This window comes from Schistocerca americana, chromosome 6, assembly GCF_021461395.2.
Source record: "Schistocerca americana isolate TAMUIC-IGC-003095 chromosome 6, iqSchAmer2.1, whole genome shotgun sequence".
NCBI classification, from domain to species: Eukaryota; Metazoa; Arthropoda; class Insecta; order Orthoptera; family Acrididae; genus Schistocerca; species Schistocerca americana.
Window position 1 is genome coordinate 524,275,592 of NC_060124.1, and position 60,948 is coordinate 524,336,539.

The window sequence follows — 60,948 nt, forward strand, 5'->3', positions numbered from 1 at the left end:
CCAGACACCATCAGTGAACATGATGCTCTCCATTGTGAGCGAGCCTCAGGGTCTGAGAATTATCGATCTGCCTTTAATGTTCCAAAACAGCGAATGGAGTGAAAGCAATTATCTTTTACTAAACGCCACCTGGAGCCATGTAATACTCCATTCAGCAAGTGGGTATTTGTATGTGTCCTAACCCACTGCCCTTACACTGCCCTAGGGCCAGACCATACCCACAACCAAATGGTCAAATACCCACAGGTTAATTTTCAGCAACATATCTTTTCCATCTTTAAGTGCATCAGGAGAAAGGGTGGGTTCCCATAGCAATGGCGAGAAAGCATCATTGTTCCAGTGCTAAAACTAGGTAAGCACCCTCTAGAGATAGATAGTTATCGCCCAATAAGTCCCACCAATGTTCTTTGTATGTTACTAGATTGTATGGTGTGCTGGCGGCCGTGTTGGCTCCTTGAGTGTCGAGATCTTCTGGTTCAGTCCCAGGGTGGTTTTTGCCAAGGCTGTTCCACTACTGATAATCTGTTTTACCTGGAGGCTGCCTTTCAAACAGGTATTGCCCAATGTCAGCACCTTATAGTTGTCTTCTTCTATCTGCAGAAGGCCTATGACACCACACAGCGACACCACAACCTTGCTACCTTACAAGAGTGATGTCTCTGGTGTTCGTTCTCGGTTTTTTATTCAGAACTGAGAGTTGCACAATATGTTTGGGGTTTGACTTTGTGCTTCCCACAATATCTCCCACATCCGAGAGAATGAGGTCCCACATGGCTCTGTACTGAGTGACTGTCTCCTAGTAGCCATCAATTATCTAGCGTCAGCTGTGGGATCCTTAGTATCACCCTCCTTGTATTAGTGTGGGTGTCACTGAACATTGACTGCAAGGCACCATATGAAAGATGCAGACATGGGCCCTCAAATATGGCTATTGGTTTTAAGCCTCCAAGACTCATTTCACGACTCCTGTTGATATCTTACCATTCACCCACAACCACAACTTTACCTTGATGACCATCACTTTTAGGTTTGGTTGACATGGATTCCCCATTTTTGCCATCTTAAGCAAAAGTGCTGGCTGCCTGAGTAACACCAGCTGGGCTGAGATCACACAATCCTTCTGCAGTTTCACAAAGCCCTGATACAATCTGACCTTGATTATAGGAGTCTGGTGTATGGTTCAGCATTGCCCTCAACATTGGGGCTACTGGATCCAATACACTACTGTGGTGTTCAGGTTGCTACAGGAGCCTTTTTAACTAGCCCTGTGGACAGCTTACTCACAGAGGATGGGGTCCCTCCATTGTGAATCATGTGCCAACAACAGCTTGTCACTTATGCTACCCATGTTTGTAGGTCCCCTAAACTTCTGAAATATCACCTTCTCTTTCCACACATGGAAATCTATCTTGCACAACAATGCCCCAGTTCAGGGATTATGATTGCAATGTACATCTGGTCCATCCTCTTTGACCTTCAGTTGTTTCCTCCTTGACCTCTCCTCTGCATCACATCTCCTTGTTGCATCCCTTGGCCACAGCTTTTTCTTGATCCCTCACAAGGTCTGAAAGACTCATTCCCTCCCAAAGTCCTCCATCCCCAATTTTTCTCCATCCTCGGCGTATCTCGAAGTTCAGAAGTAGTTTACACTGATGGCTTGATGGTTGCTGGTCACAAGGGCTTTGCATGTAGTCACACAGGACGTACTGAATTGCATTCCCTGCTGGATGCTGTAATGTTTTCACTGCTGAGTTGATAGGTATCTCTCATGCTCTTGAACATATCCATTCCTACACTGGGGGGATTGTTTCTCATCTGTAGTGACTTCGTGAGAAGTTTGCAAGCTTACAATCATTGTTAACCTCACCATCCATTGATCATTGCTATCCAGGATACCTGTATGCCCTTGAGCAATGTGAATGATCAGTGACCTTCATCTGGAACCCTGGGTGATATCAGGACCCCAGGGCATGAATTCGCTGATAACCTGGCCAAACTGGCTACCAGTGAAACTGACTCTTCAGATCAGTATTCCAGAAGCAGACCTTCGATTGATATTACACCATCACTTATGAGCAACGGCTGATCGGCGAGCTGCAGCTCACCTATCAACTTCCGGTCATGCAATTTTAGCCCACACAATGCTAAGTAATACTAGTAGCGACACACAGCCCAGGCCGTGCCTGAGATGAAGTCTTCTCTCTTAAGGTAGCCAAGTGCCTTGTCACCAGACAAAACTCATCAACTGTCTCATGGTCACACTACACCTAGCGCGTAAACATATGCTAAATGTGTAGGTAAGTGAATGAATATTTTTTTGGATAGATAAGGATTAGGAAAGGAGATAAGGAATTTTTATTGTCTATAATACAACATACAAACAGCAGTAATCTTTATTTTACAATTGTTGTTGCCTACTTTGGCCCAAATAAACAGGTACTCGTCTGCATTCAGCTTCATCTTTCTTCATTTAGACAAATTAAACGGCTTGCCTGGAACCAAGGTACCATAGGGAACCTTAGCTAGTACTCCTGCAATCTCTGCTATACTCCACATTTTCCAAGCCAAGATATTTGCATCAGGGAAAGCTTGAACACCACCATAATCTGCATGGTTCCCCCACACAACAGCCAAGGTCAACCAGGTACTGCCTCCAAAGACAGCAAAAACATCACATGTGAACTACATTCTCAGTCCACAAAACACATTTGGTCCACCAATAAGCTGCTGCTTATTGAATTGCCCAGCAAGGTCAATGTCTATTGCTTTCAAAGACATATAACACTCTGAGTTCACCAAACTAACTACTGGTAACAAAGGAGACTACAAATCTGTGCAGGTCCTCCACGCAGATCTCTCACAAGAACTACCATCCTTTGCTGCCTCCACTTGGGCCATACCTCACTATCTCACAGTCATCTCCTCCATCTCAAGGACCCACCCCACTGTTGTTCTGGCTCCCATTTGATGGTGGTCCATATTTTATTGGACTGTCCCAACCTAGCCACCCTGCAGAAAAAAGTTCCTGACTCACTACCCCTGGTGTTAGGGGACAATGCCTCAACAGTTGACTTACTTTTCATTTTATTCATGAAAGGGACTTTTACCACTCTCCTTAAGGGAGGGCCGCTTAACCATTGAAGGGTTAAAGAACACTCTTTTGTCTCCTCTGCCCAGACACAGTTGCAGCTGTCTGGATGTGGTGGTTCATTCCTGTCATGACCCAACCTGCTCTTCAACTCTTCTTCCCATCTTGCACGGTCTGTTACACATGTTCACCTTTTGTCTGTGTGCTTCTCTTGTCCTGTCCACATAGCCAGTCTTTCCTAGACAATTTCTGAATGGAGTACCTCTGGTAACTGGTACGGGCTGTGAATGTATGTCTCCTCATTGCAGTCTGCTCTTGGGGACTTCCGGCTGATACCTATGTGGGGTACCTTGTCTCCCTTTCATTCTCTGTCTCCATATCTTCTTTTTGGCTCTTATCTCAGCTTTGTTGACCTTTGGTAGACCTTGAGGTCATCAGCCCCTGGGTTTTGTGTGGTAGGCTCTCTCTGATCTACTGCCATTTAGACCTGTCTGTTTGAGGAAAAGGGACTGGTGACCTAGTAGTTTGGTCCTTTTAATCACCCACCCAACCAATAAATCCTGTGATCTTTCTTTTCAGAACAATCAATATATGTGAAGGAGAGGTGGGGCCTCGATTTACCATAATATTGAAAGAAACATCATTTGTGACTCATCATTTGTTGTGAACTCATTTCATTGTTGGTGAACAACTAACTTGAGCCTTGTAGTAAAATCCTTTTGGAACTTTGGTGCATCCCTAAGTTATCATTTCACACAGCAAACATATCCAGACAAAAGCAGTAAGTTGATTCTGCAAATGTACTTTGATGGCACTGAAGAACAGCTCGTAGTTTATAAGAATGCCTCAATCATCTGTGAGTGTTTAGTTTTTTATGTAAATCAGTAATTACATCTTGAGTAGTTACATCTTGCCATTAATATTCTGGTATATGCAAACATTTTATTGTAGCCAAACCTGTTGCGGTTTCATGACAATAGCTGTTTCCCAAAATAGACCTGTTGTGCATTTTGAAAGCTGATGGCCACTTTTTTCCTGTCAGCCACCTACTTTGACTCCTTTTGTGCTGTCACTGTTACATCACCATGGTACTTAATTATGTGTGGCATGTAATTAAAATGTCTGCAAAATGGACTGTAGATTCATTAGAAATGTCTTGTGCTAAGCTATTTACACGGAGGAAGAGGAGAAGTAGGGTAACATGTAGAGTTGTCCCTTGAGGACTCCATGTTTTATATATAATTTTTAATTACTGTCAATGCTAAACATAACCACTGTTGTGCCTTTATATTTTATTTCTGTGATTTGTAGACAGCCATAAAAGTGTGAGTGTATCCACTTGTTGGTAAGGACCTAATCCCATAGTTATTTAGAGTATGAAATAGGTAAACACCAGATGCCCTAGCCATGTTCAATATGTATCAGCAATATAACTTTTTTCCTGCAGCTGTTATATATTCAATTTCTAAATGCAAATATTACTCCCAAGCTCTGAATCCATTCTTCAAATAATTTAGCATTTTTTTATGTAAGAGAAATTCTTGAATTTGGTTGATGCCTGAGCAACTGATTAAATGTTATTGATAGAAATTTCATGTTTTATCACTCCCCCTCTGCATTGTTTTTCCCTCTACAGTTTTTTTAGCTTTAGATAATGTCACTCTTGAATGATTACTTGCAAATTTCTGTGGTTCTAAAGAGGAAGGTATGGTTTCAACTAGTCTATTTGCTTAAAATAAATACTTTAGCACTACCAGCCAGTTTTGAAGTTTAACCCATTTCTAGGTGCATCCAAACCACGAAGTTAAGTAAAAAATATCAGCTCCTATGTGACTAAACTAAATGTAGCATTTTAACAAAAACAAAATGAGATTATGTACAAATGGTTGTGGAAGCTTCTCTTCTTAGGTATTCTCTATTGATAATCTCAGCAATTTCTTTAGCTTTGATTTTTTGTCTGCCCATACTTTGTGACCATTTGCTTGTATGTCATGATATGTCTTAACCAACTGCAATGCTATCTTTACAAAATTTGTGACAGGTACTGGTAATTTGCATGGTCAGTAAGTTTATTACTTTATTATTAGATCTGCATCACTTACCAGTCAGGCTGCACTACATCAAGACTACATATATAAGTTATTTACAATTTTTTAAATTTTTTGACAATTCTGCAATGATGGAGTGTAAGATGGAGTATAATTGATACTCTTATAGGTCCTGTGCAGTTTTCCTTTTGAACATTGCTGGTGGCAGGGATTGTACTTCTCAGGACAAAGATCTGAACATTTTTAAAGTAACCATTGTAAAATGATCTCATAGTCCAGACAACATCATATACCAATGATCCTGTTGGTGTGGGTGTCATGATTATGTATCTTTTGCCTTATTCAGAGAGTTCCTTGGTTTTCTTTCATATTGACAAGGCATAATAACACATACTGGCTGAAGACTGTTGTTTTTTCTAACCAGGTGAATATTAGCTTGCAATGATCCATTCTTCTGCTTGATACAATGATTCTGATTGCTTTCACTTGTAGCAACCTGCAGCATCCCCATAACAGTGGGCCATAGTTTATGCGGCTCTGAAATAGTGTATAATGCACTGTTACAATGTATGCGTCAGTTAATAAGCCTTCTAGTCTCCTCAGAAGGTATATTACAGGTGAGCGCTTGGAGTCCACATATGTGTGCTCATTCATTGCTACTTTGCTGTCAATCATGAATCCCAGCAGTTTGACAACCTCCATATTATTGTGGTATCCAGCACTAATAAGGTTGCATATCAGATGTGTTTGTCCTTCATTTATTGTAACGTTATTGTTGATGAACAATTAATTGATGATTTCAAAGAGTACATTTGTTGTTTGCACACCTTGTGCAGCACCTTTTCCTTCCACAAAATTTGATATAATTAGCAAATTGTGACATGTCAAGATTGTTGACATAAATAAGGAATAGAAAAATTCCTGTGATGGACTCTTCAGGTACACCATGCTGCAGCTTCTGTTCTTTATAGACTGTACCACAAACGGATACTACCAGCTTTTGGTTTTCAAGACAGGATCGAAGAGTAGCCAGCACAACTCTTCCAATGCTATAACGCTTTAATTTAGTAAGCAATATTTTATGCAATATGCAGTCAAATGCCTTGCTGAGGTCATAGCGTCAGCACCATATTTCCCATGTCTTCAAACCCTTGCTTTACCTGTCTAATCAACTTCATTAATGCTGTAACCATCAACTTTCCCTTGTGAAAACCAAGTTACAAGTCCTGAAAGAGTTGGTCTTAAAAGTAAATTTTTAGCTTGCGTTTCATCACAGATTCCATAACTTTAGCTGGGATGGGGATTATGGAAACTGGTCTGAAACTGGACACCTTATATGGGTCACATTTTCTGTAAACTGGTACTGTCTATGCCATTTTCAAGAATTCTGGGAAGACACCAATGGATAAACATTCTTTGTTTACTGTGGTTAGTGGTTGAGTAAACTCTGGAATAATCTTCTTGAGGCCTGTGCAGGACATATCAGAGAGATCTGCACTCTGAATGGTTGTATGCATTCACTATTTTCTCAATGTCCTTAGGGTGCACTTCCTTCCAGTTCCAGTGCAATAACTTGAGTTTTGTATGTGAGTGTGGGATCTAAGCCTGAGTCTGGAATTTCATATTCAGTATTTTTTACTGTATATAAGTTGGGAATGTGCATCTCACAGGAGGCATGCCAGAGATAAGTCCTTGCAGTTGCACTACCCTATGTGTCCTTGGTGACTCAGATGTCTAGAGCATCTGCTATGTAAGCAGGAGATCCCAGGTTTGAGTCCCAGTCGGGGCACACATTTTCAACTGTCCCCATTGACTTATATCAATGCCTGTATGCAGATAGGGGTATTCATTTCATTGTAATTTTTTACTGTTCTTACAAAGAACTGATTGATGGCATCAGGAGTACATGAATTTAAGGCAGCAGTTGGCTTTGCTTGGATTGCATGGGTTATGAACCTCTTTAATGAATTTTTCATTGAATTTCTTCTTTTCATCCTTCACTCCCTTTCTGTAAATCCTCTTGGTTCACAAGTAGTTTTAATGAATAAACAGCTATGGGCTGTTTGTAGCAAAATAACTCCCAATAAGGTGTGATGTCTGCCTAGGCACAGTTATCAATGATCTCAATATATGCGATTACAGTATCAGTGTAGTTTATCCAATGATTGCAGACCACAGTGCTTTAGTAATGGAAGACAACATGAAGCAAACCAGTAAATTACAACCAAGTATATGGTATTCAAGCTATGCATTCAGGACAAGACTTATTAAAGAAGAGAATTTAAGTGTTGTTAAAGCAGCATCATATTGTGTGAATCAACAGCAGAAAACTGGAGAGATGGGGCCAGTGCCTCTTTTGATTGTCTGTTCCAAATTCTGAAAACATAATTTGATGGCTTGTTCCCAACAATCCACAAGAAGTATCCTGCTGGCAGATCACAAGGAACGGAGAAACCTATTAAAGGGAAGATGTGGTATATAGATTCAGATTCAGATTCAGATTCTTTATTAGTCATTCAGCATTGTTACATGCAATAGACTTCGTCAGTTCACTCAACCTATTAATTTTACAAAAAAAAAATTTTACACATTTAAGTTGAAATTAGGCGTTTCTAAAAATTCTTCTAATGAATAGAATGGATTGGTTAACAAGAAGTTATGAACATTGTCTTTAAATAATTTGTCAGGCTTGATTGACCCATTTTTAGACAATTTGTTATATATTTTAATTGCCATATACTTATGACTATTGTTAGTTTTAGCTAATCTATTTTGTGGCAACAGCAGAGAAGTACACGTTCTTGTATAGTAGCCATGTCTTTCATTTGTTACACTTAAATTAGGTAGTTCAGCAAGTATGTAGTTAACACTGTCAAGAATATATAAATTAATTACTGTTAAAATTCTATATTTAGTGAACAATGGTTTACAATGTGTTCTATTATCTACCTTAGCCATTACTCTGATTGCTTTCTTCTGGATCACCATAATTTCATTTATTTTTCTGCTGTTTCCCCAGAGTATTAACCCATACCTTAAAACAGATTGAAAAAAGGCAAAGTACTCTGTCCTCACGTGCTCAAATGTCACACAACACATCAGTCTCTTCAACAAATATATAACTCTTAACAACCTAACCACTATGTGATCAACATGAGAGTTCCATGTTAGACTGTTGTCAAGTACAATACCTAAAAACTTTGCCTTTTGTTTTTCTATTTTTGTAGTCTTTGATAGACTGAACCACATATTCTGGGTCTTTTCCTCATTTAATAGCAGACCATTGGCATTAAACCATGATGTTGCATTTTCTTTTGCCAATTTCATATCACTTACAAGGTTATCAAGTACATGGTTTACAGATAGAAAAGTTGTGTCATCTGCATACATATATGTCTTTACATCTATATTTCCTGGTAAGTCATTTATGTGCACAAGGAAAAGAAGTGGTCCCAATTTAGATCCCTGTGGCACTCCATGTTGAACCTCGAGTATGTTTGACAGATGACTTCCTGAACTCACCACCTGGTTCCTTTTATTGAGGTATGATTTGATGAGTTTTAAACTTTTATCACATATTCCATAGTACTCAAGTTTAGAGAGCAGAAGTGAGTGGTCAACACAGTCAAAAGCTTTGCTCAGATCACATAAGGTTACCTGTGCGTGCGCATGGTCCTCAAATGCTGCTAGGATGTCTCTGACTAAGAGCTCTATGGCATGTATAGCTGACCTTCCTTTTCTGTAACCAAACTGTGATGCACTTAACATACCATTTAGTTCTAGGTACTCATACATCTGCTTATATATTATGCCTTCAAAGACTTTTCCTAGTACTGGAATTAGTGAAATTGGTCTGTAGTTTGCAGGATCTGATTTGACACCCTTCTTAAAGACTGGAGTTATCTTGGATAGTTTGAGAGGATTATCCTAAGGACACACACACACACACCCATGCCGGAGGGAGGACTCGAACCTCCGACGGGACCAGCCGCACAGTCCACGACTGTAGCGCCCCAGATGGTGGAATTGCTTCACGGCCGCCACCATCACACACTGCTCCACCTGCTCCACCTACCACAACATCAGGCGTCAAAGGAAGGTTGCAAGTATTGTGAGACAAGATCTTCGTTGACTTGGCGCATGCATGTATCTCATTTCAGGCCCAAACAGATTCCAGTACCAATATCACAATAAAATTCAACACTGTCATGTTCACGGTGATCCTTCCGTATCTCTTCCCCCAGATTCATGGATCCCGAGGACGGCACTGCCACAACATTCTCCAGGGGGGTCATCACGACACCTTGGGACGACTGCATGGAGATGGAGTCTTCGCCTCCTCTGTCACCTCTCATCTGCCCAATGGAGGTGGATCTGCCCATGCCGCAGCAGCTGATGCCTTCTACACTTTGGTAACGGCCTCAGGAGGTGAACGCTCATCCTTCTAGGTCTTTTCTGGAGGAAGTTTTCACCAGAGCAAAGGCCGGATAGCAGGGTACCAGAAGTCTGATGTTTTTTGCAGCCACAGCTTCCAGTCCATCCGAACATCCACGCTCCTGCCTCTCCCGCTGTTGTCTTGCTTCCTATATGATGACGTGCCAATGCTTTAGGGGGGAGGAATGTTACGGCGTAAAGTCAAGTGCCAGCATATCAGTCGAGAATGATAGAGAAGAGATGATTGTGAGAAGATATCAGCTACTTGCACTATGACCAATGCCTCTTCAGGATGACAATGCAGCAGCAGCGGCCCCCATTTGAAGAGGACATAAGCACCATGACCAACTGGTGTGCCCCAGTTCAATTGTAGCTTCAAGCGATTTGGATAGAAGTGTCAATGATAAATACTTCACTTGTACTGTCTATGTAGGACAGACTTGGGATTTTTTATACTGAAGATGATTGCTTATTTTGTACGTCACACTTTGCTGCGATGCTTCTGTGCAGTTGTCGAAGTTATGTATTGTCATTTACTTTTATGTAATAAACTCATTAATACAGTTTGTTTGAATGTTTCTCTAGCAAACCTAGTAAGCAGGCTTCCTACACCCCACATATTTGTTGAGGCTGGACATCATATTTGATGACGATATTGAAGACATAATAAACTGAGCAACATAATACCACAAAAATCATAGCTGCTGTGGACTATTAGAACAGGAGATATCAGTTATCATAGTTATGATGAGAACACATAATGAATGATTTATTACACAAACATATTATTTGAGACAAATAGTCAACAATATGGCATGAAAAACACTATAACAGAGTTTACTTACTTGACAACACAATCATAAGCAATACGTATGCAAGTCAGTAATAAGAGCATGGTCAATTCATAGACAGTTCTTGCAGTACGCATATTTGATAAAAGCAGATTGCTCACAGTTCTTATGGAAACACACTTTTGTTAATCATTCTTCAAAGCAGTACTCCAAGGGTGTTTGAAATACACCAGGAAAGTCTTTGGTGTAGCCATATCAAAAAAATGTGAATTTAATTATGTTGGAGAATGATGGCAACAAGAACTGAAAACATAGAAATGACGGAAGGCACAAGATGTGATACCTTTGCCATATGTTAATGTCACTGTCTGAAGATACCATAATTGTATCAGTAATGAATTTCACAATATTTGATATGGGTAGCAGAAGAAAACATCAAGGGATTGCACAATGTCTACACTCTTTACTGGAATCAGCTTCTTGTTGAATGCATTCAGAAACTTTAGTGGTGTATAGTTTATCAACGCTATTGGCTACTCAGGAATCAAAAGAAGAAGAGCTTTAGTTTCCAGTATATCTGGCCACATTACTTGTTCCAGAAAGACTTAAATCCCTCTTCATCATATTAGCAGACATTCTAGCAAACACAATGATGTTCAGTGAATTTATATTCATACTTGCATGGAAATGGTCTGTGGGCTCTGATGCAAGGACATACAAATGGGGTTGCATCTTGCCATCCATCAAAATCCCAGTCATTATAATACAAGGGTGTTTCGTTGCCACTATGGATCTGACAACATCAAAGACATGCCTTCACCCCTGCATTGCAGGAGGCTGTCCAGATCATTGCTCTCTATCAAATTTTGTTTGGTCAGCATTAATTACTTGATCTGGTGGCAGACATTTTCCCCAATGACATACCTGATTTCTCTCATGAATTGATAAGGTTTAGGTTGAATATCAGCATTCCCTTGAACCAACCACTTGCTAACTTTGTGGGTCATTTTGCGACAGAATATTTTATTCTTACACGTAAATTTCTTTACCCACATGTTGGAATCTTACAACTACAATGAACTGTGAGAATAAATTCTCTTCTCTATTTTTAATGCCAACAGTCTGAATGTGCCATCATCTATTATTGCATTTTCCTGTCTCTATGCTACAAAATGATCATGTAATTAACAATTTATCATATCCTGCAGAATTAGTGTGTTCAATGAATGCCATTGTTTTAGCCTGTTTCTTGTTATTTATCTTCATTTATTGTGCCAACATTCAGTTGTAGTATCAAATCAATTGCTAATCTATGATGACACAGTTGGAGAGGATCAACGTTTCCATCCTTCTTCCTTGGTTGTTTTGTCCATATTTGCATGCATCAGCCAGATATCCTTTTGGTAACTTTGTTCACTTTCTTGGAGGCAATGGCTGACAAGCTGGATCTCTGCTTCGTTGGCAATTTTCTTCATTCCTCACTATCAAGGTACTACCATTTTCTTCATCTGATGCCCCTTCATCTATTGAAAGTGTAATGACCTCTGCTATTACAGCATCCTCTGAAGTCAGCTAATGCTTTATTTGTTCATAAATAACATGCTCATTTCCTGTAGGTACATCTTATGCAGTACCAAGACACTCCAACAGTTTCACAATAAGTACTGCCTGTCTCATTGCTCATTGATAAACTCTAACTCTGTAAACACACTTCCACACTACAAACATAATCTGATGTACTCCAACAGTAAACAGAAACTAATCTGAAGTATTCTGACAGGGAACACAAACCAATCTCATGTATTGTGACCACTGCTATCCTTGCAGAGTGATACATAAATTGAGGGCTTTAGTAGAGAGGAGGCAATCTATTACTGCCCTGCCTATTTCTTCCTTTCATGTCAATACCAGTTCAGCATAGCAGCTAAATCTTTACAAAGAGTTTTCCTTTCTAGTCAGTAACAAGACAAAAATGATTTTATTCCAGTCTCTGTGACAACTACTGTGATCTTCCCTTGTAAGGTCTGTAATAGATACCCAACTTTAATTAAGTCACTTTGGATTACAGTAATTTCCAGCTTTATTTGGAAACTGTAAAGCTGTCCTATTACAGTCCCTGCACATTAACACAGTGCCTCCTAATTTATCTAGCTCAGTACCGTAATGGTGGTACTGTTATCTATGTTTCAAATGAAATAGAGTGTAGAGAACTAGATCTTAGTTGGGCATGTGTAGAGAAACACTTTGAAATTACCGGGATCATATGTGATATAATGAAACTTATCATAGTATGTATCTACCATTCCCCTGACTCAGATGATAAAACTGTTTTAGATAATTTAGACAGTGTACTCTGCTACATAACAAAATGGAAACAGTATGTAACTGTAATTGGGGGAGACTTTAATTCAAGCTTTGATGTAACATGTAACAAACCCAGTGTAAATAAGTTACTGAATATGCTGAGGCAGCACAACTTCCATCATGTAAATTCAGAACCAACAAGACTACAAGCATGCTTGGATAATGCTTTTGTCAACTGTGCTCGTGATATGTACTCCACCAAGGCAAAGGAGTTTGTTTTCTCAGACCACTCCATGTTAACAGTAAAGTTAAGTCATTTTATAAAAGGAGTGATATGCGCAAAAAAATGGTTAGCCTTCACAAAAGAGTCCATGGAATTCTTCTAGCAAGCTAGCTACACTTTCTTCGGCATTGAATGCAGACACTGACAATGTATTGTCCTGAATTTGAAAGCCAAACAAATCAAGGAAATATGCTCTCACAATCATGTGATTGTTGCACAGTGGAAGTCATAGTTCATGTATGCGAGTGCTAATTTCAAATCTAAATAACTCTGAAATGGGGCAATGTAGCTCTTTTTTTCTTAACTATTATTTCACAGCAAAAAAACTCCCCTGAAACACCCTTACAAGCTTTCCAGACTGTTCCAGACCACCAAGTATATTGTATTAATCAATGAAGTTATGTATAACATTAAAAAGTTTTTCCAGTTGGTGTGCTACAAAAATTACAGTTATTGAATAACAATGCTGTTACTACATCAATGATAACTTCATTTCCTTACTCTGCATTTCTTTATGCTGTCACATGTTACTAATATGCACAGGCTCCTTTCAATGACTACATTATGTAAATTTTGGTTTTGATATGTAATTATGTAGCCATTGTTGAATTACAAGAAATAAAGTATTTGCACTATAAGACAAATTAATAATGTGTGAATGTGTCAGTGTGGCATACACATGTTAATTAGAAAGCATGGCTACAATATGAGCTTATAAACGTAAATCAGCCCATGACTGTACTACACCGACTGTAAAATTTAATATGTGATAATTACATAATAACCCTTAATACAGCAGCATTCATTTTTTTTTTCAAATAGTCTTGGATAATCTTGAAAAACTTCTCATGTCTCATTACTAAATATCTCTCATCATTGTAGGAATGTGATTCCTTAATGTTCAAGCCATTTTCAGTATAATAAACTCATCAGTGTCTTTGATGGGATTATAGCATAAATTTGCATGTGTTTCAAATTCTGTTTATTTTTGAAACTGATATCATTTTATACATCTATAAGGATACAAATCTTAAGAAAATTGTGAAAAGGACATATTGCTACTCACCACTCAGAGGCGTTGAGTTCCTGAACGATTCCGGAAGATCTTTTGGCAAAAAGCTAAGATGTATAGTCTTTACATTGCAACTGTCTGCAACTCAACATCTGTATGGCAATGTATCTTTTTTATAATATTATTGTTATCCGATCTGGATTTTAAATTGTTTCTGAATGTGAAGAAAACATGTTTTTTTTATTGGCTATATATGATCAAGATAATTCTAAGACAGACAAATTATCAAGTGCTTTTGCTGATGTGAAAATTGTCTCCTACACATATGGTTTAAGGAGCCAATGGCAAATTATCAGAATATTGTAAGAGTTGTTTGATTATAAACACAACTGAGCTTAATTTACGTTAAACATTTTTAATGTTTCCACATAAGATTATTATCCACAGTATGTGAAGCTGTTATTTTCTCTAGTCCTTTTCATCTAAGATTGTGTGTGTGTTTTTTTATTCTCTTCACTGCTGAACACCATGTAATAGACTTTATCAGAGTTATCATTTTCTCATATTAAAAATGACATGTTTTTCGAAAGAGATTGAATTTGTTTAACACTGTAATTAACCATCATCATTATAATAATTATTATTATTAACCATTATTTATAGTAATATTTTGTAATTCTTCAATATATCTGAAGACATTTTGTGCATGCCAGTATGTTTATAGAGTGAAAGTTGAATGGTGGAGGAGGCCACAGAACACCTGGAGTCTACAAGATACATTGTGACTGTGGTGAGTCTTACATTGGACACAATGTACAAGGACGAGCATGAGAGGTTTTATGACCTTCACTTCCCCAAGAAATCTGCTTTAGTTGAATACGGTCTGCAAAATGATCACCAGATCAAATTTTATGAAACCTCTGCCAAGGCTCACGCTAACAGCTTCTGAGAGAGTTTAATTAAAGAAGCCATCAAAATCAAAATCACTGATAACACCCTTAATGGAGATAGTGGCCTGCAGCTCAACTCAGTGTGGGATCCAGCGATTGCAAGGTTGAAGTAGGCACAATGAATGTAATCTAAGTATACTCAAATATGGCAATACCATTAGCATCAGTGAAGCAATAGCTGGCAGCTGGTGTGTATAAGGACTTACCAGCAGCCTGCTGGCAGCCCTACCATTTGACAATGGCCAAGAAGTGTTTTGTTGAAGAAGTGTTTTGTTGAAAGATCATGGTATTTTAACCACTTCATATGGCTGGAAGCCTAAGAATATTTTATTCATTAAAGAAGTAAATTTGTCAATATTAAATTTGTATCAATCACCATCATCTGGTAGACAAAACAATTGCAAGTGATGTTTACAATGTTGAATATTTCATCCCAGCTAACTGTGTTGCAGAAGCAGTGAACAGTTTGTGTGTAGAGACAGCAGTGCCCTTACCCTGCATTCATTCAGAACTACTGTGGTCCCAAAGTAAACCACATTGTACACACCAGAAATTTAAGAAGTATCCAGTCCATCAAGATACAAACCATATCTATCAGGAGCTGAAGATGCCCCTGGAGGTTTTGTCACCAGATGATATAGAGACATTGGAAAATAACTCCGTGCTACTTCTATTACTTCAGAAAGAAACCTGCAGAAGAGCCAATGGCTGAAACAGCCATAAAGGTTAGTAAGCAACTGGTCACAAGTGATAAACTGAAACTGAGACAAAACAGGCATATAAGGGAGCTAATAGCTTCTGTTTCACAACTTCCAGCACATTAAACACCCAGCTGGAGATTGCTGCTGAACAGCAGCAGTATCATGTTGTATTGCTGTGTGTAACTGGGAGGCTGAAGTGAAGAGGAGGACAGACTGTTGCAGTGGAGCATTGTGCAAGAAACCATGTGCTTCTTCTCAAAAGTGTAGCAGTTCAGGACAGAGCCTTCAGGATGGCACTATGTTCAAAGTTGTGAGTGTCATCCCAGATCTCATGAAAATCTGTGCTAATCTTCACTATCTGTGACAACTAATGGGAGACTGATGATTGTCACTGAAGAAGATGGTTCTGCTACCCTCCTAACAGGAAATTGATATATGGACCAGCCAACTTGGCCACATCAGTGAAGTACCTTCACCAGAAGCTGGGAAGGAACATCGTTTACCAGAGCCCAAACAGCATGCATTAGCCATGTGTTAAAACTGTAGCACATCAGAGGCCACAATAGAAGCTCTATGCGGTAAGCAGCATACTGCTTCCAAGCATGTACCTGCCTCACCTTCCTAAGATGTTCATTAGCAATTTAAGGACAAGGATGCCAAACTATGAATAGAAGTTCATGATTATCGCCAACTACACATGACAGACTCTCCAGCAAAATTTCACACTGAAGCTGCTGACAGCATTGTGGCACCACAATGAATTTTTGCTGAATCCAGTGTCTGTACCAATGGGGTGCACTTTTGTTCTGGAAGCAATCATCTTACAGTGCAAGGTGGTAGTCTCAGATCAGCACATGGCAAGTGGAAGTCCCTTTGTGATATTTGCCAAGACAGAGTAGGAGATGTGTATCAAGTTTGCTCTTGCATGTTCTATAAACAGCTTCACCAACACCAACAGTTTAGTGGCATCAGCTATTCATCAGTTGATGTGTCTCTGGATCTGTACAAGAATTTCTCTAATTGGAAAATCGATCAATAGAACACTGTGAAATTAATGTGATGGAAGATTGTCACTCTGCTTACACACTGCTACCAGTTCTATGTGTCACAGGCTGTGTTTTGTGTGTGCTGGAAATTTGTTAGGCCATCCAGAATATGAGAGTGGACACAAAGGCACCTGTTGTCATCTGTTATGAGGAAGATCTGTATCCCTTTATTAACAAATTTGTTTCTTCAGTTATCACTGATGTGTCATGTATTTTGACATCAGAGGGTGATGTGAAGAAAAGACATTTCATGAATAGACTGTTTCACTGAGGGAAGAAATTACAATTTCAAATACACTAGGATGTCTACGCGTATGACTGAACGTAGTCTCACTTTAGGCATGCTTTGCATATTATTTTGTTACCTGTGTACCTCTCCTGTAATGCAGATTTTTGTGTTTGTGCATGTATGACAATGCTTTAACCAAAGTTAGTTGTACATTGTAAAGTCTTGTCACCCAATTGTTTTTTAAACTGCAGACATTATCTATTGGCATCTGAATCATACTCATTATTGAATTACTGCATGTACTATTGCAGTTAAAATATTTACTTTATGATTGGTGACATAAAATGATTATATTAAGTTGAAACTGAAATTGTTGTCAAAGTACATAAGCATTTTAAATATCATAGTTGAAACTCAAAGCTCAATGATATACACACAAAGATGTAAAAACTGCTAACTCATGTGAATATTATGATAGTGATATGAAGACAGTTGTAATTATCTATAATGATATGCATAAGGCAGATTTATTCATATGTAATTACAGAATTACATCAAAGTTGTTTGAGAACATGTTAAAATTTTTCAAGAAAACCCATTTGCCACTTAAATCTGATCACTAATGATGTCTCAGTGTTCCTTACTGTTGTGAACAGAATTCATAGAGTATTAAGTTTTCTTTTTGTTGCATTTGTCATCATAATGTATAGTATACAAGTTTTTTTAGTGTCATACCAAGTACATTCTTGACCAGATGGAGGAAAATGTTGTTTTGCTCAAATTTTTAAGCCAGAGTCCTTCAGTGTGCCCTTTGCATCTAATTTGAAAACTTTAGTTTGTCCCAAATATTATCATGTACAATTATTGAACTCCTGTGTTTTGTGTGCATATATCTGTCCTGTTATTTTATTAACTGGATTCTTTTAAGGCTTGTTATTTTTCAAGTACTTTATTTCAATTTTCTAAAAGATAATTCATGGCAAATACTTCTCGTTGGGTGAAATGTCAATATTTCTGACAGGCACACCTGAAAATACACACACTATCCTAACTTTTAGAACTAATAGAATAGGAGGGGTTGAGAAAAATTTAAAAGGGCAGCTCACTCAGCCTTAGGAAAAGCAGTCTGTACGCTTACCTTGTGTGCTACTTTTTGCAGTCTCCCTTTGTCTTTGCTACAGGTAGGTCCCTGTCATTCACTGGTCCAAGATATCTGGCATTCCTTTACTTTCATTACTCAAAACGTTGACCATCATGTTTCACTTATGAATTTAAGCACTGAATTCTTTGAAAAAGAAAAGTGAACTAAGCAGTGTCTTCCTTTGTTAAATCAGATGCAGATTACAGTTTATGTTCAGAAAAACTACTGGTAAAGATTGTTTATATATCAGCAGTGTCCTTCTGTTCTCCTCCCTCTGTGATATCTTATACTATTACAGGACAACACAGAATTATGCATTTCATTATGTACAGTATAATGAATAGATGCAAATTGACAAGGAGTTTGTCATTAAATGTGCATAAAAACATTAATACAACATTTTAAGGTAGTTTACATTATTTTGAATTACAAAAACGTTAATTTTTTTCTTTTTTTCTTAATAGGCTTCATTTCTTTACCTACTTTCTATAGTCCAGAAGGTGGTTGTACAGTTCTGTGCCTGATTCATTTCGAAAGACACTTTTCTTACAGGTGGAAGTTGTTGACTGATACAGGTTGTTTTTGTTAGAGATTGTGGTTCTATGCTATGCACAGAGCTCTTTTGCTGATATGGACAGGATGTTGCTAAATATTCTATAAGAAAGACTATAGCTTTATTTATTTATTTTCATCCAACATCAACTAATTACAGAAAAAAGTTTTCTTTTGTTCCAGTCTTCTGGATAAGTCAGAGCCTTCGTGTAATATTCAGCATTTTTAGTGTAGGGGAAAAAGAAGATGAGATGAATCTCCTATTTTCCCGGTTATCTGCAAAGCAGAAGAGTATGTGCATTAATTAATGTTATTAATATGCATACAAAGTTGATGTGATGGTATTTACCATATAAGCTTGTTATTCGAGCTTCCATTATATGTTGAACTGACAGTCATGAGTTAATTGATTGTGTAAGAAGTCATATACTGATCCATACTGTAATGAAACATTGTCGAACAGTCACATTTATTTTTAATATGTGACACAACAAATTCCACAATGGCATTCTAATAGCATGAACCAGAATTTTTTATTGACCTAAGGCATACATGTATGTGTCGCAATGGTATGTACCAGTTCTACACAAATAAGTGTGGAATATATTTGCAAAAAAAACATATGTTCTAAATTCTTTTCCTTTATTCCATCACTGATGAGAAAAATAATATGGGCTGACAAGTTTCAGGTGTCTGAAGTACAGGACTGTAGTCACTGTTGTCCCGGTACAAAGTACCGTGCAGTGTTGATCTCATTATCACACACAGTTCAGATATACCCAGGCTCACACCTGGATTGCAATAACAAGTGACTGACAGTTGATTGTTCACAAAAGAGCTACCATGGCAACAAGCAACCAGAGAAAGAGTTTGGCCATGCCTTCTGTTTTGTTCATCATTGTCACATTGCACTGTGTGACACTTATGTTGTTAACATAAGCTTTCATAACACGTTTTGTGCTAGCTATTTTACTACAAGCAAACTAATGACTGTGACTAAGTGATAACATTATATGCACCCTGACTACTCAATGGCATACCAAAAGAATTACCACATATCAGGACTGATACAATCTTTAATAACAATTTTACGCATCAACTCTCAGCATAAATGCCAAATACAACAACCAAAGAACAACAACAAAATCCAAGGAATAAACTATCTGTCAACTTCTCTTTTCCAGAGAAAGGAAACCAACTTGCACTGCATGTATCTCACTTTGGCAGTGACAGCACCCACTACGTAAATTCACTACTGCAGTTTAAAAGAAAACTTTCAGAGGAATTGAGTACTGCATTGTACAGCTATTGCTGTTACTTGCATACTGGCCTGCAGATAATTACAAAAGACTGTCACCCCTTCTAGTGTCTATCACTTTCTCATGCTCATCCAGTGTGGCTCAGATATATTTAGTTCATATATACTCAGTAAGATTATCTGTGATTATCACTGAATGTCTGATTTATTATTTTAGGTGTGTGTCATGTGAGTATGTGGTCATTGAGATATACATTTTAATATAGGACATAAACAAGTAGCTTGGTTACAAGGACACCTTTTGGTAGACTGTTCGTATTTGTATGAGGGGTCCTTTTTTCCTGACAACTTAGTATCACCAATGCTATATCTCATGTAAACATTATCTTCCGAATCTTTCTTTTATACTTCATTGTTCATGGAATTTGGTGTGCTAAGATATTTTGATTAAGTGTTTGCAAGGTTAGAATGATAGGAGCATTTTAAAATAATATTAGCAATGTGTGTTGAGTTCATACTACAAATAGTTCATTCTATACACTGTGTCACTCCACTTACTTCAACTTGGCTAAGTGATGAGCTGCCAGGAGAAATAATGCTGTATGACATTATAAAATGAAAATGAGTGTGTTAGCTTTTTATTTGTATACTGTACATGTCTGACAAGACTGATGTTGCACATGAAGATTTGTTTAGGTTACCCAAATGTGGAACCTTTCCTTAAACAATTAACACTGTTACAGAGAAAGCTCCATGGCACCACTTATATTTCAAAACAGTGCATATTTCAGTACAGATTGAATTATTGATTGTAACTAAGCTGTCTCATTGGTCTGTCTTGGATCTAGGAAGTGCTAGTATGTCAATGTATACAGAACAACTTCTGTGTAGCTTGGAAAACGGCCATGAGATCATGCTTGCATAGCTCAAACAGTAAGATTGCAGCCCACAAATGGCTGTATTTAGCGTTAGACCCCAATCTGATGCAGTTTTAATCCAACAAATATAATGCACACTGTAACAGAATAAAGGGGAACATGGGAATAAATGTTTATTTGCACTTCTGCAGACAATTAGTTTTCATGAAGTATAAATGGTTTGTAGCTCCTTTGTATGCCCCAAATATGAAACCATCACTTGTCACCTCAGTTCACATGCAAATCTTTCCTATATGATTATGTACCATTTGTTTCCATTAAAGTGAAATGCATATTCGCCACTGACACTACAGTATCATGATATTCTTTCCTCAGTAAGCTCTGCCCTTTCATTTCATTACACCTTCTCCCACATAGATTTTCAGTGGTAAATGATTGCTACTGTAATCCAGTGTCTTCTTATTTCACACTGGTGTCCACAAGACTTATTTACTTCAGCATGAATGTATGAGTGTACCACCTACAGATATCATTATCACTGGGGCAACCACATATACATCATGGCTAATGGCTTCACTGAATTACAATAAGAAAATTGCCTTTAGAAAGTCCATGACTTGCTCTTTTATAGCCAACTAACTTTTCATCCCTACAAGTGCTAACACTGTTCAGCAGAGATGCAAATCAAACCTGTGTATGTACAACATACACATTCATCTATTTTATCTCTCTGTAGATTATATTAGAGAGTAGATGCACTTCCAATTGGTCAACATTGAGGAGATTCTCTGCAATGCGGAACACGTGATAAAACAAGAACACACAGTAAATATTAACAAAATAATAATAGATATGCTAATTTACCTTCCACAGATCTAAAATAAATTGCCCTTGTGGATATGGAGTTGGTAAAAGAAAAGAAAAATTGATGTATATTTACATTTAAAAGTGTATAAAGCTTGTTACCAAAAATAAATGTTCAATATACTTAGGTGCATATGATAATTCTTAGGCTATTGTAGCCACACATCATCAAATAAAAGGAATAAAAAAAATAAACATTTTATAGCACACATTTATAATGGTTGCATTACTGTACAAAATTTGTGCAGAAGTAAGATTGTATGCAATATTCACACCACATGACATTATTAACCAGAGCCATGCATCATACCGCATTTACCTGCCTGAGACAGGCTGCAGCCAACTGCTCCATCCTGTTCCCCACACCGTGGGTAGTTGAGCTCAACTGCGCTGGGAATGGAGTGTGCGAGCTATGGTCAAGCCTGTGTGTCAACAAGACTTGGTGCAGCAGAGAAACAGGCAGTGCTGGGTGGAAATGACAGGCCACACACATGTGGAATTTCTTTCTAAATCCTCTGCACTCCTCTGAGAATCATGAACGTTTAACATGCTAGGAACAGGGCATTCTTGATCCTTTACAAAGAAAAATTACATGTAATGTATAATAACAGACATAACACAAAAACAGTTCTTACTGTAACATGCAAGTGACTAAATTCAGAGCAAATGATTTAATAGCCTTAATGATTTTATAATGCTTCACATTTCACTTATATCACATCAAAAGGGCTGATGAAGCTTTTGCACAATGGGCAGGTCTAGTGTGCAATTTACACTATTCTGATAATCAAAACGTTTTCGTTATGAAATTAATGGGCTCAATACTTCCTTGGAATTCATTGAGGAGGATCCACCTGCTTTGCATATTACATAACTGTGAAATCAGGAACCACAGAAGGTGAAGACAGTCTTAGTACTTTTGCTTTGAGGTTTGTTTCTGGATTTATTTTTTATATACTTGTAAGAAGGAAAACCTCCCCATGAACCATGGACCTTGCCATTGGTGGGCAGGCTTGCGTGCCTCAATGATACAGATAGCCGTACCGTAGGTGCAACCACAACGGAGGGATATCTGTTGAGAGGCCAGACAAACATGTGGTTCCTGAAGAGGGGCAGCAGCCTTTTCAGTAGTTGCAGGGGCAACAGTCTGGATGATTGACTGATCTGGCCTAGAAACACTAACCAAAATGGCCTTGCTGTTCTGGTACTGCGAACGGCTGAAAGCAAGGGGAAACTACAGCTGTAATTTTTACCAAGGGCATGGAGCTTTACTGTATGATTAAATGATGATGGCATCCTCTTGGGTAAAATATTCCGGAGGTAAAATAGTCCCCCATTTGGATCTCCGGGCAGGAACTACTCAAGAGGACATCATTATCAGGAGAAAGAAAACTGGCATTCTACAGATCGGAGCCTGGAATGTCAGATCCCTTAATCGGGCAGGTAGGTTAGAAAATTTAAAAAGTGAAATGTATAGGTTAAAGTTAGATATAGTGGGAATTAGTGAAGTTCGGTGGCAGAAGGAACAAGACTTTTGGTCAGGTGAATACAGGGTTATAAATATGAAATCAAATAGGGGTAATGCAGGTGTAGGTTTAATAATGAACAAAAAATAGGAGTATGGGTAAGCTACTACAAACAGCATAGTGAATGCATTATTATGGCCAAGATAGACATGAAGCCCATGCCTACTGCAGTAGTACAAGTTTATATGCCAACTAGCTCTGCAGATGATGAAGAAATTGATGAAATTTATGATGAGACGAAAGAAATTATTCAGGTAGTGAAGGGAGACGAAAATTTAATAGTCATGGGTGACTGGAATTCATCAGTAGGAAAAAGGGAGAGAAGGAAACTTTGGTGTCACCGCCAGACACCACACTTGCTAGGTGGTAGCCTTTAAATCGGTCGCAGTCCATTAGTACATGTCGGACCCGCGTGTCGCCACTGTCAGTGATAGCAGACCAAGCGCCACCACACGGCAGGTCTCGAGAGACTTACTAGCACTCGCCCCAGTTGTATGGACGACTTTGCTAGCGATGCTACACTGACGAAGACTCCCTCATTTGCTGAGAAGATAGTTAGAATAGCCTTCAGCTAAGTCATTTGCTACGACCTAGCAAGGCGCCATAGCAATTGACAGTTATCTTATGAAGCATGTATCATCAAGAGCGATGTACACCAATTATGGATTAAAGTTAAGTATTCCAGCAGCTACGTACTTTTCTTTATAGCATTCATTACGTATCCTGTTGCAGACCCCACACCAGCCTGCGTGAGTTTAAATGTGTGCATTTCGGCCTTCTCTAGCAACACATCAAAAACATTGTAGGTGAATATGGATTGGGGCTAAGAAATGAAAGAGGAAGCCACCTGGTAGAATTTTGCGCAGAGCATAACTTAATCATAGCCAACACTTGGTTCAAGAAACATGAAAGAAGGTTGTATACATGGAAGAACCCTGGAGATACTAAAAGGTATCAGATAGATTATATAATGGTAAGACAGAGATTTAGGAACCAGGTTTTAAATTGTAAGACATTTCCTGGGGCAGATGTGGACTCTGACCACAATCTATTGGCTATGAACTGTAGATTAAAACTGAAGAAACTGCAAAAAGTGGGAATTTAAGGAGATGGGACCTGGATAAACTGAAAGAACCAGAGGTTGTACAGAGTTTCAGGGAGAGCATAGGGGAACAATTGACAGGACTGGGGGAAAGAAATACAGTAGAAGAAGAATGGGTAGCTTTGAGGGATGAAATAGTGAAGGCAGCAGAGGATCAAATAGGTATAGAGACAAGGGCTAGTAGAAACCCTTGGGTAACAGAAGAAATATTGAATTTAATTGATGAAAGGAGAAAATATAAAAATGCAGTAAGTGAAGCAGGCAAAAAGGAATACAAACGTCTCAAAAATGAGATCGTCAGGAAGTGCAAAATGGCTAAGCAGGGATGGCTAGAGGACAAAAGTAAGGACGTAGAGGGTTATCTCACCAGGAATAAGATAGATACTGCTTACAGGAAAAATAAAGAGACCTTTGGAGAAAGGAGAACCACTTGCATGAATATCAAGAGCTTTGATGGAAACCCAGTTCTAAGCAAAGATGGGAAAGCAGAAAGGTGGAAGGAGTATATAGAGGGTCTATATAAGGGCGACGTACTTGAGGACAATATTATGGAAATGGAAGAGGAGGTAGATGAAGATGAAATGGGAGATATGATACTGCGTAAAGAGTTTGACAGAGCACTGAAAGACCTGAGTGGAAACAAGCCCCCGGAATAGACAACATTCCATTAGAACTACTGACAGCCTTGGGAGAGCCAGTCCTGACAAAACTCTACCATCTGGCAAGCAAGATGCATGAGACAGGTGAAATGCCCTCAGACTTCAAGAAGAATATAATAATTCCAATCCCAAAGAAAGCAGGTGTTGACAGAAGTGAAAATTACCGCACTATCATTTTAATAAGTTACAGCTGCAAAATACTAACGCGAATTCTTTACAGACGAAATGAAAAACTGATAGATGCTGACCTTGGGGAAGATCAGTTTGGATGCCGTAGAAATGTTGGAACACGTGAGGCAATACTGACGCTATGACTTATCTTAGAAGGAAGATTAAGGAAAGGCAAACCTAAATTTCTAGCATTTGTAGACTTGGAGAAAGCTTTTGACAATGTTGATTGGAATACTCTCTTTCAAATTCTGAAGGTGGCAGGGGTAAAATACATGGAGCGAAAGGCTATTTACAACTTGTACAGAAACCAGATGGCAGTTATAAGAGTCGAGGGGTATGAAAGGGAAGCAGTGGTTGGGAAGGGAGTGAGACAGGGTTGTAGCCTATCCCCGATGTTATTCAATCTGTATATTGAGCAAGCAATAAAGGAAACAAAAGAAGAGTTCGGAGTAGGTATTAAAATCCATGGAGAAGAAATAAAAACTTTGAGGTTCGCCGATGACATTGTAATTCTGTCAGAGACAGCAAAGGACTTGCAAGAGCAGTTGAACGAAATGGACAGTGTCTTGATAGGAGGGTATAAGATGAACATCAACAAAAGCAAAACGAGGATAATGGAATGTAGTCAAATTAAGTCAGGTGATGCTGAGGGAATTAGATTAGGAAATGAGACACTTAAAGTAGTAAAGGAGTTTTACTATTTGGGGAACTAAATAACTGATGATGGTCGAAGTAGAGAGGATATAAAATGTAGACTAGCAATGGAAAGGAAAGCGTTTCTGAAGAAGAAAGATTTGTTAACATCGAGTATAGATTTAAATCTCAGGAAGTCATTTCTGAAAGTATTTGTATGGAGTGTAGCCATGTATGGAAGTGAAACGTGGACAATAAATAGTTTAGACAAGAAGAGAATAGAAGCTTTCGAAATGTGGTGCTACAGAAGAATGCTGAAGATTAGATGGGTAGATCACATAACTAATGAGGAGGTATTGCATAGAATTGGGGAGAAGAGGAGCTTGTGGCACAACTTGACTAGAAGAAGGGATTGGTTGGTAGGATATGTTCTGAGACATCGAGGAATCACCAATTTAGTATTGGAGGGCAGCATGGAGGGTAAAAATTGTAGAGGGAGACAAAGAGATGAATACACTAAGCAGATTCAGAAGGATGTAGGCTGCAGTAGATACTGGGAGATGAATAAGCTTGCACAGGATAGAATAGCATGGAGAGCTGCATCAAACCAGTCTCATGACTGAAGACCACAACAACAACAACAACAACAAGGAAAAGTCATTTTGCACAGATATGTGGATGAAACGGATAAAAAACTTGTTACTGCTTTATTTGACAGCATTGAAAACTCCATCTTTAACCAGAAACTTATTGGTGACAAAGATTTATTTTCTGTAACTTAGTCTCTGGAAGTTTTGAGTAGCTGCTCGTTTAGATTTATGGTTCATGTGGATTCCTAAATTATCATCTTTTCCATGTGATTGTGAATCCTGTTGTTATTATTGGATACAGCAGGGAAACAATCTTTGAAAGTTTCCCAAATCACTTCAAATATTAGCTAATTTTGTTTTTGACATTTTCATCCAAAGTAAGATGATTTTCTACAAGGAAATTGTGGAGGATATTGAAGAAGTCATTTTGATTGGAACTTCAATAGCTTTCCTAAACAGCAAGGTGTTTACTGTATGATTTGTTACAGTCTTCCACATTACACAGTCTTGTGTTTGGTCCATGAAATAATAAGTTTAAAGTGTTTATTTTTAACATAATGTCTGTCAAATAAGCCACAGTTGGAAGCCAGACTTTGACTAGGGAATGGTGTACCTGGTGAAAAAAAGGTAAACATTATACAATATGAGAACAGTCCTGCCATGATATAACAATCTTAAAATTCACTAATTACTAGGAGCACCAGTAATAAAATTAACTATTTTCATTGCAGCATAGGATTCAGAGGTTTTTCACATCCATGTAACAATAAAGTTGCTTTAACTATTACAAGCAAGGGTATATATTTAAGTAACCATCTTGTTGCTGGTGTTACAGCCATTTTAATTATTCTAATATAAGACCAAAGGTGAAGTACTGTATCAGTAAATAGTGTGCGAAGTACAAAACTGCTTGCACACAGGCCACAGAGATTTCGTTTTATACCTGCAACTGGGTAGCACCTGTCAAATGTGACTTGAGCAGCAAAGCTGCACAGGAACTCAGGCAGACTTGGGATCTGGCAGGGAACTGTTCAGCTTGGTGGGCCTCTGTACAGCTCGACTGGCTGACTGGACAGTGAAAGTCAAGACAAGCCTGGCAGTTGCGGCCATGGTCCCAGCAGCCCACGCAGCATTGGTGCAGCTTCTATTATTAACTTTTACACATCAGTTAGTTCTGCTAAGAAATTCGTAAGTGGAGTAGCAGTTCACCGCTAATGAATCCTTTACTCTTCTCAAACTGAACTTTTAATGGCCACTGGCATGTTATTGAAAATGTGTAATGTTGAATGGTAGACACCTTTTGGAACTGAAGTAAATGATTTGAAAGCTTTGTGAAAGTTATTCTTATTTCTAGTGTTGATTCCAAGAACTGAGCTGTTTGTTTGAAAGAATATATGTTTTAATGACAAATTTTCAAAATTTCATTAAGGGATAAATACATTGGGAAGCAGTAGTTAGTATCCTCAGTTCCTTAAATAGCCTTCTGCAAGATGTTCTTGAGTTTACACCACAAATAATTTCTATGGCACATTTCTGCACTCAGAAACTTCTGCTTGGCTTGATGAGTTACCCCAGAAAATAATCCTGCATGAAATTATGGAATGAAAGTAAGCACAGTATACTATGTGTGACATTTGCATAGGAAATAGAGATTTGATTAGGTGCTTCAGCAGTTCTGTGGCATACTCCTCCCACTTAAATTTATTATCAGTCTCTAATTCCAAGAATTTAACACTGTTGACTTCTCCCATCTGCTTGCGTCATATTTCAGACACATACAAGTAGAAAATCTATTACAAGTTCTGAACTTCAGATATTACATTTTTTCAGGGTTTAGTGACAGAGAACTGGCCAAGAACCATTTATTAATGTCCATGAAAATTTCATTATCCAGCCTAAAGCTATATCCGATTTACCATTTGTTGCAATGTTTGCATCATCTGCAGACAAAGCAAACTTGCCATGTGGTAAGATTACTGATGAAAGTTCATTAATATACACAGGAAAAAGTAAGGGCACTAAGATGGAACCTTGGAGGGACACCTAATGTTATTGGTCCCACATGAATGATGCCTGATAGCTTAATACACATCTCTCTCCTACTCAAACACTTTTCCAATCAGTTATATAGGGTCTGAACCATTTTTCAGCATTTACTGTTACGCTGATTTTGATGACAATGAACCTCCTGTTCCCCTCTGTGTAGGGTGTAGACAGTGCCACCATTATGGTGCACAATGACTGCCAGTATCCAGCAGGGCACCGACAAAAGCTGTGCACCCAGACTGCTATCCCCAGTGTGAAACCAGAATGCAGTGGTGGGCAAGATCAAAGATGGAGGAGATGGAGCAGCATCCTTGGCTGCCACCCATGTAGAAGCCCTGCTGGGCTATGGGAACCAATAGAAGTCATCTGGCAAGCCGTAGTTTTTCACCTTGGTGTTAAAGCTTTGAAACATCCACTCATTCTCTTTGTTAGATTGTGTGTGGAAAGGAGGCAAGTGAATGTGGTGAACACTGCATGGCACACAGCAATTGTGAAACACCTGAGATGGAAACTGGGGTCCATTGTCAGGAAAGAGGGTAACTGGAAGACCTTCAGCAGAAAAACAATTGGAGGAAGTTTGAATAGTGACCTTGGTAGTAGCTGAGGGGCACCAGACCATGAATAGCAAACAGGAAAAATCATCAATGACAGTCAGCCAGAATACATTCAGGAACAGCCCTACAAAATCAAAATGGCTGAGTTTCCAGGGCTGGGTGGCTGAAGGCCACGGAGAGAAAGATAACCTGGGAGCCACCTATTGATTAGCACACTGGGGACACACAGCAACCAAGTGTTCCTGCTCTGTCAATGCCGTGCCAGTAAAGACGTATGTGAATGAAGGCATTGGTACAGCAAGCACTCCAGTGCCCCTCATGTAACAGCTGCTAAACCTCCTGCTACAAACTCCCAGGAATGACCACCTGCAGAGCTGTGATACAGGGAAGTGAAGAGGACCCCATCTAGGACTGAGAGACAATCATGCAACACAAAGTAGTCATCAAACAGTTAAGATGAGTGGCCCAGAAGATGAGAAGATGCATCCTGTTGGACAAGGCAGACTACCTGCTTGAGAATAGAGTTGGCTGCTATTGCCTTTACAACTCAGGCACTAGTGATCAGAAAACCATCTGCCACTTGGCAGGAGATGACATTCAAATGAAAACACATGAGCTTCTCCCGATCAAACTCAGAATCTGGGCCAACAGGCAGCCAGAATAAGGCATCTACAATCGTATACCACTCTGTGGCATGAAAATGAATGTCATGTTGTATTTGGAGAGGATCAAGACCCACTGCTGCAACCTGTGGGCGACCCTATTGGGATCTTTGTGGACAAACTAAATAATAAAAATTAAGGGCTTGTGGTTCATAATTAGTTGTAATTTGGTCTTATACAAGAAAATGTGAAATTTAGTGACTGCTTACATAATGGCCAGAGCTTTGCCCTCTACCTGAGAATACTGGACCTGTGTTGGACTTGCTGCGTAACAGTCTACAACAATATGGTATTATTTTCCAACACAGCAGATCGTCTAATGCTGGGGACACTATAATTTGTCATATCTGAAGTAACACAATGCATATGATGGCAAGAGGGAATGGCAGCTGGGACAGTGTATAAACACACTGCAGGAACTGCAGGATTGACCAGGTTGCAATTCCATGAAATCGTCCTTCCCATAGGTGGTGCACACAGCCAGGCTATACCACCGTGACACCTCACCAGTTTCTAATTACTTTCCAGTGGCTTGTGGGATGACATACGACTGGGCAATTGACAAAACCTCTTTGAGGGATGGGAGTCTGACTGAAGGGCCCATTGTCAAACTTCCTTGTCTGGGGTGGAATCTGGTGAACCACAATGTCTGCATATGACATTTTTTTGACTTGTCTATGACAAAATGGTACTTGTGACTATGGCCATAGAGGGTCATGGCTCAGGTGCGTTAAAATGGATTTGGCTGCTTCTTGCATTGGTAAAATTCAGCAATAATAGGAAGACAACAGTGGCCATAAGACATCAAACAGCAGCAAGGAAGGTTCCTGCAATGGGGTCAATTGCCACAACACTTGATGAGAGGTGGGAGACATCCATGACAAAAACAGTGCACGACATACCTCTGCATCAGTAACATGGAAGACATGAAAATGCTGCCATAGGCAGTGTTTGTTCACCTCCCAGTCTTTCACCACCTCATCAAATGATGGGAACTGAGGAGAAAATGGAGATCAATTTTTGGAGACCAATACAAGCAAAGCCTGATGCATCATGGTGATGATGTTGTTTTGACTTAATGAAAGCACCAGAACAAAGATGAAGAATGCAAGAGCAGAGGAGGCTGTGAGATGATGTCAGCCAATAGTTTGCTGACTGGGACCACACCATGATAGGAGCAACCTCTAGCTGAAGAGAATGTAAGTTACATTCCTGCCAACTTCAGGGGCAGTAGAAGACTGACTCTAGTAGACTCAGACTAGAAGAGAGCACCAGAAGATCTGTTACTTGTGATCCATATCCATTACTTGCAGGGACATTCTATATAGCAAAAGACATTGATTATTTGCATGTTGCCAACAGCTTGCAACATGATATATTAAACCATAGTTAAGTATTGTCAGTCTACTTTATTGTAATAAAAACTATTAATGTGATTTGCTTGAATTGTTGTATAGCTGTCTAAGACAGCAGCATCCTTTAGGCACCCTATAAAAGATGAGTGGGCAGGACTCCACAGATGTCCTAAATGCAAACAGTAACTGCATAATAAAAAACACATGAAGGTATAACCCTACTCATTGCCAGTGTGTTTAGTCCCACAAGAAAATACCACATGATGACTGACACAATAAACTTTACTGAGCCACTCCACAGCTAGTGTAACCATTCTAACAACAGTCTAATAACTCATCTGCAGAGGCAAACATATCAGCAAGTTAGAGTTCTCTAAAAGCTGTTGGCTGGTCATAGAGTGCATGGACAAGAGCCTGTGTATGTCTCTAAAAGTGATGACCTCTGACAGTTGTCAAACTTCTAGCTTTGTCTGTCAACTTTGGTGGTGTGCCTTATGGCTGCATGCCCAGAGCTCATGTGTGGATCTATGTGAGTCACTGCATGCATGCTTCTGCAGCCTCACATTTGTCCTCAGAAGATACCTGCTTAGCAATTTTGCACTGAGTTTCAATATCATTATTTAAAGCATGTATTCCTCTTTCCCTGCTTTGTTTCCTGCATGTTTATGTTCTCTCCTCTTTTTAAGCAAATTCATTATCTCATGTGATATCCAAGGATTTTTACTGGGTCTGGTAGTTTTACTGATTTGATTCTCTGCTGCCCTCACTATTTCATCTCTCATGGCTATCCATTCATCTTCCACTGTATTTCTTTGCCATGTTTCCATCAGACGTTGCTTAGTACATCCTTTAAAACTTTGAATGATGCCTGCTTCTTTAAAGTTATCCAGTTCTCATCTTCTTAATTTTCTACCCTCCTGCAATTTCTTCTGTTTTAATCTGCAGTTGGTAATAAATTATGGTTAAATTCCACATCTCCTGCTGGAAGTTGATGTTATATAATCAGTCTGAAAACTTTTGTGGTGTCCAGTTCTCCTCCATGAATAAAACCTGAGTTCATTGTTCTTAAATAAAGTGTTTGCAAAGATTAAATTATGCTCTGTGCAAAAGTCTACCAGGTGGCTTCTCCTTTTATTCCTTTCCTACAGTCTGTTTTACTACTGTCTTCCCTTTTCTTGCTGTTTGTAGTATCAGATTAATCTCCCATCAGTCACCCTGTTGCTTGCATGACTGTGTATTCATGTAAGGCCATAAACAAAATGCAAAAAGAAACACGATTCAACTGACAAGGGGACACATTTTCATTGATTGGGAGCCCAGTCTTGATTTCCGATGCCCACTGCAATTACAATTTCTTTCCTTTGGCTCAACATTCAGAGTCACGCAGTCGTCATCTACTATGGAATGCTGTATTATGTCACCAATTCTGCGACAGATCAAAGCCTATCCTGGTTTATGTAATGAGCAAGCCTTAGTCCTCAATATTACATAATGAAGCGTGGACACCCAACACCTTTTTGCATACTCATGGTTTCACAATCCTTCAACCATTTTCCTTGGTACTAACAAAAATGGCATGCAAACAGCTTACCAGCTTTCCTGTTAGGGGCACTCATTTCCAGGCATTGGATCACAACAATCTGCACTTCATCAAATAATTTAAGAGTGAAGACAACAATACACCATACAGTAGAGGTATTGAGTAGTTTACAGGAATATAAATTAGGTTTAAAAATTCGCTAATACTTGGATGAATTCTTTTTCTCTCTTGTCTATCTCAGTGATTTCTTTTATCTCATCATACATTGTTTACCTCTTCATTTGTAGAGCTAGCTGAAGAGAGAAGACCAAAGTGTAATGAACATTGATGTAGGAGGAAAATAAATTAAGTCTTTTCTGAAGGTATTTATCTGGAGTATAGTCTTGTATGGAAATGAAATATGGACAATAAATGGTTGAGGTAAAGAGTTAGTAGAAGCTTTTGAAGTGTGGTGGTACAGGAGAATGCTGAAAATATTTTTAACCCTCTCTGCTTGGGCCTCATAACTTACTTTTCTGTCCAAATAGCAAAACTCACCTCCTATTTTAGTGTGTCCATGTTTTTCATTGAGCACCACAGATGAAGAAATTGAAATTATATTTCATGAGAGAAGACGTTATTCATTGATGTGTGCTATTGGAGAGATACTGAGTCAAACTGAGAAGAAAAGAAATGTATGGAACAATTTGATTAAAAAAAAATGGAATGATCAGATGGTGTTAGCCAGGAGTCCACACCAGGGAAGTTCAGCCACACAGTTGCAAGTCTCTTCAGTTGACATTACATTGGGTGACTTTTATGTTGATTACAATGTAATGATGTGGACAACACAACATCATGTGTCCAAGTGGAGAAAATCTGACCTGGCCAAAAACTGAACCCAGGCCTACTGCATGACAGTCAGATGCACTGACCACTCATCTAAGGGGCATACTGATTAAAAAAAAGAAATACCTGGTTGATAGGACACATTTTTAGGCATTTGGTCACATGTAAAGGCTGTTAGTGGCACCAAACTTGATGCCCAGACACTCACTGAAGAGACAGGAACTGAAATTGAGGGTGGCAAAGCAAAAGCAGGAATTTTTAACTTCATTTTTAAATTTTCCTCTACAAAGGAAAATCCAGGAGACCTGTCCCTATTTAATATCTGAACTTCTGAAAAGATGAGTGAAATAGATATTAGTGTTAGTGGCATTGACAAACAGCTGAATTCATAAAAACTGAACAAAGCTCTAGGTCCTGATGGAATCCCTGTTAGTTTCTATACCAAATTTATGGCTGAGTTAGCCCAGTAGTGTGAAAAAAACACAAGTCAAACTTGTTTGCAAGAAGGGTAGTAGAAGTTATCCACAAAACTACCATCCAATACCCTTGACATAGATGTGATATAGAATGTTAGAACATATTCTGAGCTTAAATTTAGTGGGATATCTCGAACATAATGATTTCCAGCTAACTGGCATGGGTACCAGAAACATAGATCATGTGAAAGCCAACTCACACTTTTCTCACATGACTTGGTGAATGCTTTGGATCAAAGTAGTTGGGTAGCTTCAGTATTTCTTGATTTCTGAAAAGCATTTGACTAAGTACCACAACAATGCCCATTGTCAATTAAGTAAAATCACATGGGGCTTCAAGCAAAATTTGTTGCTGGATTGAGGTTTTCTTGCTGGGGCAGACGAAGCAAGTTACCTCGGATGGAGAGTCATTGACAGCTGTCGAAGTAACTTTGGGTGTGCACACGGAAGTGTGTTGGAACCCTCATTGTTCAAGTTGTATATTAATTATTTTGCAGACAATATTAACATCAGACTGCAGATGATGCAATTATCTACAGGGAAGTACTGCCTGAAAGAGGCTTGATAAGATTTCAAATTGGTGCAAATATTGGTAATATGCTTAAAAATGTTGAGAAATATAAAAGTGTGCACTTCCCAAAACAAAACCAAAAATGTATGATCCTACGACTATAGTCAGTGAGTCATGGCTGGAATCTACCAACTAATACAAATACCTGAGTGTACCACTTTGAGGGATACAAAATGTAATGATCACATAGGCCCAGTCACGGGTAAAGCAGGTGGTAGAGTTCAGTTTATTGGCGGAATACTGGGAAGTGCAAATCAGCCTACGAGGGAAATGCTTTCAAATAACTCATGCGACCCAGCCTAGAATATTACTCAGCTGTATAGGACCTGCACCAAATAGGACTAACAGAGGATATTCAATGCATGCAGACAAGGATGGCATGAATGGTCACAGGTTTGTTGGATCCATGAAAATGGAAATGAGCGTTTGGCGTCATTGGCTGGGAGGCCCCTTACGGGGCAGGTCTGGCCGCCTTGGTGCAGGTCTTATTATATTCAATGCCACATTGGGTGACCTGCACACCAGATGGTGATGAAATGATGATGAAGACAACTCAGCACCCAGCCCCTGAGTGGAGAAAATCCTTGACCCAGCCTGGAATCGAACCTGCCCCCCTTAGGATGGCAGTCCATCACCATGACCATTCAGCTATTGGGGCAGACTGTTGGATCCATGGAAGGATGTCTCAGAGAAGCTGAAGAAATTGAATTTGCAGACTCTTGAAGTTAGATGCAAACAATGCTTAGAAAGTCTATTAACATAGTTTCAAGAATGACTTTAAATGATGACTCTAAGAATATACAACAAGCCCCCAACATATCACTCCCATTGAAATTATGAGAGCAAGATTAGATTAATTACAGCATATGCGAAGATATTTATACAATCATTCTTCCCATGTTCCATACATGAAAGAAAAGGAAAAATCCTTAATAACTTTTAGAGTGGGATGTAGCCTCTGTCATGAACTTCACTGTGATCTGCGGAGTGTACATGTGATGTCAGATGTACAGGTTGGTGCATAAGTTCAAAGTGATTTTGTTCAGCGTGTTGGTATCCTGGTTGCTATGGGTTTATTTATCACCTTAATATATATATATATATATATATATACATATATATATATATAATTTTTTTTTAGTTCACTGCTGCTATTTGAGATTACATATTGTCATTTTGCCATTTGGAGATAGTGGAGATGTGATCACTACAAAACGGAGTACCAAGTGGGGGTATCAGAACATATCCAACACATTCTTACATTTGAGTTTAGTGGTGGGGTGACAGCAGTGGATGCAGTTACAAACATGTGTGCCATGTATGAGGACAATTCCATTGGGTTGTTACTGCTGCAGAATAATAGCATGACCCAGTTACTCCCACTGGTTACTCACAAGTCATAGTTACTCCTGCAGGTAATCAGAACTCATAGTTAGACCTGTAGGATACTTGCAAGTCATAGTTAGTCCTGCAGATTACTCACAGTTCATAGTTACTCTGGCTACTTACTTGCAAATCATAGTTACTCCTACAGGTTCCTCACATGTCTTAGGTACTCCTGTCGACCCCTCACATATAATGATTATTCCAACAGCATTCTTGCAAGTTATTGTTACTCCTAGAGGTTACTCACAAGTGATAGTTACTGCCACTGGTTACTTGTAAAGCATCGTTACTGCTGCAGGTAACACACAAGTCATATTTTCTGCTGGTGTGTACTTGCCAACTATAGTTTCACCTGCAGGTTCCTAAAAGTCATAATTAGCTTCACATTTCACTCACAATTCATAGTTACTCCCACAGGTTACTCATAAAATGTGGTTACACCTACAAGTGTCTCACTAGTCATAGTTGCACCTTCAGGTTTCTCGCAAGTCATACATTTTCCCAGATGTTATTTGTAAGTCATAGTTAGTCCAGTAGGTTACTTGTAAGTTGAGGTTACTTCTGCAGGTTACTTGTAACTCATAATTACTCTCAAATGTTTTTTCAAATCACAATTATCCCAGTAGGTTGCTCCCAAGTCATAGCTATCCCTGCAGGTTACTCACTAGTCATATTTAGTTACCACTGTAGGTTCCTTGTATTTCATAGTTATTCCCACATGTTACTCACAATTCATAGTTATTCCTGCAGGTTACACACAGGCCGTATTTGGTCTTTCAGGTTACTCACATCTCATAGTTATGTCTGCAAAATAATCACAATTCTTAGTCACTCCTGAAAGTTAGTTGCAAGTTATAATTGCCCCCACACATTACTTGCTAAACATAGTTACTTGTCTAAGTCAGTCACAAGTCACAGTTATGTGCAATAGGTACATGTAAGTCATATTTATACCCATTAGTTAGTCACATGCTGTATTTACATCTGCAAGTTCCTCACAAATAAAATTAATTTCGATATTTATTTGTAAGATGCAGTTACTTGAAAATATTACTTGCTGTTCATAGTTAATTGTGTGAGTTTGGAACAAGCCACAGCTAGGCTTACAAGTACCTGTGTGTCATAGTTAATACTGCAATTTACCCATGTAGTGTAGTTACCCCCACAAGCCCCATGAAAATAATAGTTGTATTGTGCATTCCATTGTTACTGAAGCACCTCATAAATCATAATTTCTAATTATAAGTCATAGCTCTTAACACAGGTTACATGCATATTAATGTGACTGCAAAAAGTTACCTGCACCTCATAGTTACTCCAGCAAGTTATGGGCATGACATGGTCATATCCAATTTTATCCAATATCACAATTACTGCAGCAAGATTCACAAAAGTCACCTGCAAGGCATAGGTCCTTCTGAAAGTTACTCACAAACCACTGTTACTACCATGAGTTACTCACAATGCATAGTTTCTCCCAGAAATCTCTCAAAATTCATAGTTTCCCTTACATGTTCTTCACAATTCATAGTTTTTGTACAAGTTGCTCACAATTCATACTTTCTCCTACAACCCATTCACAATTCATAGTTTCTCCCACAAGTACCTCACAATTCATAGTTACTCCTGCATGATACATGCATGACATAGTCACTCATTCAAGTTATTCACAAATCATTGTTGCTGCCACTGTTTATTCACAAATCATAGTTACTCCCACAGATTACCCACAAATCACTGTTACTCCTGCTGGTAACTTGCAACTAATAGTGACACATGTGGGTTACTCATAAATCATAGTTTCTCCTGCATGTCACTCGAAATTGTAGTCACTCCTACAGGTGTCTCCCAAGTGTCAGTTATTCCCACAGTCTGCTTGATGGAGATAGTTACTCCCACAGGTTACTCAAAGTTCATAGTTTCTCCCACCTGTTTCTCATAGGTCATAGTCACTTCTGCTGGTTACTTGTATGTCATAGTTATGTCTGCAGTGAATATGCAGGTCATAGTTTAACTTGCAGGTTACTCGTAAGTCATGGTTACTCCCAGATGTTTCTCACTAGTAATAGCTAAACCTGCAAGTTATTCAGAAGTTGTAGACATTCCCTCATGTTACTCGAAAGTTGTAGTTACCCCCACAGGTTCCGCGCAACACATAGTTACTCCTGCAAGGTTTCTTGCAAGTTAAGTTGTTCCTGCATGTCTATTGCAATTCATAGTTAGACGCACAGGCTGCTTGTAAGTCATAGCTTCTCCCACAGGTTCCTCCAGCAGGATACTCACAAGTCATGTTTACTCCTAAGGGTTAGTCACTTCTCACTATTACTCCCACAGGTTACTTGCAAGTCATAGTTAATTCCCAGGTTACTTTCAAGTCATAGTTATCTCTCAGGTTCCTTGCAAGTCATAGTTTCTCCTGCAGGTTACTCACTTGCAATAGTTACCCCAAAAATCTCTCTCAAGTCATAGTTATCCTGCAGGTCCCTTGCAAGGCATACTTAGTTCCTCAGGTTATTTGCAAGTCATAGTTACTCCCACAGGTCACTTGCAAATCATTGTTATTCCCACAGGTTAATTGCAAGTCATAGTTACTCCAGGAGCTACCTCCCAAGCTACTGTTGTTCCTGCATGTCAATTGCAATTCATAGTTAGACGCACAGGCCGCTTGCAAGTCATAGCTTCTCCCACAGGTTCCTTGCAAATCACAGTTACTCCCGCAGGTAACTCACAGATAGTAATTACTCTTGCAGGTTATTCACAAGTCATAACTACTGCAACAAGTTACTTCTAAATCATAGGTACTTCTGCAAAATAGTCACATATTTATTTATTTATTTATTGTTCCGTGGGACCACATTTAGGAGAAGTCTCCATGGTCATGGAACGAGTCAATACATGAAATTATAACACGATTGTAGAAACAGATAAAATGAAATATAAGAAACATATTCAGGCGACAAGTCATTAGTTTAAATAAAGAAAATCAAGAATGTAACACTGGAATTTGCTTAATTTTTTAGCTCTTCCAGGAGCTCCTCGACAGAAAAGAAGGAGTGAGCCATGAGGAAACTCTTCAGTTTAGACTTAAAAGTGTTTGGGCTACTGCTAAGATTTTTGAGTTCTTGTGGCAGCTTATTGAAAATGGATGCAGCAGAATACTGCACTCCTTTCTGCACAAGAGTCAAGGAAGTGCATTCCACACGCAGATTTGATTTCTGCCTAGTATTAACTGAGTGAAAGCTGCTAACTCTTGGGAATAAGCTAATATTGCTAACAACAAACGACATTAAAGAAAATACATACTGTGAGGGCAATGATAAAATTCCCAGACTATTGAATAGGGGTCGACAAGAGGTTTTCGAACTTACACCATACATAGCTCGAACAGCCCGTTTTTGAGCCAAAAATACCCTTTCTGAATCAGAAGAATTACCCCAAAAAATAGTACCATATGACATAAGCGTATGAAAATATGCGAAGTATACTACTTTTCGTGTTGAAATGTCACTTATTTCAGATACTGTTCTAATGGTAAATAAAGCGGGATTTAGTTTCTGAACAAGATCCTGAACATGGGCTTTCCACAACAGCTTACTATCTATCCGTACGCCTAGGAACTTGAACTGTTCTGTCTTGCTTATACCATGCCCATTCTGTCTGATTAAAATGTCAGTTCTTGTTGAATTGTGAGTTAGAAACCGTAAAAACTGAGTCTTAATGTGATTTAGCATCAAATTATTTTCCACAAGCCACGAACTTATATCCTGAACTACATTATTTGATAATGTTTCAATATTACACACAAGATCCTTCACTACCAAGGTGGTGTCATCAGCAAACAGAAATATTTTTGAATCACCTGTAATACTAGAAGGCATATCATTTATATAAATAAGAAACAGCAGTGGCCCCAGCACTAACCCTTGGGGAACGCCCCATTTAACAGTGCCCCATTGGGACTGAACATCATTACCACTCTCAATATTGCGGAGGATTACCTTCTGCTTTCTGTTCTTAAAGTAGGAGGCGAACCAATTGTAAGCTACTCCCCTTACTCCATAATGTTCCAACTTCTGCAGTAATATTTTGTGGTCAAAAGCCTTTGTTAAATCAAAGAAAACACCTAACGTTCGCAACCTTTTATTTAATCCGTCCAAAACCTCACAGAGAAAAGAGACTATAGCATTTTCAGTTGTTAAGCCATTTCTAAAACCAAACTGTACATTTGACAGCAAATTATGTGAATTTAAATGCTGCAGTAACCTTGTATATGCAACCCTCTCGATAACTTTAGCAAACACCGATGGCATAGAAATAGGTCTATAATTGTCAACATTATCCCTGTCTCCCTTTTTATAAAGTGGCTTCACTACTGAGTACTTTAATCGGTCAGGAAACCGACCACTCCTAAAGGAAAAGTTACAGATATGGCTAAGTACTGTGCTAACATACGTGGAACAATACTTCAGTATTCTGCTAGATACCCCGTCATATCCATGAGAGTTCTTGGTCATTAGTGATTTAATTATTAACTCAATCTCCCTCTTGTCAGTATCATGGAGGAGCATTTCAGGTAACAGTCTCGGAACACTTTTTTCTAAGAGCGCTATATGACTAGGTTTCTATTTAGTTCACCTGCTATATTCAGAAAGTGATTATTAAGTACTGTACATATATGCAACTTATCAGTAACACGGACATCCCCACTACGCACTGATTCTATATTCTCGACCCGTCTCTGCAGACCAGCCACTTCCTTTACGACTGACCATATGGTTTTAATTTTATCCTGAGACTTAGCTATTCTATCTGCATACCACATACTTTTTGCCTTCCTAATGACTTTTTAAGCACCTTACAATACTGTTTGTAATGGGCTGCTGCATTTAGATTTTGCTGTTACTAACGTTTTGATATAATTGCCACTTTGTTCTACAAGATATTCTTATCCCTTTAGTCAGCCACCCAGGCTGCCTGTTTGTGCTAGTACCCTGTTTTGAACGTTCTAACGGAAAGCAACTTTCAAAGAGCACGAGAAAAGTCTTGAGGAAAGCATTATATTTATTGTCTACTGTATCAGCACTATAAACATCTTGCCACTCTTGTTCCTTGATAAGGTTTACAAAAGTCTGTACAGCAACTGGATCAGCTTTCCTAAAAAGTTGGTAACTATATTTAACATGTGTTGCAGCACAAAAATCATTTAGACTTAAAATTTGTGCATCATGATCTGAAAGGACATTCACCTTTTTGCTAACAGAATGCCCTTCCAATAATGACGAATGAACAAAAATATTGTCTATGGTTGTTCTACTGTTCCCTTGCACTCTCGTTGGAAAGAATACAGTTTGCATAAGATTATATGAATTAAGGAGGTCTACCAGCATCCTTTTCCTTGCACAATCACTTATACAATTAATATTGAAGTCACCACATATAACTAACTTTTTGTACTTCCTATAAAGTGAACCAAGAACCTCCTCTAGCTTTAGCAAAAATGTTGTGAAATCAGAGTCTGGGGATCTATAAATAACAACAGTAAGAAGTTTAGCTCCACTAAATTTAACCACACCTGCACAACATTCAAACACCTTTTCAGTGCAGTACTTTGAAACATCAATAAACTCAAATGGGATACCGTTTTTCACATACATGGCTACTCCCCCACACCGCAAAGAGCTCCTAGGAAAGCTGCCAGCCAACCCGTATCCTGGTAAAGGAAGCCTCTGAATTATCTCCTTATTTAAGAAGTGTTCAGATATACCAATAATTTCAGAGTCAACATCTATAAGCAGTTCACTAACTTTATCTCTAATACCTTGTATATTTTGATGAAATATACTAATTCCCTCATTAATCGGATACCCAAGCTTTGTAGAAAGTGGTTTCTTTGTTAGAGAGACTTCCCTTAAGCAGGAATACCTATCAGCTGACTTCAATCTAAAAAAGGTACAGCTCCAACACCCACAACTACCGGAATTTTCCCATGAGTGATCCCACCACCCCCTCCTATGCTGTCACCTATAAGTTTTGCCAACCTCCCCTTCCCATACCTGTTGAGGTGCAGGCCATGTCTAGTGAAACCCGTCCTGCTGATAGACTCCACCGACACCACTGAAATGTGACTCATGCCTTCTGTCATCAGCGCACCCCCAAGTCTCATGTTATTACGCCTGACGGCTGTATTAAGATGGAGCCGATCGTGACGCTGAAACGGTTCCACGAAATGCACATTCGTGTTGCCAGTCTGAGTGGCTATCTTTTCCAGGTCACCATCTATGTCATACTCCCCATCCCTATCAATACTATTACCAGCCCCACCCACAATCACTACCTGATCCTCTTTAGTAAAACCCCTACATAACCCCCCTATGTTAAAAGTCACCTGAGCCAATCCTGCATTAGGCTTCACAATGCTGGTGACCTGGTACTCACTCCCCAAAACTTCCTGCAACCGCTGGCCTACACCTCTACCATGAGAACTACCTAACAGCAGAACCTTCTTCTTTCTCTTAGACTTTGCAACTGTCCTAGCCACTGTAACTGCTGAGGTCTGCTGCATACTCCCTACATCTACAGCTACTAGAGATTCCTCTCCACTAGACTCTGACAGTTGGTCATATCTATTACAAACACCAATAGTAAAACTATCTGAAAATCTCCTTCTCCTAGCAGATCTCTTGCCAACAGCCAGATCCCATTCCCCAACCCCCTTCTCCCTCCTCATCCTATCTAGCTCCTCCTGTGCGTTTTTCAACTGCACCTGAAGGGCACAGATCTTACGCTCCTGCTCCTCTATCAACTTACTCTTGCTACATAACCTGCAGTTCCAGGAGAGGATCTCACCAGAATGCCCACTGGCTTCCCCACTGGATTCCCCCCAGTGAAAATACTTCGAACAAGTCTCACACCGCAATCCACTACTCACGAACCTACAGCAAAGCCCACACTTCTCACTCATGGTAAAATTTTACAATTATTGAAACAAGAAAACAACTTTATCTAAGAAGATGTTAAAAACTGACTACAATAATCACAAACTTGCTCTACAAGGGAAGTAAATATTATTATTGACAGTATTAATCAACAACAAAAGAGAATATAACAAAACACTAACACAGAAAGAAAATCAAACGTCTAATGACAGTAACGAAACTGAAAGCAGTTCGCAAAAATTTCTTCTGAAGTTATTTCACCGGAAAACACCAAGAACACCGGTTGAAGACTACTAAAGTTCCTAAATAAAATACTATACACAAACAATTAATCAGTACTTAGCTTTCGATGCGCTGCTACAGCTTCATAGTTACCCTTGCAATATATTTGCTGGTCATAGTTACTCAAGCACATTACTTGCAACAAATAGTTTCATACGTCCCACCATATTTATTTCTACAAACACCACAAAATTCATAATTAGACCCCCTTGTTAGTTGCATCCAGTATTTACACCTGCAATTTGCTTGCAAATCAAAGTTACTAGCAATAGTTATTTGTAAGTCGCAGTTACTCACAAAAAAGTTTTGCAACTCATAGTGAATTTTGCAAGTCTGTTGCAAGTCATAGTTGGTCCTTCAAGTTACCTGTAGTTCATATTTACCCCTACAAAGTACTCATAAAAGCATAGTTACCCTCAAAAACCACCTGTAAATACTAGGACTAACATTTAATCCATAGTTCCTCACATAATTGCTATGTGTAAGTAATAGCTCCTACCAGAAATTAACTGCACGTGAGAACTACATCCAAAGCTTACTTTCAAGTCATAGTTACTCCAGCAAGTTATTAACAAGGCATAGTTGCCACTGGAATTTACATCACATCATAATCACTGCTGCAAGATTCATACGAGTCATACATACTCCACAAGATTCTCACAAGCTTTAGCTACTCCCATGAGTTACTCGCAAGCCGCAGTTATTTCTGCAAGTTACTCGCAATTCACAATATCTCCCAGAGATACAGTGCAATTTGTAGCGTTGCTCTTGGGAGACGAAAATAAAAAGAACTGTTACTTTTTTTTAATGTCGAAAAAGTGAATATTTTGGTGGGCCACTTGGCAACAGAATCAGGGATTTATTACGCTATTATAATAACATACGTTGACCATTAAATACCTGAATAAGAGCAGCATATTGATATATATATTTGAGATCGTTCGGAAGAAACATCATTTCTGTGCATTTTTATAGTCGCGTAGTCATACCCGGATCAACACTAAGGGACCAGAAGATTTATAGACTTTAAAAGAAATGCAACACTACACAAAAAAGTTGGTTCAGAAATAATAGGAAAACGATAATGTTCCTTCTGCCTCATGCTGCGTTCGGCCCATCAGCGTGATCGTAATTTCTGATGATGAAGTAACACAAACAATAATTATCATTCGGTTAAATAAGGAGATGGAATCATCAAGGTTAATTTACGAAAATAAGCACACTTATCTTTAACACACTTTTTTTTAATGTTACGTACTTTTTCATATTAAATTACAATAGATGACCATTGTGGTTAAATACTTTATACATAACAGTCAAAATGTCCTCTTGACGCTGTCTGTTCGATATCAGTTACAAGAAACTACATGTTTTCTGATTGGAAAAAATAACAATTAGCATAATCACTCAATATTTTCACATAAAATATAAAATACAGTTGTGGAACGCAGCAAGTCCGAGTCCGCCTTTCATAGAAGACAAACAGTAAAAGGTGAGGCGCCAAAAGCCTCATTTGTTTTTTTTTTTTTTTTTTTTTTTTTTTTTTTTTTTTTTTTTTTTTTTTTTTTTTTTTGGTGGTGCTGAAGTCGATCAACTTCGTTGATTTTTACTTCTATAGGGAATGATGGAAGGGGTAAAAATTTTCTCTTTATTTATTTATTCTTCTTTCAGCTTTAGTTTGGGCACACAGAAGCGTCCTTTAACTCGCTGCTTTTGGTGTGTGTTTGATAACATGTGTGTAGAAGTGCTAAAGGACGATATGTCCTTAAATTATGGAGAATTACGTAGGGATATCATTTACGGAGGCTCAAATACTATCGCCTTCGGTACTTTATATTTGTGGTTGCGTAAGGGTTCTACCGCCCCTACTGTGGTGAGTTGTGGTGTACTGTCACGTATCATGTCCAACTTCCGAAATAAGGTTCGTGCCTTCTCCTTGACCTTGTCTGAGAGGTAAGATTCGCTTAAGGCTCAAATGAATGTCTTGATTTCGGATCCACCATTGGGCTCCTGTGATCCATCGTAGGCATCTGCTTTGTACAACCTGTAACTGCTTGTAGTTCGTGGCACACGTAGTACCCCAAGAGGTCGATCCATACAAAATGGATGGTTCGACTGTGGCATGGTACAACTGGAGTTTCGTGCGTTGGCTGAGGCATGAGCTCTTCAGAAAGGGGAGGAGAGCTCCCAGCATTTTGAGGCCAGACGTCTTCTTCTCCATAATGTGATGACTATACAACAGTTTGGCGTCTAGATGCACTCCCAGGTATTTTACAGTTGTTGCCCAGGGGAGTGGCTGGTCTGATATCCGCAGGCGGTCATTGACGATGGGTCTCCGACGTGTGAAGACAATAACTTTGGTTTTTCCGCATTGACCGTTATTTTGTTCATGTGGGTTCAGTGGTCCACTAAATCTAGTTGCGTCGCCATACTTTATCGTAAGGCTTCTCTATATCGAGAAAGACTCCAGTAGTATGTCGTTTCTTGTTGAAATTGTCCTGGATAGATTCCGTGATGCGCAGTAGTTGTAACTCAGCCGATAGCTTCGCCTGGAAGACAAACTGCTCCGGTCGGATGATGTTGTGTGCCACAAGGATGTCCAGCAGGCGTTTCAGTAGGACACGTTCCAGTACCTTTCCCAGCGTCGGTAGTAAACTTATGGGTCTGTAGCTGTCAGGGTGTGAGAGATCCTTGCCCGGTTTTGGTATTGGCACTATTCTGGCAATCTTCCATGGCTCTGGGAAGTATCCAGTCCTGAGGCAGCTGTTCACTATCCGGGTGAGAAGCACAACAGGCTTTCTCGAGAGGTGTTTCAATTCCGTATTGCCGATTCTATCTGCTCCAGGTGAGGTGTGTTTGCTATACTTGATAATCCTCCGAATTTCCTCCGGCGTTGTCAGCCGGGCATAGTGTTAGTCGGGGCGTCCCGAATAGCTTCCCATTCCGCCGCTGTGGCCTCCTCTGCACGGTGGAGTGCATCATCTCCATCCTCCGTGGGGGGCGTAGTCATCTGTTGTTGGTATGTATCCGCATACAGCTCCGCCTGCGCCAGTGAGTCGTACAAGAGGTCATGGGGTCCTCGAATTGCCCTTTTGGGGGGCTGTTGCTGTCTGAGACTTTTAACTATTCGCCATTCATCTTTGGTGCGTAATAGAAAGTTGTCCATTTTGAGTTCCCATGTGTGTTGCTTCCAGTCCTGAACCTTCCGCCGGAGTTCTCGGGTTAGTCTGTGAGTTTCCCGTCTATCGTCCGGATGACGGTAACGGACCCATCGTTTCCGACAGCAATTGCGCCTTGTCTTAAGCTCCTGCAGTGGTGGTGGAAACTCGTCATAATTGACTTCCGATTGCAGGTGCTCCGTGAGTGCTCGTCGTTTCGCACTGGTAATCTTCTTCGTGAGTACTGCGACTGCCACATCAATCGCTTCTCTGATAGTAACAGCCTGGGTTGGTCGCACATTGTTGTTGAGGTACGCTTGGAACTGCTGCCAGTCGTAAGTTCTTGTTGTCGGCAGTGGGAGTTGCAAAGTAGCCCTCTCTATGAGTCCTAACACCGGTCTGTGGTCCGACGAAAGATCGTCCAGCGTCCGCAGATGGAGATTCGGGTTGACGTTCTTGATTATGGCGATGTCTAGAACATTAGCGTCTTGTGTCTGGACGTAAGGTATCCTCGTCGGTTCCCGTGGTCCATGGACGGAAACATGTAAATTCTCAGCCAGTGCAAACAACATATGTCCTTTTGGGTTAGTCTTACGGGAATTCCAGGCAACATGTTTACTATTAAGATCCCCTCCAAGGAGGATCTTGTCGTAACCCTCTGTAACGGAGTAAAGATCTTCTGGGTGGAGAGGCTTCTTTGGGCTAAGGTAAGCCGCAATACAGGTAATGTTTCCGAGCGTCGTGTGGATTGTTACGCCGTGGCCTCCAAAGTCTGGAGTTGAGGTAAACGTACTTGGTGGTGACGAATACATTTTTTGATCAGAACTGCGGTCCCTCCACCCCGTTGGTCCCGTCTGTCCGTCCGGTAGATGTGCATGTTCCTCAAGCGCACGTCGGTTGACTCGTGGAGATGTGTTTCGGAGACAAATGCTACGTCTATCTTGTGGCGATGTAAGAAGTCCGTGAATTCTATTTTCTTCGGTTTCAGGCCGTTGGCATTCCAAATGCAGAAGTTAAGATTCCTCGCGTGATGCCGTCTATCCATTTAGGGTGTTTGAAAAGCTGTCAGTACGCTTTCTACAAGCGAGAGGATGGACGTCAGCTTCTGCTGGAGGGCGGTGAGTAGTTGAAGAATATCTGTTAACGCTGGTGTAAAGGTGGTCGACCAGGCAGATGACGTCTCCGCTGGTGTTGGAGTCGGCGGATGGGCATGTAGTGCTTCGGAGTACGTGCGCTGTTGTCTTGTCTGCCGCAGAGTCACTCTGGGTGCCGGTTGTGGTTGAGAGGCGATTGTTTCCACAGGGAGACGTGCCGCTTGTTGTTGGATGGCCGGAATCGCTGCCATGGCCGAGTTCTTAAAAATTATAGGCCGTTGTGGGGTCGACTTCTTTGGTGTCCTTCTAGTATATTTCCGTAGGAGTTCTTGAAATTTGGGGCAGCCACGGAAGGTCGCTGGATGTTCTTGTTCACAATTGGCGCACTTTGGGGGCGCCGTCCTAGAATGGGTACAATTTGATGTTTTATGGGATCCACCGCAGCGGACGCAGCGTGCTGGCATGCTGCAGTAGTTCGCTGTATGCTCGAAACGTTGGCAATGTCGGCACTGGACTGGTCCTTCTTTACTATTATAGGTTTCGATTATCACTCGTGTGTAGAGCAGGTATTTGACATCATATATCTTGTCACTGTCTTTTCCGGATGGGAGGGTGACTCGGTACACAGGTTGCGGTATCAATTGTTTCGTCTTCTCGTCGCGTTCCTTAAATTGGTAGACTTGTAGCACTTTGAAGCCTTTTTCCTTGAGGGCATAGTAAAGTTGTTCTTCGGTAACTTCCGCCGGAAGGCGATTGACAACTACTTTCAGTTCCCTGTCGTCTGGTGCTTGATGTGTAAAATAGGAGAAGTTGTGGTTCGTGAAGAATTTTATTGCACGCCTTTGGTCTTCGAAGGACTCAAAGTGGTATTTGATGCGGTCCTTTTGGTATATAGCTTTAAGGTTGCCCTCTAGAAGTCCGTTGAGCGTTTCATTGAGGTAAACGTAATCCTTTGTGTAATAAATTGTGACTGGGGGCACTTTGCGAAGCACATTCTTGTCTCTGTCCACGGCTTCTGCGGCATTAGAAGTTTGTCCCTGCGGCTTGTTGGTGGTTGATGGAGGCGCAGCTCGAGGTGTCAGTGGGGCGAATCGGTTCGTTGTGGGGATGGTCTCCGTTCGTCTCTTAGCCGGGTTGGGTAAGTCCTTGGCTAATGCGTTGCTTCTGCGCCGTTTGTTGTGTACGAGCGTAAAGTCCCCCTCTGCGTGTAGGGAGTCGTTGTCGTTGTCTGCTGGAAAGGCCGCTGCCATCTCCGCGTCGTCGACCGTTTGGTGGGAGTGCTGTGATTCGACATCTGAGTCCACAGATGGAGATGCCAGACAGGTGTCGTTATCCTGCTCTTGCGTTTCCCGTGAATAGCGGATAAGGCGTTGTATGTCCTTCAGCGTTTCTTTGTCCTCCTCCCGACATACACTCCTGGAAATGGAAAAAAGAACACATTGACACCGGTGTGTTAGACCCACCATACTTGCTCCGGACACTGCGAGAGGGCTGTACAAGCAATGATCACACGCACGGCACAGCGGACACACCAGGAACCGCGGTGTTGGCCGTCGAATGGCGCTAGCTGCGCAGCTTTTGTGCACCGCCGCCGTCAGTGTCAGCCAGTTTGCCGTGGCATACGGAGCTCCATCGCAGTCTTTAACACTGGTAGCATGCCGCGACAGCGTGGACGTGAACCGTATGTGCAGTTGACGGACTTTGAGCGAGGGCGTATAGTGGGCATGCGGGAGGCCAGGTGGACGTACCGCCGAATTGCTCAACACGTGGGGCGTGAGGTCTCCACAGTACATCGATGTTGTCGCCAGTGGTCGGCGGAAGGTGCACGTGCCCGTCGACCTGGGACCGGACCGCAGCGACGCACGGATGCACGCCCAGACCGTAGGATCCTACGCAGTGCCGTAGGGGACCGCACCGCCACTTCCCAGCAAATTAGGGACACTGTTGCTCCTGGGGTATCGGCGAGGACCATTCGCAACCGTCTCCATGAAGCTGGGCTATGGTCCCGCACACCGTTAGGCCGTCTTCCGCTCACGCCCAACATCGTGCAGCCCGCCTCCAGTGGTGTCGCGACAGGCGTGAATGGAGGGACGAATGGAGACGTGTCGTCTTCAGCGATGAGAGTCGCTTCTGCCTTGGTGCCAATGATGGTCGTATGCGTGTTTGGCGTCGTGCAGGTGAGCGCCACAATCAGGACTGCATACGACCGAGGCACACAGGGCCAACACCCGGCATCATGGTGTGGGGAGCGATCTCCTACACTGGCCGTACACCACTGGTGATCGTCGAGGCGACACTGAATAGTGACGGTACATCCAAACCGTCATCGAACCCATCGTTCTACCATTCCTAGACCGGCAAGGGAACTTGCTGTTCCAACAGGACAATGCACGTCCGCATGTATCCCGTGCCACCCAACGTGCTCTAGAAGGTGTAAGTCAACTACCCTGGCCAGCAAGATCTCCGGATCTGTCCCCCATTGAGCATGTTTGGGACTGGATGAAGCGTCGTCTCACGCGGTCTGCACGTCCAGCACGAACGCTAGTCCAACTGAGGCACCAGGTGGAAATGGCATGGCAAGCCGTTCCACAGGACTACATCCAGCATCTCTACGATCGTCTCCATGGGAGAATAGTAGCCTGCATTGCTGCGAAAGGTGGATATACACTGTATTAGTGCCGACATTGTGCATGCTCTGTTGCCTGTGTCTATGTGCCTGTGGTTCTGTCGGTGTGATCATGTGATGTATCTGACCCCAGGAATGTGTCAATAAAGTTTCCCCTTCCTGGGACAATGAATTCACGGTGTTCTTATTTCAATTTCCAGGAGTGTATATCGAGCCTTCTGGCGTAGTCCTGGCGGTCGTCTTCATTGCTGCGTCCGTCGTGATGTGATGTTTGGCCGACGTCCGAATATGGTTTCGTCGTGTGGTGTGTAGTCTTCTGCGGTCGAATAGCGCCTGTCGATCGTCGTTCTATCCTGTCATGAACCGGTGCCGTAGCCTGGGTCGTCAACCTGGGATCCGTCCTGTGTGGAGCGGCCGCTGGAGCGTCCGGCGGGCCAGGCCCAACCGACCGACCAGCGGCCGACTCCAGCGCGTCCGAGGCGGCTGCCCCGGCCCCGCGCGCATCGTCCTCGCTCGTCGGCATCGCGAACTCGACTCGTCGACCCATTTGTCTCGAAACAACAGAATTCTTTTTTATACCATTAATCGATACATATACATAGAGATTTACAGGCACCGCGCAAGAACGGCAAAGATAAAGAATAATAGATTCTGTCGCTGCTATGCGATGGTTCATCTCTTTTACTTTACAATTGTTCGATAACTTTAGGCCATCAGGCGTTTACTATTGTGCGTATATTAATGTTTGTGAGGCGAAAATTACTAATATTACACTGCCTCCCATGAGGAGGGAAGGAATACCGAAGGTATTACTTTCATCCTCATGCCCATTGGAATACTTGTAATTTTCGGGTGTAACATACAGGTTATTAAAAGTTTCATTTCATATTCATTCTATAATAAAAGAATTAACGTTTCAATTTGTAATTAATGACGGTGGATCATTGTGAATTTGTTCTGTTTTTCTGTCAGTGTTTGCATGGATTCAGTCTTTTTTGATGATTCTTAAAATTAAGGCTATAAGTACACATATTTACAAAATTTATAAGGAAATAGAGTCACACTTCATTTTTCATCGTTGCAAAAGTAATTTGACTATCACAACTGGTACACAACTTTCTGTTTTGACTGTATTCATTACATTGTCATCGTCTTGTCGATTGATTGCCTTGTCCGTTGTCGCACTTAATTATACATTTATTTTCGTCGCACATACACTATTTATGATAGACTTGGATTGTAGAGCGGCCACTGGTGATGGCTTCGACAAGGAAGTCCATATCTTTCACTTTCAGGGCTCGAGTGTGGCTCTCCAAATTATTTCACATATGAAACAGATAAAATTATCATATATTAGAATAGCTTACAAAACTAATTTTATATACATATGGGATGGGATATAGGAGGATGGGATCCTTTGACGTATTTTCGCGTGCTTATTTTCATTCGTATCGTGACCTCTCGTTAAAGTTAACATTTCAACAGTGTTCAGAGGTGACCTTGTGACTTGTCTCTGTATACAATCAGTCATTATAATAATTACGTTAACTTCTCTATCTTAGAGTCTCTCGGAAGGTTTATGATACATACAAAATGTTTTCAGTACAGGGTGTGAATGTTTTTGCTACAGAATGTAGCGCACAGCAACTGTGTTGGCGGTTGAACGTTTACATTATTTCGTCACGTGGTGGCTGTCCGCCTCCACTGTTGCGAGCAATCTTGAAATTCAGTCTGTGCGCGCGCACGTGACCGGAGCTTTCTTGCAGAGCGTTGATTTCGCGCTTGAGGTGCCGTGCATCGCTTTTGTTCGGCGGATCGTGGCTTTGTGCTTTTTAGATTGCTGGAGGGAGCTTCTGCCACCGAAACTGCCTCACATCACTTCCTGTCCACTATCCAGTTAAGGATTTACAGGTATGTGGTAGCTACCACTGCAACTGCATGTGTGGAATGACACTGATTATTACGCACTGCACACATCAACGAATTTTTCACACATATGGTGCAGTAGAATACTGCCACTGAAAATCGTCGAACTTTAAAACTTCACTTGCACTGTGGTGAGCGTCTGCGTGAACGGTGCATTAAAAGAAATTCTCGCTTCATAACATCACACGGTGTTTACAAGTTGATTTACATACTAATATTTACAAGAGTTCATTTAAATCGAGAAATAATCTAATTGACCACTTTGAATCAAAACAATTGTTTCTTAATTAGTCTTTTTTTTTATTTATGCCTACGGCCTATTATAAGTCCTTTTTCTTTGACCAAATCCATTTCAATCTCCTTTACAAATTAATTTCATTCATAGTAATCTTTATCACGCTTGCTTATTCATTTTGTAGGCCCAATACATTTTTTTTTTTTTAGTGCTCGTCTTATTTAGTGACTTGTGAGGGGAGCTTCATTTATGTCAAAAGTTTTTCTCGTATGTGCTTGTCTTTAAAGAAAGTTAGAGGACAGATTTGAAAATAGCAATTCCGCCTCTGAATTTCGTGTAGAAATACAAACAGTCGAAAAAGAAAAGTGGGAAAAGCGGGCCTACTCGCGGATCGTCGACAGAATTTAAATTACTCCTCAACCAGGTCGAAAATTTAATTTACATTGCGCATTACAAAAGCAATATGCGCGTCGCGAACCTACTCATTTTTATATGTAGTGCCTCACTTCCTAAGCACACGTGCATCTTTACAAGTTGATCCTGAGGAGTGGATAGGATCAAGGATCTTAAAGGATTTGCACTTAGGAAAGGGATTCAATAATCACAGAGAAAACAATAAATATTGCAGTGCGCACTTAAAGTAAAATCTATCACTTCAAGCATGTATATCTAATATGTATCTTGCTGCAGCTTGCTGACTACTCTTTGCTCATTTCTTAGACTAAGTCAAGTTTATGCATTACACATTTGGGTATTAATTATCATTTGTATATATAAGCCTCTCACTAGAGTGTTGTTGTTTGCTGCTGTCGCGACCTGTGAAGCTTGGGCGAGATCCTTATTCTATTTGCTGCTAGCTTGTGAATTTGCAGTATCGCTAATGCTCAATAGTACCGTGAAGTTGCCATAATAAACCATGTTACTCATATGTTCTTTTACTCAGCTTGTTTATAGTCTGGACTCATCTTACTTTGCGTTATATAATAAACTTCCTTTTTATTCCATCACGCTTTTGCTTAAGGTTAACGTCAGGCCTTTTTTAGAACAATTGCACTGCGTTATCAATCTGTTCATGCTTAATCCTAGATATCTCTTTACTTCAAAGAGATGTTATTTCATCGCTGACACAGCACTGTGCTGGAACTTACAAGTTAAATCTACCGACTGTTTTGCGCCAACAGGTGGTGCCTTATTTACGTCACATTTGAAAATAGGGAATAACCTCATGGAATCGAATCTTTTCACACAACTTTCCTCTTTTGTCTGGACGTTTAAGTATTTTCTATTAAAACAGGTCATTAATTTGTCCTCGATTAAATTTCACTTACTAATACTAAGCACATATAATCATCATTTTCATATTACTATTTAGTAAGAGAAGTGCATTATTCGCTCCTTCCTGCTCATTCTCAAATTACTATTTAGCGAGAGAAGTGCATTATTCGCTCCTTCCTCTTTCCTCATTTTAGTACCTCGGGGCTAATTAATACCTCTTGAGTACATCATTTTTCTTACATACTAACTTATAACTAAAATTGAAAATCGCCTCTAGGACATGTCCTCCTGTTTACATAAAGATTATTCATGTAAATACTTGTCTACAACTTATTCTGTATTTTATTTTCCAGACACGTTGATTTGATACATAAGGTTTCCTTTTAGCACCGGTTAACGTCAGTAGTCAGTTCAGTTCAGTTCAGTTCTTGTTACTCATTGGTTAATCCTGATCTCCAATACCTTAGAATTTTCTTACAGCTTAAATTAACTTAATTCCTGGCGTTATAAAATTTTCTTAAATCATGATGGTGGAACAATCCTTTGATTTTATTCGTGGCAGGGTCAGATAACAAATAGCAACCAATGTGTGGTTTCCTCATTATCACAAAGGGACTTTCATAAATGTGTTGCCACTTACGATTCTTCTTTAACAACAGGGATGGTTTAAAGTGAGTCCTGGCTAATACCTTTTCTCCTTCTTTGAAATCTATAACTCTGTTTACCTTCTTATCAAATGCCTTTTTTCGGAGGTTAGCATACGTTGTCAGTGATATGAGAGCTTGCCTGATTTTTGCGTCTAGGTCCAATTCGTTGTCTTGTAACTTTGGAAGGGGGTCTATCCATTCATTCCTTTCTTTTGATCTTGACATTAACTCATGTGGCGTGAATCCGGTCGACAGATGAGGAAGGTGGTTTACAATCTGTTCGAAAGGTGTTACGAAGTCTACCCACTTAGATTGCTTATTCGGAATGTACGTCCTTATAAATCTGCTAAATTCTTTGAAGATTCTTTCTGTCGGATTCGATTGCAGTCGAAACAGGGATATCAAAATTTGTTTGATTCCATGGCGAGCAAGAAATGCACGCCACGGGCGAGATGTGAAATTTGAAGCATTATCAGACAAGATTGATTCTGGAACCCCGAATCGTGGGAAATAATCATTTTCAATGCGACGAGTTATTGGATTTGCACAAGAAGATTTTACTGCGTGCAGTCTTATGTGCTTAGAAAAATTGTCCAGGATTGCTACTAAGTATTTAGCGCCTCCCCTACCGGTGGGTAGTGGACCTGCCAAATCAATACTAAGAAGCTGGTTTGGCCTTTCAGCAATTATTGGATTTAGTGGGATTGAAGTGGAAATGTTTAATGATTTTGCCTTTGGACAGATAACACAGTTTCTCAATAATTTATGGATTCTCTGGTGTAGATTCGGAACATAACAGTAAGTCGAGATTTTCCTTTTACATTTTTCTGGTCCGTAGTGACCCCATGAAATGTGAGTACTACAGAAGATGTTCAATGAAATTTCGAGGGATGCAAACACACCACCTCTCAGATGACTCAGACGTCTTATGAAATAGCACTTGGTTATGAACTTTATAAAACTTGGACAACTTGTGGGCTGGATTTTCGTGAAGAATTTGTCTAACCTTTTTCCATTTTGGATCTGTATTTTGAAGAATCTGAATCTGCCTACATAACTGAAGAAAATACTTTCTGTGAATTGGATCTTTCATTAACAAAACTTTATAATTAGACATTTGTTCCACCAGTTCGCTGGTTTCTGGTAAGCCCTCAGATGAGCGAGAAAGTGCGTCTGCTATAACATTATCTTTACCTTTTATATATACAATGTCAAAGTCATATTCCTGCAGGAATAAGCACCATCGAGTAAGACAGCTTGCATGTAAGGAGGAATGATAAGGCTTGATGGTCTCAATAGACTTTAATTTTTCTTCCATAGATATAATAGTTAAATCGCCTAAAAGCCCATATTACGGCAAGTGCCCCCAACTCCGTAACCGAATAAGACTTCTCACACTCTGATAACACTCGACTCGCAAAGCTAATCACTTGGATTTGCTCGTGTCCATTTACTAATTGAATCTGAAAAAGACAAGCGCCGATACCCACAAAGGAAGCGTCTGCAGTAATACAAAATTCCTTATCCATCTGAGGATGATGGAGAATGTTACTGTTAACCAGACTTCTTTAATTTTCTTAAATCCGTCTTGGCATTCCGGCGTCCAATTCCAATGTGAATTCTTTTTTAAAAGGTTGTGAAGAGCGTGATTGTTCAATACCTGATTGGGAACAAAACGTCTGAAAAATGACGTAAGACCGATAAATCCTCTCAGTTGCCTTTTTGTAACAGGGGTTGGAAAGTTTTTTATAGCAGATAATTTTTTCGGGTCGGGTTTAATTCCTTCAGGGGTGATGATGTGTCCTAAAAATTTAATTTCACTTTTTACAAACTTGGATTTCTTAAGATTTGCTGTAACACCATACTCTCTGAATCGTTGAAATATCTTTTGCAGAAGGGCCACATGATCTTCCCAATTTTTCGATGCTACAAGAACGTCATCCACATAGACTGTTACCTCATCTAAAAGTTCAGGACCTAGTACATAGTCAAGGGCAGAAATAAAAATTTCGGAACTCACATTTACTCCAAACGCTACAACTTTGAAATGGTAAGATCTACCTGCAAATATAAACGCAGTGTACTACCTAGACTGCTGCGCAAGTTTTACTTGCCAGTAACTGCTTTTCAAATCAAGGGTGCTCAAATACTTAACTCCATGAAACTTCTGCAGATGCTCTTCAAGAGCCTCTGGTCTCGTTCTTATGGGTATTATAATTTTATTGATTAATCTTGCATCTAGAACTAGCCTTACGCTACCATCTGATTTTAGTACAGACAATAAAGGACTCGAATAAGGTGAATGAGATACTTCTATCACATTCCAGCGTAACATTTTCCTGATTCGCACTTGACAGCTTCGCGTCTGGCATATGGAATGGAATAGCTTGTTCTACAGTAGGTTGAATGGGGCAGGACATCCATTCGATATTCAAAGCCTTTTATTAGTCCAGGTTTCTTAGAAAATACTTGCGCGTAATCTGTTAACAAATTGTAAAGCTCATTCTTCTGTTGTTTGGATAATTCAGTGGGCTCGCTAGCTGTACAGTATAATTCACTCTGACCGGGAATTAGGTCTTTATACTCATCGTCATTAACTTTTTCAGGATCTGTCACGTCTTCTGTCTGACTGTACTGTTGCCTTTTAGTCCATGGCCGTACTGCTATTTGAAGCACCCCAAAGTTTGTCTTCACCTTACTTCTTAACAAATTTACAGTTACTTGTTGATGGCTCGCTACTAGAGTACAGATTCCACACTCGATGTCAATTTTAGCTTTCGTCTGCCTCAAGAATTCCATACTCAGGATACATGGCACTGATAGGTTTTTAACAATAAGAAAAATGCACGTTACTGAAATAGACTCTATCTGGATTTGAAGCTGAGTCTGAAGATTTACACGTTGTGTTAGTGGACCAATTGCTCCCGATACGGTGCAACCTTGAATTGGAAGTGATAAAACTTTGCATACAGAGGATATTTGCTTAAATAAACATAAAGATAAGACATATGTATTATCTCCTGTATCTACAATAGCTGTCACTGGTATGTTGGCAATTGATACTCTTATGGAAGCTTGAACTTGTTCGTCCCATACGTCATCATTGTCTTTCGTCTCAGTGTCTGCTACTAGATCATCCCGTAAGTTTGTCTCTTTGTCATACCTAATTGCTTTAATTTCGTGTGGACTAAGGGATAGGGTGCCCCCATTCAAACCTGCAGCATCCTCTAGGAGGCTCAAAGGTGCTGCTTTTAATTTTCCGCTCGGCGCTTGCTTTCCTCCTGATTTATATTTCTTAAAGTTTCTTCCGTCTGGAACTGGTGTTGGTTTTGTGGTACGAACTCGGTTGGAAATGGATCTTGTTGTCCTGGCGTATTCGCTTGCGCATAATAAATTTGCGTATTATGCGGGCGTTTAGGCTTCAGACTTCCCAAAGGTCCGTTCGCTTGTTGCGTGAAGTGTATATTTTGTGGCTGAAAGGTATTTTGCTGTGGCTTGTGTTGATTGTAACCGTTACTGAAAGGTGTACATTGGTCTCCACCTTGATTGTGCCATTTATTTCCTTTCCACTGATGATTTGAATCGTAAGACTGATCGTTTTGATAATTACCGTCGATCGGTTGCGTGTTTCCATATTGCTGGGGCTGTGTGTTATAATGTGCATTTTCGTACTGAGGTGGTGACGAATTATATATTGGATTGTATCTCTGGCCGTTATTGTACTTATTTTTGTATTTGCTGTTGGAGTACGTAGTGTGTTTATTTTTGAAACCGTTGTGGGGTTGGTACTGGCTGTCGCTGTGACGCGCTTTCGCTCCGCCACCATTGTTGCCTGCGTATTCTGTATTGTGCTGGCCGCCTGCACTGAAGTGGCCGTTGCCAACATCAACTCTAGCGTCCTCGTAAATCAGATCTAACGAGTCTCACACAGATAGGAAAGTGTCCGCATCGTCCTCAGACACGTTTACTAACTTTTCTCTGATCGCAATCGGTAGCTTAGTTTTTAGAATCATAATAACGTCTTTGGCGGTGATCGGCGAATCCCAGAATTTGATTTTCGCTAAATACTTTTCAAAATATCTTCTCAAACTACCGCGCTTTCTGTTAAACACTTCGGTGTTGTAAACCTCTTTTCTCAGGCGCTGCTGCACACCAGAACTCCAGAATTTAGCTAAAAACATCTGTTCAAACTCTTTGTAACTTTTAAAAGAGTCGACCATTTCGGTTCCCCATAAGGCAGCATCGCCTACGATAAATCCAGTAACGAATTGAATTCGCCGGCGGTCACTCCAGCTATTCGGGAAAATTCCTGAAAAATTTCAGAGGAACACTATAGGATGAATTTCTCTTTTCTGTGGGTGAACGGTCGGAAAAACACGATGTTTGATCACGCTTTCCTCCTGCATCAAACTGACAAAAGTGAGTGGGCTAGTACTCTGGTTAAATTGTGCTTCTATAGAACTATGAGTTTGATCGTTATAAAATGGTGAACGGTAATGTACCTGCTGTTGTTCATTACATCGTGGTGAATTATTCCACTCTCCTGACACGGGAGGTGGGGAATTTTCAACTTGACATTTTAGTGTACGAACTTCATCAACTATCTGTTGACGCCATTCACGTAAATCTTGAGCTAACGTTCGTCTTATCTGGCCTAATTCTGACATCACCGTGTCTCCTGTTTTTCCAGGGGCTGCCAATATTTCAAAGGTCACGTTTTTGACCGTTTCCCTGAGTTCGTTCTTGACCTTGTTTTCTATGAATCCGTCTTTGTTTTTAATCCACTCTTGGTAGTGGTCGGACAATGCTTCAGCATGTGCCTTAACAGTATTCTTTATTTGATCCTCTACATTAAGATTCTCAATCTGTTTGGAAAGATCATCAACAACATTCTCGATCGCGTCTACTGCGGTTTTAACTCCTTTGACCTCACCAGAGATTGCAGTATAATCTTCTTTTAAGGTCGCAGCTTGTTTTTGATATTCTATCACTTTTGAATTTATCTCTCCCTTGGCTGCTTCGATTTTTTCATCTAACCGTTTTGAAATATCCTCTATTTTTTACTCTACTTGTGTGTCGATTTCTAGCCTCATGGTCGTGATCTGACTACTGATTTGGCTTTGGACATTACCCAACAGGGTATTTAAATCAGCTGTTATGTCTGCCTTTAGTTCGGCCTTTACCGAATTTAACCGTGTATTTAGGTCATTTATCTCCGTTTGCAGATCTGTTTTTACTGAATTTATTTCTGTTTTTACTGAATTTATGTCTGCTCTTACAGAATTGCACAGATTTGTAAGGACCTGATTTTTATTATGCCGTCTTTCGGCCTTCTCTTTTTCTTCGCGGGCCTTTTCATCTAATTTTTCCTGCTTTTCACGTTCCTGTCTTTGCGCTTCTCTCTGTCTTTGACTTTCGAACTTGCGTCCCATTATTGCTTCGATCATTGCGGCCAAGTCATTTTTATCAAAAGCTGGAATAGTTTGCACACTAAGACCAGCTTCTAAAATTTCGGTCGAGGCTGCTTCTGCCTCCGCTCGTGTATCTATCGCACGTGATCGTAATGGATAGTGAGGTCCATTCGCATCACTGCTGTCGTCTGCTTTTGTTTGTGTCTGCTGTTTACCGTCAGCCATGTACATGAATTATTTGTCAAACGTCAAAATGCTACAGATATTGTTTGTCACTGCCGTCAGTCGTTTGTCTGTGACGTAGTGCTATGGCTTACTGGGACCTAAGGTAAAATTTTAACTCTGGATAACAACTGACGTTCATGTACGCCAAGAAGACAAGATGGGTCCTACTAATTACAAACAAATGAAATATCACACGTTTTACCAGTTTTGAGCATAATTATCCGCCATATCGTAATTTTTTTTATGCACTGACAACAATGGTACACTTTCACTGAATTTAACTACATAAGAATGGACTATGAACAAATTGAAATAAAGCTGTTTCAAGGCAAGAAAAGACAGCAAGGAAAGATGCAACATCACTACGAAAGCTTGGCTACTGCGTATAAAAATTTCACTTACTATGGCTGTCTTGATAGTGATACGGCTGGATACTCGCGTTTTTTGTTAATTTCATCAATCGTTCTTCGGGATTAATTAAAAGGTTTTCCCACTTCTCTTTCTCGGTTGAATTGCATCCACATGAAAAAATGAAACAATTATTAGAACAAGCACTGAAAAATTTTTAAACACATACATGAAATGATTTTTGATCAAGTCCCTGTTCGGGCGCCAAGTGTAGCGTTGCTCTTGGGGGACGAAAATAAAAAGAACTGTTACTTTTTTTTAATGTCGAAAAAGTGAATATTTTGGTGGGCCACTTGGCAACAGAATCAGGGATTTATTACGCTATTATAATAACATACGTTGACCATTAAATACCTGAATAAGAGCAGCATATTGATATATATATATTTGAGATAGTTCGGAAGAAACATCATTTCTGTGCATTTTTATACTCGGGCAGTCATACCCGGATCAACACTAAGGGACCAGAAGATTTATAGACTTTAAAAGAAATGCAACACTACACAAAAAAGTTGGTTCAGAAATAATAGGAAAACGATAATGTTCCTTCTGCCTCATGCTGCGTTCGGCCCATCAGCGTGATCGTAATTTCTGATGATGAAGTAACACAAACAATAATTATCATTCACTTAAATAAGAAGATGGAATCATCAAGGTTAATTTACGAAAATAAGCACACTTATCTTTAACACACTTTTTTTTAATGCTACGTACCTTTTCATATTAAATTACAATAGATGACCATTGTGGTTAAATACTTTATACATAACAGTCAAAATGTCCTCTTCACGCTGTCTGTTCGATATCAGTTACAAGAAACTACATGTTTTCTGATTGGAAAAAATAACAATTAGCATATTCACTCAATATTTTCACATAAAATATAAAATACAGTTGTGGAACGCAGCAAGTCCGAGTCCGCCTTTCATAGAAGAGAAACCGTAAAAGGTGAGGCGCCAAAAGCCTCATTTGTCTTGAAACAACAGAATTCTTTTTTATGCCGTTAATCGATACATGTACATAGAGATTTACAGGCACCGTGCAAGAA

The 60,948-nt window shown here is 40.0% G+C and overlaps 1 long non-coding RNA gene across 1 annotated transcript; it reads right to left on the minus strand.

Moving 5' to 3' along the window:
* Positions 1 to 18,694: 18,694 nt before the first annotated feature.
* Positions 18,695 to 60,666, minus strand: LOC124619888. Its single transcript, XR_006980159.1, has 4 exons — positions 60,615 to 60,666; positions 36,408 to 36,482; positions 21,899 to 22,152; positions 18,695 to 18,855 (listed from the first exon to the last, which is right to left on the minus strand). It is a non-coding gene; the product is annotated as an uncharacterized LOC124619888 (long non-coding RNA).
* Positions 60,667 to 60,948: the final 282 nt, after the last annotated feature.